Consider the following 65,612-nt stretch of genomic DNA (forward strand, 5'->3'; position numbering starts at 1 on the left):
CTGAACCATGCATGTGGTACCAGAAGTTTAGGCAGAGTGGGCCATCATAACCACACATTGAGCTCATCAGACGGGCTGAGTCTCCATGCGTGACACTGTTTCCCTCGATATACATGTAGAAACCAGCTAAAGAAACATTGGAAAAAAAATAACAAACAAACCATCAATATGAAAAATGAAAACCAGAAAGACAGCACACAGGATGCGACAATTTTGCCAAATGCAAACTTTTACCTCCAGTTGTGTGGTCTTGGTTTGGGCCTGTTAGATTTGTTGGAGTGGGTCCTGAGTTTCTCGTCCAATCAAAACTGTCCTGTATGAGCTGTTCCCACCCACACAGATTGTTTTCAAAGTCACAGTTCATGGGGCAAACTAAGAAAACATAGACACAATGGAATTGGTATTGAAGTAAGTCATGCTCATTACTCATATAACAGATATTCTGGGTTAATTTAAAATAAAATATATTATGAAACTTTTTTAATGTTGATAACGTCAGCATTGCAGTTCAAATACATCTCTGTTATAAGTAGCCCTTGGAACCAAGAACCTTCAAGTATGATCTGACTCAAGAATTGTAATTGTTATCTAAGCTAGTCGCAAATAATCACTCAGAATTTAATACTCTTACGGGTCTGATCTGGTGTTGAGGAGGAGGATGTTGGAGTTGTTGGAGGTGTTGGAGGTGTTGGAGGTGTTGCAGTGGTTGTGGAGTTAGCTGCAAATGGGAAAAAAAAACAAAATAAAGGCCAAATTAAACAAACAAAGCAACAGAATAAAAGATTTGGCGAACAACAGCTCTCTTGTAGCCCAGATGATACTTTAAGTATGGCCAACACCTCCTAATGTAAACCTTCAGATTTCTCCAGCATGAAATAAAATAATAAAAAAAGAACTAACAAATGAGCAATTACAAAGATAAAGATACCCAAGCTAAGCTCTAACTAATTGCTGAATGTGTTCATGCAATGACCAGTAATGATAATTTCAGTTTTGAGCTGTAGAGAAGAAAGTTTTTGAGGAATTACTGTAAAAAAATGGCAAATAATGGATTTGTTTCATCCAGTCTTTAAAGCTAATTAACCACATTGTTGTACTTACTTAAAAATGGATGAATTCAGTCACAAACATTTACACTGTTCAATGAGCGACCAGCGATTGTCTTGTTAGTTTCAAACACTCACCACACGCTGTGCCTGTCTGCCAGTTGGACAGCTCCACTCCTGCAGCCTCACAGGCTACAGCATAAGACTTCAGAGATTCACATAAGGTGTACTGATCACCACTTGTGGCACAGTAGTCGTACACACAGCTATTCAGATAGATGCTTGGGTGAATCTTTTCATGGCAGGGATTGAAGGGCTCCCCCAGCAGCGCGTAACACTCATTGTAAGCCTCATTCTCCTCGTTGTAATCACAGACTCTGGGTTCATCAGGGTGAGAAACACACCTGAAAGAGAGAATTATAGTTACTTCATAAGACGGCAAAGTAGATTTGTAACACTTTTCAGTGAAAACAAACATTGGAATCAGATAAAGCAGATGAAGCCAAAACACTCAATAAGTTTTACAGTGGGAACTGCCAGATACAAGTACGTAAAAATCGATACTTACTTGTCGACATAACCCACTGTTAATTGAACCTCGTTGTATATTATCTTGGCAAAATGACTCCATTTTGCCAAAATGATATAAGACAGGGTTTAATTAATCATGGTATTCTTACATAACATCTAGCAACTTGAACTATTGCAGAGATAAAAACAAAGATTTTTTCTACCAGGCTATGAGCCATATTCTTTAACTTTATGTACTTTTATTCTGTTAAGGAAGCTTGTTCACAACTAGATAGCTGGTATCCATTATTGTCTTGAGTGAGTATGGTTGTGGTGAGGTAAAGGGATGTTACAAAGTGACTCATTTCCTAGTTTTTGAGATGGAAATATAGTTAATGACTAAGACTAAAAGTAAAAGTCACAAGGAAAACAATCAAAATTTTCATCTGTTAATAAAACCTTCAAATCATGTGACTTTGCCTCTCAAAAAACTATCCAATCTACAAAGTGATGGATCAGACAGAAGTAAGTAAATAATGATGTATTGAGGCACATTAGTGGTTTGAACTTAAGCCTCTCAAGGCAGATGTAATTAACTCCACATCCATATTTTATGAGCCTTTTTTTCTCAGACGTACCACTGCAGAACTCAGTTGTGCATTAGCAACAAGCAGTTTCCCACTATCCCACCAATTGGCAGAGCTGTGTCACTTTTAACATGGCTACCTGCCTGGTTTCAACGAAACAGATTTTCAAGGCATCAATTTCATGGAAGTTTCACTATCAGACTCCATTAATTTGAAACCAAAACTTCATAAGATGAATCCTGAATATATATAGGTACAGTACACGCCAATAGGTAGATTTTATCTCCTCTGGGTTTTTCCCCAGGGGTAGCTTTATTACAATGTTGCAACATCGCAGACTTCATTGTATGTGAAGGTCTCTCAAAAAAGTCAGAATAATAGATAACTACCCCAAATATTTAATTTTCTCTGTTACTAAAACTTAATTTGAGCCTGAAAGGGCTAAAGGTCCCATATTATGCAAAAAATCACTTTAAGTCTTTTAGTGAAATTTGTTGGTCTTTGTCTTTCCTCCCAGCCCACAAAATGTGATAATTAATGACAAAACCTGTACTTCGTAGTGCTTGTGAATGTAAAATCCTGACCTAAAACGAGCTGTTGGGAATTTCCAAGATCTGCCGACGTCAGCGATTCCCTTTTTTGACCAATCAGGAGCAAGTCTGACCTGATTGGTCCACCGGAGCAGATCCCCCCCGAACCCCCTCCCTGCCCACTCCCCTCCCCAGGAGGAGAATGCCAAAGTTGAAAAGCCATCACTGCTTTGTTTTTGGCTGTAAACAGCCAAATAGTTTGTTTACAAGCTTCCCATCTCGGAAGAAGACAAGACTGAGTGGCTAGAGTTCATTTATGAGGGAAGTGTGCCAGCTACACTCTGTAAAACTGTGCATGTGTGTGCGAATCACTTCACGGCCGACTGCTTTACCAACTTTAGGCCGTACAACAGAGGGCTTGTGGCGCCGCTCTCAGTGACGCTGAAGAGCGGGGCGGTATCAACGGTGGCTCATTTACATATGAAGGTCACGCCCACTAAATCAGAGCGTTCTGAACAGAGGGGCTCTGAGAGCCTGGAAACAATGCTGCTGTGCTTGATTTATTGGCTCTTTGGACCAAAACATATTACTACCATTACATGAAGACATCAATGATCAATACTAAACTGCAGAAAAGGAGCAAAATATGGGACATTTAATACTGTTATCAGTATGCTCCCTGTGTTAGTTTCCTAGATCTGTCATCCAGCACTCTTGCTAAATCAAGGCGGATGGAAACATAATTGGCACTATAGTGCTTGTTTGACTAATAATCCTAGTGTGATTAACCAGCTGTTGAATGCTGAGCTTATACTTTTAGAATTCTCTTTTATGGATATCATCTGAACTCTAAAAGCTCACCCGTCACTGTCTGGCAGTCTCCAGCTGTCTCCAAACTCAAATGGCCCTGATGCATTTTGGCCTCCCGGTGTAACAAAGTCATCGTCCTGGTACCCAGAGTAGGTGCCGCACAGTCCACACAGCTCATATTTGTAGCGCTCGTCCACTTGCAGGAACAGCCTGTGCTCCCCATCTATCATAATTCTGAGGCCAAAGGTCGACTCCAAGACAATAAAGTTGTTAAACATATCAACCCCTACTAAGCCGAATGAGCCATTGGTGAAGAAGGGGATTGTAACAGGGCTGGTGTTTACCTAGAAAGAGAGAATCCATATATCATTTATCAGTTTATTATTTTTAGAAGAGAATTTGTTTCTAGTGTTTTCCATGCAAGAACAGTGTTTCATCTGCTGGGACAGTCACTGCTGTTAATCTGCTGCCAACCAGCTTTTAAGGGCAAAGTCAAGTGGGTCAGCTTTCAGTCTGTGTATCAGCCCCAGAATGCAAACAAATTACATCCACCAGTGACCTGTCACAAAGTAATATCTCACTCCTCTGTATATTGCTGGGCTGATACATAAGCCATTAAAGTCAGATAACACAGGACAATGACACTAAATCAAATAAGTGGGCCACTTAAAGTACACTGTAGGTCTTTGCTACTTTTTCTTTATCCTGTGTAGAACCAAAAGAGTTAGTATGCTTACATAGACATCTCCACTCATATTCAGAGTGAGGTGTAGATCCTCAACCAGCAGGGCCACAGCTTGGAGCTTTGACCTGCTGGAGTTCTGGAAAGGAGGATGCATGTTGTGTCCGATCACAGAAAACTGGACGGCGCTTTCTCTTCCGCATGTGGTAGTCAGTGTGTAACTGCACCCGCCTTGAAAATCGTACGCCATTCCATCATATGTCATATAGTGTGGATCACCGTACACTCGGCAGGTAGCAGGATGGAAAGCGAAGCAGCCTTTGACCCCGTCTTGTACCTTACAGACTTCATTGTCAGCGCATCGCATTGATTCGCACCGCATGTCATTGTTACCCATACACAGGCACCGCGTCTCACACTCTCCCTCCAGCATTTCTTCTCCTTTCTGCAGGAAAAAAGGTTTGTTTGAATAATTTCGCCAACTTGAGAAGTGACTATTTAAATATGACACCACACAATCTTTACCTTGAGGTGCTTCCCCTTGTACCAGCACCCACAGTCCTCTGATGGGACACACTTTCCTCCATTGAGTTTGTAGCCAGAGTCGCACTCACATCTCTCCTCACAGCTTCCGCACGAGCCGATGATATCCATGCTGGAGCACACATCTGGACAGCCGTCAGCACAAGAGTTATAATGGCTGTTCTCACCACACTGAAGAGCTGAGATGGAAGGAAAAAGGCGTGACCTTAGTCGACTCATTTGTCATTTATACCCTTTCTGTAAAAGACTGAAAAGTGAAAGCAATGAGGCAACCTACGACAGAGTGAAGAGTTCCTCCAAAGTGGTAAAGAAACTCCAGCCTCCTGGCAGATACCAGCATAGGCCTCCAACGTCTCACACAGAACCATGGGGTCGCCAAAGGTTGAGCACATGCTGGCCACACAGCCCCTGAAGTAGCCCTCTGACCCCACAACTGCGTGGCAGCTGGCAAAAGGCCCAGTACTGGAGAGGAGGCTTCCACATTGCATCTCACTGGCATACTCAGCCATCTCCAGGGAGTTACATGGATAAGGAACCAGCATGGCCTCACATGATGAGCTGGTCTGCCCCACCTGCCAGCTCTCAGCCAAAGCTGTGGCATCCCCAGCATTTGTACCATCAGGCATTGTAAAGTCATCTTCTCTGAGGTGGTTGAAGTTTCCACACAAGCCGCAGACTTCATCAGAGAACTTGGATGGTAAGGTGACGTGGATGGCACCAGCTGTGTCATATGAGACCAAAAGACCAAAGGTGGTTCTCAGTGAAACAGCAACAGGGTTGCTCTTGACGCGGACATCTGGGAGGTGCAGTGGAAGCCTTTTCCAGACTCCATTAACCTGAAGAATAGAGCAAGTTTTAGACTTCCTTACTGACAGTCATCAGCGATAACCTCGCTATCTGGTAATTTGTTTATAAAGCAGAGTTTTTGAGATAGATTTATCTTTCTAAGGTGAAAAGGCTGATAAGTCTAAGAAGAGTTCCAGGACATTATGTCACCAGACCCTGCACCCAAAGATAAACTCAGTTTATGAGTAGGGTGGGCTGCAGATAAGGGAGCTGCTTGAACCAAGACATTATTACAAAACATTGTGTAGTTATTGCAAACATGGTCTTATGAGGCTTTAAAGTGGAACAGACACGTATAGTCTACACACATTTACACAACAGATCCCAGCCTCCCTGATTTGTTTCCCACTCAACAGTAACTCACCACGACCCTGTGTGTCATCCCCTTCAGCAGAGAAACTCTAGATTTCCCCACAACCACATCAACCTGTTGAACGGTTGAAAGAGACGAGTTCCCGTTCGGCTTGTTGACCACTGCCACACTGAAAGCAGGCATGGCTGCGCTGGGTGAGCAGCCCTTAGTCAGTACATAGGAGCAGGGCGCCATGAAGCGGAACAGCACTCCATCAAAAGTGCTGCAGTCTGTGTCGCTGTGTACGGTGCACGTCCCAGAGGGGAGAACCTCACTGGAGCCCAGTCTTTGAGGGCCACAGGTGTGGCCCTGAGGGCACTGAGAGGTAGAACAGGAGAGCTGGCCGTCAGAGCAGAGGCAGCGAGTGGACTCATCTGTCCACAGCTCTGTGTTTGATTCACACTGGGATCCTGTGGGGGGTGGGACCAAGTAATCAAAATCATGGTAACCACAACACCATCTGGCTACAACCTAGTGATTAGTCTGATTTAATATAACATCATTATCTGTTTAAACACTGTACATACTGATCTTATGAAACCATTCAATCAATCCACGACACACTTATGACATAACTGTTTGCTTAAATATCAGACATCAAGAGATGAACAGCACTGTAACCAACTTACTGAAGTTGTAGAATTATGAAAAAGAGAGTGCAGTTGAAGAGGCCTTGTCTGTATATGTGAGCTGTTCTAATATAAAAACCAGTATTCTTGTCAGTAGACATCAGATAGTAAAACCAATTAAAGCCCAAAAGACTTTCCATTAATGGAAACTGTAACATGGCAACAACAAACAGCAGTATAAAGATATTCAAATTTACTAATTTGAAAGGTAAGTTTATCACAATTAATAATGGGAAGACTTAACAAAATCCTGCCAGCTTTAGGAAGTAAGGTACTTGTTATCTGCCAAAACACCCAAAAACTTAAGTCTGTGTATTGTAGGTTATATATTACAACATTTTTAATGTTTTTATTTTTTATTTCTTTTTTCTTTTTTTTTCGTGATTATAATTCAGTTTGTTTGTAAGCTGTTGTGTTATTGATCTTTGTTGTTTTTTAATGCTACTTTTTCTCTATTGTAAAAAATGAAAACAGATTGATTAAAATTTGGTAACTACACATTTGGAGAAGAAGAAGAAGAAGAAGAAGAAGAAGAAGAAGAAGAAGAAGAAGAAGAAGAAAGAGATTTATTGGAACAAAGGTCTTCAACATTTTTGATACATTTGGTTCCAACAAATCCAAATAATAATTGGTTATAATGTCTATAGCTTTTATGATTGGAAGAAGGAAGAAATGAATAAAACCATTAAATTAACAGATACTAATAAAGTTCAACTTGAAGTCGCTGCAAGTGAGAGTAAGAGGAGGTGAGAAAGAGTGAGCAAAGAGCACACTGATTAAGTTGATTAAGTAGCCAAGCTAGGAAGTGAAATGTAATTAAAGTTATGTAATGTAGGTTAGTAGATACTGATGTCAAGAGACTGTTTAGTCCTTTTGTAGAGACACACATTACAGAGAGACAGAATGATGTCTCCTGGCACCTTGACAGGGAGTCAAAATGACCACATTATAAAGACAGGGAACCTATATCTTTTGCACAAATAATGATTATGGAATATTTATTAGGCTATAAATCCTTATTTGACATTATTCATTTCATTTTTTATAGTCGTCAAATCTTATCTATACCAGCATCGTATGGCTGTTAGACATTAAAAACAACAAAATGCTCTGTTTTGGGTGCGCAGAAGTTCATTATTGTTGCTGTGGTATCACAACAGGAAATATTGTTTAATCTTTTACTTTCTTTTATTTTTATTTTTACTAGAACCATATCAAAGTTTAAAACTCTGTTGATGACGCATATCTGGTTGGAATGAAAGTTTGCTGTTGTAATGTATCATAAAAGAAGAAATGAGAAATATTTACCACATGAGCCGGTCCTCACACCGATCTGGTTTAGTCTGACCTGTCCTGCCATGGACACAGCTTCATGTGCTTCAAAAACAACCTAACACAAAGAAAAGATAATTTTATTTAACATGTCCAACATTGGACTGAGTCACCCTAAACACTTAGATTTCAGTGATTTTTTTTTTAACCTGAATTCCTGGCTCCATGACGTTCAAGGGGACAAACACTTGTCTCCATTCCCCTCCTGGGAGTGCAGGTGAGGACCAGATTTCTACCTCATCAATGCTGCTTCTCAGCAGGGTGCGGAGCTCCGACCCGGTCAAGTACCAAAACTCTAGACAGGCCTCGCTCTGCAGCTCCAGTGGGCCGCTCTCTAAAACAGTCACGGCGACAGCTCCTAGAGGTAAAATAAGAAATGTATTTGAAAGTATATAAACTTTACCCTACATGAAGGGTTGTTTTTAAAAGCAAAACTGAGCATCTTCAGATATTTTTATTCACACATAAACAGTAAAATACGTTTACAGTGTATGTCAGGATGGAGCTTTTATGTTTTCTCATAATTGCAAACAGCTCCCTCATCTTAACTATCACAGTATAAAAAAGTTGCACATCTGTTTTGTGCAGTCATAATAAAGCATAAAAACTATTAAAAAAAAACAAGTTGTGCTAAATCTGCTCTATAAGTACAGGCCCTCTACTTTGACTGCCACGTCGAAAAACCAGGCTATAAAAGATTATTAGATAATCCTCTAGATCAATTAGTGATATGCAGCGGGGCAGGGGGACAGTCACAGTCTGTCTGAAGTTTACAACAGAATCGTGGACTGATTCCAAATCTCTTTTGTTAGAGCGCCACAGACAAGGTTTCTTAACTGCAGTTATCTTGTATGTCAGAGTAAAAGTGACCTGTACTGATGGCAGCAAAAATGTTTTGGCTTTTTTTTTCTTGTTACATTGATCTAAATAAATCAGTATCCATACCTGTTCTTTGTTGGTTCCTTGTCCAGTCACAAATGAAATTGTTTTGCTTGTCATAAAAACATTGTGTAAGGTATTCTAGAAAAAAAGAAAAGGTTACTTATAGTATAGATGCTTCAAATTTTTTTTTTTCCTTTTTTTTTGTGTGTGACAAATCTAACTTTAGGATGTTATAATTTTGAAACGTCATACCTGAATCTGCCCAATCTGGTAATGTAACCAATGAAACTGCATCTTCAGCCCTTCAATGAGAAGAAAAGATAAAAAATCTTTCTGATAATATTTTCCATTCACTAAAAAAAATCTGATTGACTTTGAAATGCAAAACAAAACAAAATCAAATCCCCTTTACCCAAATCCACTCAGTAAAATTAACTCCACAGGTATAACAGTTGTTTCAAGTTAGACAGTTCAGATTTTAATCATCTTGAGACCAACCTGCTCAGAGTCCCAGACTGACTCAAAAAGAGAAGAGTCGCTGTGACCAACAAATCTGTGTGTATTCCTCCAAGCATAGCTGATCCTGTAGCAGCAGCCTCTCAACTGCTCTCCCGTTGCTAATACTCTCCCTCTGTGATGAGATGGAGAATGACTGATGAGCAGTACCTGTCGTGGAGTTTCTCTGTGTGGAAACACAGCTAATGAGAGACCCTTTCACTACCAGCTCAGAGGTGTGTGCGCGCCTGCCCTCCCTGGTCTGTCTCAGTGCAGCAAAGAGGCTTTCAGGCATTTATAGCCCCAACACCTCACCAGGTAACCTGTGGTGAGGCAGTGGGCGGGGAGGGAGTGGAGGGGTGGGTCTGAGAGTTTCGGAAAGAAGGTGAGGACAATAACACGGTTACGGTAAATGTTGTTGGTCAAGGTCAGGGTTAAGTGTTGATCATAAAAATGAATTAATTTTTTTACTGTGACTTAAAAAAGAGCTAAAAATAACCCGAGAACAGACTGAGTGGTCTAATTGAAGCTAAGGGACCCATTTCCATCTCAGGGTACAACAAATAAAGAAAAGGAAATATTTCATTTTAGCTAAAACAGAACTCAGTTCAGTGTTATGTCTTTTCTGTCAGACACTGGCCAAGCCATGTCTGGAAAAACTAGGACGATATTAATAAATCCAACTTCAAGAGAAATATGCATCACAGTCCTCAAGAACAGGAAGCTTTAGCTCTTAGCTCTCTTAATCTAGTGTTTTATACAGGAAAATAAATGCTAAAGAAATTAGCATTGAAAGAAAATGAAATAATAGGCTATAAATGACCCACTCAAATCAATAAAGTTGATCGATCAAATCCATTTTTTAAAAATACATTTTTATACAAAGGAATCAGCTGTAACATGCTTACGATACTGATGCTAAAAGATATTTTGTGTCTCAGATCAAAGCTCATCCTCAAAGGTAAGACCAAAGATTGAACCACTTAGTGTCAACTTATGCAATACAGGTTGTTGAATGAGTACATGGGCATTTGGACATTGTGGCCTGATAATGTTGTAAAAAAAAAAAAAAATCTTGAGGAAGTGTCTGTGAGAGCTCATTTAGCGTACGTTGTTCAGATAAGAGCGCGCACTGTAAGAGCAGGTGGAAAAAGAGCGATAAGAAAGAGGTGGTGATCCACCTGTTGTGACATTCCTGAAAGCTCACTGGTATGTGTCAATAGAGAGGGCGGCTGAAAACAAATATTAGACCTTCTTAAAAGCTGGCCGACCCAAAAGAAAAGGTCTCTGTTTGGACGTTTGAAGAAACTGTGTATCAACAAAAAGTGTCTTCACTGAGAGATCCTCAGTTTTCCACAAAGATACTGGCCTGATATTTTAAGAGATAATAAAACTTTTATCTCAGCTTATTTCAGGAGTGTGAGGCGAGTGATGAAGCTATAGTAAGTGAGTGACCTATAAACTGACCCAGAGGTCTGTGCATTGTGGGGCCTGACATTTAAAGGCAAAATAAAGTGCACATACGGCTCCACAGCGTCTGCTCCAAATCTATACGTTAAAACTAAAAAATGCACAATGACAGGCTTGACTCCATTCAGTTAATGTTTTATCACACTCAGTCACTTATTGCAGTTTACTACATACTTGGTTCTACGTCACTACAAGTAAATCACAAAACAGATTGTAGTGAATTCACAAGGGCTTTTATTTTGGCGGTACCAGCAATGATTATTACAATAACTGTCTGGTGATAAGAGCTATCGCTGAGTCAAGTGACGAAATCAAGATGCAGCTTTCAGTAAACCATCATGCTGTATCCTCCTTGTTATCAAGAATGTCCCAAATGTTGCAACCTCAAAGATAAACCTCTGTAATCAACATCAATCAAAACCAGTGTAAGTGTCTCCTGCTTCATTGCAAACCAGTAAATCCATAAACCCTTAGATGAACTCATACCCTCTGACTTCTGCCAACAAATGAAAGAGCCATTAATAATCAACCTCACCCACAGGAAGAGAGAAAAATGTAACAGGGGGCCAGGGCCTGGAGAAAGCAATAAACTCAAGGTTTTTCTTGGGATCATTGTGGTCTACCAGACGCCCTGATCCATGACTAACAGGTAATCAGCCTTGTTTGCGTTATGAGTCTCCTTTCTGCTTGGTTCACTTTGTCTGACAAAGGTGAAAATAGAACACCTTAACAAGCACAGGAATGTTATTGTGGAAAAAAAGAGGAAAAGCTGTGTTAAATATTGGCTATAAACTTGATTAAAGGAGTCTTAAGTTTTTGGGAGATGGATAAACACGAGCTCTTATCAGTATGTAACAGGTGATCTTTTATAAGGTTCTTTTAGTGAAAATACCAACACAATGACAGCATTAGTTCAGTTAGCTCCTCACAAAGAGAGTTGTTAAACTGTACGGTCTAAAGATAAGATTTGGGTCGTGTAGTGGGGAGCCCGGTATGACTTAAAGTTCACTAGTCTTTTTTAATCAGACTTAAACATTGCCATAGAAACATTAAAACTGAGAACAACAGTAATATAGGACATTCAGAGTCGTAAGAGGCCTCTGCCCTTTTATACACTGTTAAAAAAAAATAAAGGGAACACTTAAAAAACACATTGTAACTCCAAGTCAATCACACTTCTGTGAAATCAAACTGTCCACTAATGAAGCAACACTGATTGACAATCAATTTCACATGTTGTTGTGTAAATGTAGTAGACAACAGGTGGAAATTATAGGCAATCAGCAAGACCCCCCCAATAAAGCAGTGGTTCTGCAGGTGGTGACCACAGACCACTTCTCAGTTCCTGAGATTTCTGGCTGATGTTTTGGTCACTTTTGAATGCTGGTGGTGCTTTCACTGTAGTGGTAGCATGAGACAGAGTCTACAACCCACACAAGTGGCTCAGGTAGAGCAGCTCATCCAGGATGGCACATCAATGCGAGCTGTGGCAAGAAGGTTTGTTGTGTCTGTCAGCGTAGTGTCCAGAGCATGGAGGTGCTACCAGGAGGCAGGCCAGTACATCAGGAGACGTGGCCATAGGAGGGCAACGACCCAGCAGCAGGACCACTACCTCTTCCTTTGTGCAAGGAGGAACAGGAGGAGCACTACCAGAGCCCTGCAAAATGACCTCCAGCAGACCACAAATGTGCATGTGTCTGTTCAAATGGTCAGAAACAGACTCCATGAGGGTGGTATGAGGGCCCGACGTCCACAGGTGGAGGTTGTGTTTACAGTCCAGCACTCTGCAGGATTGGTGTCCTCTGGCATTTGGCCACTGGCTCCCTGTGCTCTCCACAGCTGAAAGCAGGTTCACACTGAGCACATGTGACAGACTCGACAGAGTCTGGATACGACGTGGAGAACGTTCTGCTGCCTGCAACATCCTCCAGCATGACCGGTTTGACAGTGGGTCAGTAATGGTGTGGAGTGGCATCTCTTTGGGGGGCCGTACAGCCCTTCATGTGGTCGCCAGAGGTAGCCTGACTGACATTAGGTACTGAGATGAGATCCTCAGACCCCTTGTGAGACCACATGCTGGTGCGGTTGGCCCTGGGTTCCTCCTAATGTAAGACAATGCTAGAGTTCATGTGGCTGGAGTGTGCCAGCAGTCCTACAAGACTAAGGTTTTGATGCTACGGACTGGCCCGCCCGTTTCCCAGACCTGAATCCAACTGAGCACATCTGGGACATCATGTCTTGCTCTATCCACCAATGCCACGTTGCACCACAGACTGCCCAGGTGCTGGCGGATGCTTGAGTCCAGGTCTGGGAGAAGATCCCTCAAGAGACCATCCACCACCTCATCAGGAGCGTGCCTAGGCGTTGTGGGAGGTCATACAGGCAGGTGATGTCCACACACACTACTGAGCCTCATTTTGACTTGTTTTAAGGACATTACATCAAAGTTGGATCAGCCTAAAGTGTGTTTTTCCACTTTAATTTTGAGTGTGACTCCAAATCAGGACCTCCATGGGTTAACAAATTTGATTTCCATTGATAATTTTTGGTGTGATTTTGTTGTCAGCACATTAAACTATGAAATGAACAAAGTATTTAATGAGAATATTCCATTCATTCAGAACTAGGATGTGTTAATTTTGTGTTACCTTTATTTTTTCGAGCAGTGTATCTAAACTGATCGTATTGTTTGGGAAAACCAACTCACCAGCTAAATACTTGTCCATAGGTTCATGTTGTGTTCTCACCTAACATAGATAAAATCAATTTGTTTGGTTTCTAAAGCTATGAGTTCTTGTTGGGAAAAATGAATTCCATGAACTAGGTGGTGTCAATTCACACAAATTAAATCAGCAAACTGTGTAAGTTTGCGCAGATGAAGTGAATTATACATGAAACTGGTCTGAATTCCAGACATTTAAAATTCTGTACTTGCTTTCTTTTTTATTTGCGAGAGTTGAAAATTCAGAACTTGATGAAAGTTACTTGTGCTGCGACAGCCAATTAGCATGTAGATCCTGTGGTTAGGTTTGCGGAACAGGCAACTTGACATTGATTCATATGGAAATGTGTATGTGGCCTCCCTTATCTCGGTTACACTACACATGTTTGTGTTTCCTTAATGAGGAAACAAATAAAAGGGAACTTGCTTTAAAGGAAGTGGGTAAGCAGGTTTAGATATTTGTTAAACTTTGAAAACATTCGTCACTTGAGTCCAGCTTTTAAATGTGTTAGACAGTTAGCCCAGTCCCTATCACCACAACTGACTGCACTTTGTAATGTATTGAGATCCAGTGCCTGTGATTGTTCACGTTTGAGTGAATTGCGCAACCTTGGACCGATTAGCTTTTTGTACATTTGTAGCTACTGAGAACCAAAGTAGCAGCTGATATGGACCATAAGCAGGTATCGCACACACGCATGACCTGCCTGCGTCATCGTGGAGCGTCTTTTTACACAAAGCGTGATCTCACCAGAGTCAGCACAATGAGACACTGAGAACACTGCCACAACTTATTACAACCCAGCTTGTGAGGGGAAAGGGAAGCAACATAAAACCCTGGTTCTGATGTAAATAATAAGTTATTAATTGGTTTCAACGAAATAAAACTGTGCACGTAACAAAACGGGAGGCGTACAAACAAAGGGGAAAAGGTAACTGCTCAGAAAGAAACAAATGGCACAACCAACACAACCTAACTTAAAGCGAAAAAACCTTGAGCCAGAAGTTAGCAGGTGACGAGCAGCTCCCTAGCCCCGTACAAAGTACAGCACGTGAACTAAACAGATTGCCTCCCAAACCACACACACAATCGGCACTCTAACAAAGAAGTCTAGTAAAGTGTCTGCCCATGAGCGCCTGTGTCTGCAGCCTTTTTGAGTCCGCCGCTCCACCCCAATCGGTCCTGTAATATCTGCTCCTCAGTCAATCGGGGTGTACCTGTAGGGGCAGCACCGTCTCACACGCACTCATAACCAAACACACACACACACACACACACAGGTACAACCAAGCATGGTCAAGGCCACCCTGAATACCCACCCACGGAGTGCGGCTGTGGCTGTAACAGACTTTAGAGACTTTTTGGCTTATGTTGAATTGTTCTGGTCTGACACAGCCCTTTAACATCTCCATTATTGTTTGAAAATGATTGTAGAGCGGTGCGGTTGAAGTCATCGTACGTCATGGATCATATCTCATGTCTGCATGTTTGTGCTGCTGCATGAAGTGAACCGTGCTGAAGCCCACCTCTGCGAAGCAGAGAAGTGAATCGTGCCCAAGCATGCCATACTTGTGTTCACATTGACCAAACAAACTGGGCTTTAGGGTTGAAGTGTGCTTAAGCACAGTACAGTTTGCCAGCGTGACCGCGTCCCAAATTTAATACAAGTAGTCTAAGTGTATTTTAAATGCAACATTTTACAGTAGTATAATGGTGACTTTCAAAATTTAAAACCAACCTGGGGGCTGTACGGTGGCGCAACGGTCACAGCAAGAAGGTCACCGGTTCAATTCCCAGCTTGGATGGTGGGCCTTTCTGTGTGGAGTTTGCATGTTCTCCCCGTGCATGCCTGGGTTTTCTCTGGGTACTCCGGCTTCTTCCCACAATCCAAAAAAATACTCATCAGGTTAATTGATCACTCTAAATTGTCTTTAGGTGTGAGTGTGTGAGTGAATGGTTGTCTGTCTGTCTGTGTCAGCCCTGCGTTTGGCTGGCGACCAGTCCAGGCTGTACCCTGCCTCTCGCCCAATGACAGCTGGGATAGGCTCCAGCCACCTGCAACCCTAGATAAGCGAACAATATAAGCGATTCAGAAAATAAATGAATAAATGAATGAATACCAACCTGGTTTTAGGGCTGCTCACTTAACCCAGTGTAATTATCAAATAGAAAAGCATAATGGATGGCACAGTGGAAGCTTAAAATGCATATTTAACTAAAAAAAAAAAATTGATGCATATCAAATCACATACCGTTTACCATGAGATGAGAGATGGAGGAGGGAAAAGAGACTTCTGTCAATTTCTTTGCACTTTTTGTTGTGTGGTCTTTTAATGTTCCAATGAATAAATGATTGAATAAATAAATAATTTCATGACTGGATGGCCCATTCTCATGAAATTCTTCAGATACATTATCTCACAATCCACCAAATATTCCAGGATCTCACCCAGCCAGCATCACTCAGCATACAGAAGTACAAAATCATCATTAGGCACAAACCATTTACAAATAAACACAGACAATGTATTAAAGGATTTCTTTTCTACAGTGTTTAATGAAAATATTGTACTGTAAAATCTTTCCTGAGTGACAATGGGGAACTTTTTTATTTCATTTTTATTTCAATCTTTTCAAACTGTGAGCTATCCACAAGCTGCCAAGTCCCCACTGCCCCCTGCGCACACTTCTATGCCCTATTCTAATCACTTTGCAAAAGATAGCAATGCTGATCAATGCTGTGCTCACACACTTGGGAATTATTGGCACACTTTATACTTTCGCTGATGGTAAAGAGTATCTCGTCTGGCTCATTTTACCATCCGTCTGTGGCAGAAGTTTTTTGTGCAGCTTCATTTCCTCTCATTCTCTTCAAATCCATCAAAGACGTGTCTTTCTGCTGCTCCTCCTGATTTTCACTGCCTTGACTTGACAGCCTGAAACCATGCAGGTTTTGTTCTGTTTTCTGTGTACCATCATAGAAAATACAATATGTGGCCTGGGTCGCTGCCAAGAAATTCTCCATGAAAAAACACCACACCAGGCCCTTTGACTATACTTCAGGAATAATTTCTTATATGTCAGTCAGGACCACTCCTGTCAAAAGAATTTATTTGCATGTGTATATTGTATTTAGTGGTAGGTATGGCTCTATTCTTCCTTGTATGTTCTTCTAATAACACATCTCTATAGTTTCATATAACTTCACATTGTGGCTATAGCTATATGATTCTGAGGTTTTCCTAGATTTTTCTTCACAAATGATAAGCACTCAAACATTGGGTGAAATATGGCCAATATGTATCAGGTTTACAAAACATTTTGACTGTTTTGTGACAGTCAGCTCAACTTAAACGCAGCCTATTTACCACAGTTATCTGCAGCTGTGTGTTGTTTCAAAACAGTTTCTGGTTACTTTATTTCCTGTCTTATAAAGAAATTAAATCCTTCTTTTACTCTCTATCAGTACAATGTGGTGACTTCATGTGACCTGCGTCCATAACCTGGTTTGATCTGACAAAACAGATAATTTCATAATCTAATTAGCTTTATTACAATATTGAATTTGTGAAACAGACATTCTGCGGCAATGAGGGTCCGCTGCCATCTAGTGGTTCTAAAGGAAATGGGGAATAAAAAAACTAGAAGAGGATATTCAGGGATAATCAAAACTAAACACCAAACTGTCCAATGAAGTTTAGCAGTGAGAAGAAAGATCTGTGTTTTTCTCTGCTGAAAACAATATCTTGGATTAATTTTGTAGTGATGGTGGACACTGGGGCTGGACAGGCAAGAAAGTTAAAGAGAAAAGTGATAAAGCACAAGCTTAATACAACCATTTATTAAGGTATGCTAAAAACTGAGTTTGCAAAATTTGTTGACACGTTTCAAAGAATAGCTATGCGTAACTGTTAATAAATACATTACCCCTTTACATTGCATCCTGGGAAAAGTTGTCTTAAGCAAGAAAACAACTTTTTTTCCGTCTATTACATACTACATGTGAATGCAGTATTTAGTAGGCACTGCATACTGCTTTTACATGTAGTATGACAGTTCTGTTGGGTCTGCTTTGTAGTTACTACTCTGCTTTTCAGTTTTAGAAAATTGAGCTACAGGTGATGGATTTTTTTTTTTTTTACCTTGTCATTTTGTTAGTCACATCACAGCAGAATCATTGTATCAGATTTTAACTTTACACCAAAATTTATGTTATTTATCTATTTATTTTTAAATCCAAAAGGGATTGAGTTTTTATTTTTACAGCTGATGGAAAAACCACTGCCACGTAATCCACGTATGATTTTAAAAAGTTAATTTTGATTTACATGGGCTTCAATGAATTTGTTGAAATAAAAAAACTAATTTACAACTGGAAGTGACAAGATGTACCGGTGTTTCTTTACATGACTTTACTTTTATCTCAGAGACAGTCTAACATCAATGTTGACTCATTCCAGTAGATGGCGGTAATTCCCCAAAACCTTTTACCTGCACAGGCAAACGGCGTCAGCGCCGTGTATTATGGTAAACAGTATGCCAGGTAGACTGGTCTGTTGCACACTGAGAAATTTACCTAGATTGAGAGGACATCTGAGGATTTTTCCCATACTGCATACATAACTTTTTGCATACTGACAACTACATAATAAATTTTGGGCAAAATGCAGACATGATCAAAATCTTATGACCAGTTGAAAAAATTGCTATAATTTATCTTGAGCACATTTGGACCTTAATGAGGTTTTAGGTAGAGCTACACTATGCAAAAGCAAGAAGGGAGAGTGTGACAAAAAGCACCTTGAAAAAATAATTTCTTTATTATTATTAATTTAATTTACTGGTGACTGGTAGCTGTGAGGCTGCAGCGCCACCTGTGCACCACAGTGCAGCCCCCTATTTCAGTTTTTTTTTTTTATTATTATAAGTTCCAAATGCTTTTTGTCACACCCCCCCTTCTTGCTTCTCAGCCATCCCCTCCATTCATCATCTTCACAACAGACACATTCCTTGGCAAGAATCACGTTTTTGCGACAGCAGGCGCAACTGCTCATGGGAATCGGAGTCCTTATCTCAGACTAATGTGCATGAGCTATTTCAGGATTATGCTTCTGGTTCCTGGCACCAGAAGGGTTTTCCCCTAATTATATAACTCTGAACATGTACAAAGAGCTTTTCCACTTATATACAATTTAATGAAAGTGATCCCTGAGGACCAATATGTGCATCAAAACATCAAGACAGGGCCAGTTTCTTCCCAAGTAACCACACTGATAAAAAAAAAAAAATCTCTTTTGTATCTTTTAATGTCTATTTAGATATCAAACTCTATTTTAGTTTTGATCTTTGAGTTGGTTTATTTATTTTAGAACAGAGAGAGTAAAGTTTAGAAAAAACAGTACAATTCTTACATCAGTGGTTTTCAGCCTCTTTCAACTCAGGGCCCACTTTTAAGTCTCAAACATTATCGCAACCCTGACCCCACAAATATGAAACATGGAGGCCATACTCTGTATGTCTGTTTTCTCCTGGGCAACATCAGGTACACCTTCGAGACCTTGAAAAAATCCTAGTGATATTCTTTAACCGGGCTCTTTTTGAGGCGGCAGTAGCTGATAGCTGGGGAGGTGCTGGCTTACATTCCTGAGCACTGTTGGGTGCCCTTGAGCAAGGCACCAAAACCCCCAATTGCTCAGGTGTGCGCTGAGAGTGCAGCACCATTTCTCTGACCTCAGTGCATGTTTTTATGCAGAAGTGCTGTTTTTGCATATGTGCCTGTGTGTGTGTGTGTGTATAGCATGTTCTGAGTGAAATAATGGAATTTCCCACAAAAGGATTAATAAAGTATATATCTTCTTAAAGTTGGAATGCATATACAGCAGCCTTCAAGAAGCATGGCAGCTTTTATGTATGCGTTCTCAGAGCACTTTTTTTTTTTCTAATTGAAGATTTAACATAAAGGACTGAACTGAATACAGGAGAAACATACTGGAAGGCCTGAAGTCGCTAAAACAGCATCTGTAACATGAGGCAACATTTTTATTTTCATATAATTTCATCCCCATCCCTACAAAAAATCAAATTATTTTGGAAATGATTAGGCTGCTCACTTGCAATACCTTTGTGGCCCATCAGGGGGCTGCAGCCCACAGGTTGGGAATCACTGTCTTAGATTCTTTTGAAGGTACTTTGCCGTTTTTGTTGGTGTGTTTTTGCAGCTGATTCATTCATGCATACATCACTGCAGATGAATACCCACAGAAAAGCAACTGCATTATGTATGCACGAAACACTGTTTCACAATCCATCACAGCATCTGACCCCCCCTAACCTGTGTTCACCTGTGATCGCACATTCTTTTCCTGGATTCTTGTTACCTGTATTTCAAGCAGTTCTGCATGAAACACCTCCCCCTTTTTTTTTTCCTTGCAAGACAAATGTTGTAGCTGTTGTAGGCAGGTGTGATCACTTTGTAGTGTCAGAGTTATGAGATAGAGAATGAAATTAGTGCACAAGCTTTCACATTTTATTTTACCAAGATATGGGATGAATGATATTTTTCCTTCCACTGTAATCATGTCACAAAAACATCTATGCATTTTGATATGTAAGCATACACAAACACACAACATCCACTGAAGATCAATTTGTAATCAGTTGAGTCAAGGGGCCTCTCATGTCTGTTATAGACCCTGCTCAGTCTATAACAGACATAAGGAAATTATGCATGTGTCTCTCTGGATAAGTGTGTTTGCTAAGTATTTTTCAGTATGGTCTGCAGGTGCATGCAGAGAGAGCGTGTGTGTGTTGGTATGTGTTTTGATGTTTGAGCTCATAATCTCTGAAGGTATGACGTTCACACAGACACAGGGGCACCTGGCCTCATGATATGCAACTGTGGAATGCATCAGGATTAGCTGTATCGGGGCCAAATGTCACACCTCTACCGGCAGCACAGGATCACAGCTTATTTGACTAATCAGAAAGCATAAAAGTCTTTACCAAGGCAAGGAAAGTTTATTTCTATAGCACATTTCAGCAAGGCAATTCAAAGTGCTTTACAGGCAGAACAAATTATAGAAATAAACTTTAAAATTCAATTAAAAATGAGATTAATTAAAAAGATACAATTAAACAAAACAACAACAAAAAACAAACAAACAAAAGATTAAAATAGATTTTAAAACAGATTTTAAAACAGATTTGAAAAACAGATTTTAAGATAAAAACAGATTTTAAGATAAAATTTGCAGTGCAAAGTTAAAGACAAGATATTAAAATTATATTAAAATGAATTGTTAAAATGCTCTAATAAAAAGCAGCTGTAAAAAGGTGAGTCTTCAACCTATATTTAAATGAGCTAAGAGTTTCAGCAGACCATATTTTCTAGCAGCTTGTTCCAGATATTTGGAGCATAAAAGCTGAATGCTGCCTCTCCATGTTTAGTTCTGACTCTGGGGACTGAAGGCAGACCTGATCCAGAAGACCTAAGTGGTCTTGGTGGTTCATACGGGATCAGAAGATCATTGATGTATTTTGGCCCTAGTCCATTCAGAGCTTTGTAAACCAACAGGAGTGTTTTAAACTCTATCCTCTTACAAACAGGAAGCCAGTGTAAAGACCTCAGAACTGGACTGATGTGATCCACTTTCTTGGTCTTGGTGAGGACTCGAGCAGTAGCGTTCTGAACCAGCTGCAGCTGTCTGACTGATTTTTAAGGGAGACTTGTAAAGACGCTGTTACAGTAATCAAGCCTACTGAAGATAAAAGCATGGACCAGTTTTTCCAAGTCCTGCTGACTCATCAGTCCTTTAATCCTGGACACATTCTTTAAGTGATAGTAGGCTGACTTTGTAACTGTCTTTATGTGCTTGTTGAAATTCAGATCTGAGTCCATGTCCACACCCAGGTTTCTGGCATGGTCAGTGGTTTTCAACTAATATCTGGAGCTGCTCACTGACTTTGACACTCTCTGATTTGGCTCCAAAAACAACAACCTCAGTTTTATCTTTGTTTAGCTGGAGGAAGTTTAGGCTCATCCAATCATTGATCTGTTCAATACATTTACCCAGAGCCTGTATGCTGCCATGATCACCTGGTGACACTGAAATGTATAACTGTGTGTCGTCAGCATAGTTATGGTAACTGACTTTGTTGTTTTTTATAATCTGAGCCAATGGGAGCATATAAATGTTAAACAGAAGAGGCCCCAGGATGGATCCTTGGGGGACTACACATGTTGTTTTTGTCCGCTAAGATGTACAGTTAGCTATAGACACAAAACAGTCACAAAACAGGCAGTTAACAGCTGTCAAAGGACATTTAGTGTGCTGGTTTCATTTTTGAACTGTGGTAAGTAAACCTCCACTAAGCAGGATTGTAGGACTGTGCAGGCTGCTCAGTTTCTGCCCCTGACATCACAGAAATTCAACATATCAAAAAATCCCTGTAGAAACAAAGTAAAACTATATATCTGAAGATCACAGGAGGAGATTTTGTCATCTGCATCTACTTTCCCTTTTTTGTTCCAACGTGTGAAAATAAAATGAAACCATTACACATAGCTAGTCTGACAGGAGGCTCCAGGTGCATTCAGGGGAACCCCGATCATCTCATGTTGAGATGGAGGTAAGCCTGTTCAACTTCCTGTCTCTCATGTGTTGAGACTCCTAAAACAAAGCAGCAGCCATGTCCTCATCCCTACTGGAGATAGATGCTGGAGGATGGGGGAGGTCACTTTTATTAGGTGCTGTTGAGATGAAAGTAAAACCTTTTGTGCATCTGCTTGCCTTGTTGTGATGTCATATGGTCCCTTTGGAGGAAGTACTCCACTTCACATGCCACCCTGAAGCACACTGCTTCCAAACCTCTTTTCATTCCCTGGTCTAAAGCCATAAATGGTAGTAGTGAAAAAACAGACATGACTCTGTAGTGGAAGTCACTGTATTGACTTTTCTCAGTTACTCCTGGTTCATTTCTCAGATCAAAATTGGAATTCTCAAAACTCCTTGTTCAATCTTCACATCATTGTGTCATTTGTGTATGACGGCGTATTAGGGCCACTACAGAAATTAAATGGAAAAAATAGATGTTCGAGAGAAAAACTCAAAATTTTCAAGTTTCTAAAGTTGCAAATTTATGACTTTAAAAACTGAAAAATTTTCAAGTTCATAAAGTGAAAAAATTACGAGTTAATGAAGTCACAAATTTACAACCTTGTAAAGTTGTAAATTTACTGGTTTATGAAGTCACAAGCCCTGGATGGTAGTTGATGCACAGGGGATGCTGTATACCAGTGTTTCTCAAAATTTTTCAGACCAAGGACCACTTATTCCCCCAGAAAACTCTTGAGGACCACCATGAGCTGTATAGCCCCAGAACGACACCCCAGAGAAAAAACTCATATGCTTTACACTCGAATCATAAACAACTTGCTAGAGCTGCAGCTAACGATTATTTTGAAAATGGATTATACGCCAATTATTTTTATGATTAAATTTATACATTTCATTTCTTTAATTCCCTCTATTCAGAAAAAGTTTTTTTTCAAAATGACAGAGACAAGGGTAAAAAAGTGCACTAATTTCCTCATGAATTTCCCTTTGGAGATGAATCAAGTATTCTTATCTTTTAGAATGAGGGAGAAAATAGATCTGAAAATCTGAGTACCACTACATTACTGATACATTATTCCAAAATACTTAAACATTTCTAGTATTTAAATACTTAAGTACTTAGATTAAATTAAATTAATCAACGCTTTTATGAACCAATTTTTGTAGATTTTATCAATTTGCGTTGTAGGCGAACAACTCGCACCCACACCACCTCTTGTTCCATTAAAGAAACACAATTTCCTCATGGTTTTTGTGGACCACTAGTGGTCCGCAGACAACAATTTGAGAAACACTGCTGTATACAGTCTATGTGGATGCCACGTTTCAGAGATGCAGCTGTGATAACCTGAAAAAAAGCCAGGCTGAAAAAGCTAAGTTGAATCTGACGATATGTGAAAAAGAGGAGACTAAATATTAAGTAAACGGGAACAGGACTAGATAAGCTCTGCTTCTCCCGTCTTCCCTTTCGGGCATGTACAATGTGATCATCTATTGACAATGTGTGATGTTGTACAACTGGCTGACATTACCGAAATAAAATAAAATAAAATGAAATAAAATTCAATTCAATTTAATTCAATTCAATTTAATTCAATTTAATTTAATTTAATTTAATTTAATTTAATTTAATTTAATTTAATTTAATTTAATTCAATTCAATTCAATTCAATTCAATTCAATTCAATTCAATTCAAGGTTGTTTTGTGACAAATATGGGAGATATCAGATGTTTCCATGTGTCTTTCTACAATCTATTTATTCATCTGTGATCTACTAAGAAGTCGGAGTGGACTGTAAACTGTAATCGATTGCTAGAGGGCCTTTTTCAAACCGCCCCCTACACACTCCCCCTCCATGACGGAGTGCACTCCGTCACATTTAAACCTTTGAGAAATCAGAATTTACAGGTCTATAAAGTTGTACAACTGCGACTTTATATACTAGTAAGTTTTTGAGTTCAATAAGTCGTGAACTTGTGACTCTACAAACTCTAAAATTTCTAGTTTTTATCTCCAAAATTTTGAGTTTACTTTTTCTAAAATGTATTTATTTTTTTCTTTAAGTGGCTCTAATACGTTGTCGTACTTATGCACATCAAAAAAGTATGTTTTTCATGTCTTTGAATAAGTTGCAAATGCTTTTGTCCATCCATGCAAATAACTGTGTACAATTCTCTGCTGTTTTCTCTATTATCAACTGCTTTTGTCATGTTGATCAAAGAAGGTCACTGGTTCAAATCCCCACCTCAGCCGGTGGGCCTTTTTGCATGTTCTCCCCATGCATGTGTGGGTTCTCTCCAGGTACTCTGGCTTCCTCCCACGGTCCAAAAACATGCTTCCAAGGTTTATTGGTCACTCAAAATTGTCCGTAGGTGTGAGTGAATGGTTTTCTGTCTGTCTCCATGTGTCAGCCCTGTGATTGACTGGCGACCAGTCCTGGGTGTACCCGCCTCTCGCCCAATGACAGCTGGGATAGCCTCCAGCCACCCGCGACCCTGAACAGGATAAGCGGTATAGAAAATGGATGGATGGATGGGTCTGTGTTGAATAGTCTCACCCCCCACAACATTTAGTCATTAGTTCACCACACAAGTCCTTACATGCAAAAAGTTTGAACAAGTTATCATAATATTTCAAACATCTTTCCACAAAATTCTTTTGGACCGTTTTTCTAAATCTGTCTGGGTTGGTAAATTGCTCACTGGTCAATCTTGACTTTCTCTGACAAATGAAATGTGTGAAGCATTAGATCAACCAATGATCAACCTGTTTTCTAAAGTAGCTCAAAGTTGCATATCATGAACCATCAACAAAGTATGTCGGTGTACTTTCCTCTGTACAGACAGTGGCAACACATTTCCTGTTAAAGGACAACAAAGATCGATCACACTTGTGGACTTGTTTTCAATCATAAGCTTACAATGGACGAGGTTTGTTGAAGGATGCAGCCAAAAGTTTGTAGAACAACTGTGTCCTCAATCATTCAGACTTTTTGTCAACAGAGAAGATATTAGTTGTGGATGCACATCAAAAGAGTTTCTGCTGTTTCCTACATTATCAATTGCTTATGTCAATCTGTTATATTGTTATATCGACAACATGACCAAGCAAACTGACTGTCCTATCCAAACACTACGACATGAGGACTCGTCATTCTGATGCACTGACACAGATTTTAATTTTGAGAGATGAACTAAGAATTTTGAGCTAGTGACTGACTTTTACAGGAAATTCATGTTGTTTTGCTATTTGTACTAACTGTTTTGAGAAATGCACTTACTGTTTCACAAATAGCAGGGATAATTCAATACCAAAGTGACTGGGAAAAACTGAAAAATAGATTTTGCTTTGTAGTTTTTGTTCATTTTTGTAGTCAGGCTTCAATTAAAAGTAAACAGTTTTTTAAAACACTCAGTATCTGCTTTGTTTATTGATATATCAATGATTATTGTTTACATTTTGATTGTATTTTTTTTTTATTTGTTTCAGTTGACTGTGTGATCCAACTGAATGTTTAATTTTGATATGAGAGGTTTGTGTGACTGTAGCCTGTTTTGCTCATGAAGCGTATCAGATTTTGGCATCTTCATGAGTCATCTATAGGGTTAGGAATCTCTCCACTGTACTTTTACAAACCCCCAAACAGCCCTGCACATATGTTATCAGTATGACTAATCAGAGAAAAACAAAGACGTGTCCTTATTTCCTCTCCGTCAAGACAAGTCAGTTTCTGTTTGGAATGCAGGCCCATGATGGTTTAGATACATACAGAGCATTGGGTGACAGCTTTCATAAAAGTTGGGTATTTATATATATATATATATATATATATATATATATATATATATATATATATATATATATATATATATAAATATATATATATATATATATATATATATATATATATATATATATATATATATATATATATATATATATATATATATATATATATATATATATACAGGTTTACAACTTTGTGATAGACCACATGACGAACAGTCCAACATTACAGAATAAATTCATCTGTATCAAAGAGCAAAGAGCTTTCAGATTTTATCTACAATAGATGATAATGTTAAAAAGATTCCCTGGTCTAAAACCAAAAATAGTAGTAGTGGAAAAAACAAACATGACTCTATGGTGAAAGTCATTGCATTTGCTTACAGTTGTTCTCAGTTGTTTTGGTTCATTCCTCAGATCCAAACTGAAATCCTCAAAACTTCTTGTGCACATAAAAAAGCACGAGGACTAGTCATTTTGATGCACTGACATAATTGACACAGATATTTACTTTTATGATATGAACTAAGAATTTTGAGCCAGTGACTGGCTTTTGCAGGTAACCCATAGTGTTTTGCTATTTGTACTAACTGTTTTGAGAAATGCACTTACTGTTTCACAAATGGCAGGGATGATTTGAGTAATGTACCAAAGTGACTGAAAAAAACTATAAAATCATACTAAAAAATCAGTCTATGAACACGGTTTGTTGCCACGTCTAAAAGCAGGTTAAAATGTACCATGCAAACCACATTTTGAGTGAATCACAACACCATGGCTCTGTAGTAGAAGGGTCCAGGTGCTGAAATGATTATCATCACCTCTGAACCATTTGGCGTATCCTGAAACAAACAGCAAGTTAAACCGTGCTGAAGTCCACCCTCCCTTCCCTGGGCCAAAAATACCCGACCCCTCCCCAGCTCTCAAACTCTTATAGTCATGAGATATATGCAGGAGTCGATGGAGCTGGCACAGCCGGACTCAATGGTTTTGAACATGTATCTCATCACACACATTAGACCAGAGGCAAACTAAGGGGTGATTCAGTACTGGGCACTCACGTCATAGGGGTAAGGAACTTAAAGGGTGAGGGTGGAAGATGGCCCTGGTGAAGGAGGGGAAAGCAAAGAGGGGAGGCTGGAGCTCCAGGCAGGGAGCGGGCAGAGAAGCAAAAGGAAAGCAGCTCCAGCTTTGGGACTCCAGTGGAAAGTAGTGCTGTGCTATGTGGACACATGAGAGAAACAGAAGGAGAGGACAGAGCCACAAAGGAGAGAGGAGGGATTTGATAACAGACACAAGACAAAGGCTGAAGAAGAAGTCCTCAGAGACCGGGTTAAGTCTCAGCTGACCGGGACACAAACAGGAAGAGAGGAAAGACAGAGGGGCACAGAAGACTTACCTGAACAGGAGGGCATAAAAAAGAAGACTGAGTGAGGAGGCGGAGGAGAAACTGTGAGACAGACAGGAATAGTGATAAGAGGATGAGGGAGGAGGGGGATGATGAGGAAGGAGAAGGAGGGAGGAGGAGGGGTGAGCTGGGCAGAAGAAAACTTAAGAGAGCAGAAAAGACAAAAGAGAAGAACAGTTAAAGAAAAGAGAGAAGAGTGTGTGTGAATGTGTGTGAACTAAGTGAGGGGGGAGAAAACAGAGAGTGAGGGGAGCTGACGAGGTGAGACAGTTCAGAGAGGCAGAGACAGAAGCTGAGTGAGGGGCCAGAGGGTGAGGCATGATGGGACAGCTCCTGAAGACACAGGTCTCTCTATTGATCACTCTGCTGTGTTTGGGAAGCCTGCTGAGCACTGTCATCTGGTTCATGGTCGACAGCAAGTAAGTGTGTGGCTGCCTTACACACACACACACACACACACACACACACACACACACACACACACACACACACACACACACACACACACACACACACACCAGTATTGTCACAGGTACCTTGGAAAATTAATCCAATTACTGATTACTCATTTAAAAAGTAACTTAGTTACTTTACTGATTAATCAATTTTAAAAGTAACTAAGTTGATAACAAGTTACTTTATTAGTTACATTCAGCAGCTGCCAACAACACCTCCAGTTGAATTTTTTGGCAAAATTGTGATTGTAATTAATACAAATAATAATAAGTCTACATGTTTTGTTTTAAAGTAACATGCAGATGTTGGTAGTTGTGAAATGTTAACTGTACAATTAAAGACAAAAATATTTTATTTATACATTTTGAATTTCAAAATACAGCTAAAGAAAATTTTTAACACTTTGTTTTAGTTTAGTTTGGTTTTTATCAGTTTCATTTGTCACTGTTAAAGCTGTAGTCTGTTGATCCTGTATTTATAATACTATAAGCAAAAATAAATGTTACCGGAGTGCGGGCTTACATAATCCTCAGTACTTTACATCCTTTTTCTTATGTATATATGTTTTTATTTTTGTTTTTACACTTTATTCATTTTTAATTTTGGCAGTTTTGATCCTTCATACACTCAGGCAGCCCTGTCTAAAAAGTCTGGGCACCCCCCTGCTTGTCACCCCTGCCTCGTCGCATGTAGCCTAAGTTATGTTGCTCTGCTCCTTAACCGATGGATTTGTGCTAAACAAAGGGTTCAGCTTATGGAATAGAGGGAGCTACAGTGAAAGACGGGACTCACCTTTTCTCCAGGTAGAAGTCAAACAACTTCTCGAGCATTTATGGCCTCAGTGTGCTGATCTCTCTCTGAATCAGGGCTTGACATTAACACCAGCCAACCCACCAAATGCAGGTGGATTTCAGCTGTGGCAGGTAACACCCCCGCTCTACTAGCCACTTTGGCAGTTTGAATAGTTTAATTGTAGTTTTCTGAAATGGCATCTGAAATACAAAATCCATTGCAATATGAGACTGAGACACTACAACTCCCATGAGCACTGCCTGCACACAGTGTTTGCTCATTGGTCCATTCGCAAAGTCTTATGTTGACCTAACTGCTGACAGACTTTCACCTACAGCCTCCTGCTCGCATACTGTCTCTCGTCCATACCAGCTCTTGGTGTTTAGCACAACTGACGTGACTTAAAAGTTCACTAGCTTCTGTTTTCCTCTCTTTTGTAACCAGATTCCTGGATCCAAGTCACAAACTAGTGCCAAAACTCCCGTAAATTTTTAAAAGTGAGGACATTTATCAGATGGAGCTCATTTAAGCTCACACTGCACTGATCTCACCAGCAACACTCACCTAGAGCAGGGGAGGGAGGAGGAGAGGAGAGGAGCGCACGTAGAGAAGAAAAACTGATCACAGGTATAAGGAGCTGAAGGAACAATATTTAAAGCTCCTACTATGCAAATATTTATAAGATTTTCAAGTAAAATATGTATATTGTTTTCCTCTTCATGACGCATTTTAACTGATACGACTTAAAAAGTGCATGATAATACTACAGAGTGAAGTCCAGAAAGTATGGTACTTTATTACTGGAAAAAATGCTCTTGTAAATAGTTATTTAAGCAGACAGCGTTTCTAGCTAGATTTTTCTGTTTAGATTTTATCTTTCAATTATTCTTTAACCTTAACAACTTTCTTTAAATGCAATAAAACTCCTCATTCAATTACTTTGTTTCAAAGGACTTCATATTTTCATGTTAAAGGAGCACAACCTTCCACACAACCGTTTCAAAGCTGAATACCTGATTTATGTAGTCTTTATTGGAGTGTGCACAGGTGTCATTTACATTTAAAAAAGTTGTAAATCTAGTTTGAGTAAACTTTACCAAATCATCATCCGTTTTAGCCGTATTAAACATAATTATCCAACAACAAAATTGTGGCTAGTGAAAATGCTGAGTGGCTAGTAACTCTGAGAAACCACTTGCCACAGTGGCTGGTGAACAAAAAAGTTCATGCCAAGCCCTGCTCTGAATGATTCCTAAATGTTTACTGAAGGATCTTGAGCAAATTGGCAGCACATGGTGCACAACGAACCTTAGTACTGCTATCTTTAGCTGACACAAACTCAAACTGTGTTTCCAGCTAGAAAACGTGTATCTCTCTCCTTCCCTCTCTGTTGTTTATGTTCGTGTTCCTGGTTGCTATTACATGTGAGGTGTCCTCATGCCGAAAACATGATGAATAGGCAACGTTGCCTACGTGGGAGTACTCCTGTCACTCCCTGAGACCAGGGGCCTGTACTACGAAGCTGGATTAGCTCTTAGAGAGATAACTTCCTAGATAAGTTTCAGGTTTTCCGTACTACGAATGTGAATTTCTTTTTATCCAGACATGTTGCCCCAGTAATTGATGCTGCACGCCAAACCTGGTCTGGAGCAGGTTAAGTTCCAGGATAAGAGCTCACAGGGTGTGACAGACCACCTGCTGACCAATCGGTTCTCTCAGGCTGGCATGTAAGACCGCACAGTTGCCAATTTGCTCAGCCGGAGTGAAGTCCTGCAGCCCGGGACCGCCCCCTGTCTTTTTGACCCAACATTTTTTCTTATGGACTGTGAACAAACAATATCTTACTGCTCATCATAACTGAGACATTGTCAGGGAAAAGTAGAAATGTGTGCAAATGGAATCTTTCATACTGACCACTTTGAAGGATGTTTTTGTATTTATTTTTTATTTGCCCCCACGTCCTTTTTTCCCCACTGCTATTGCATCTGCAGTACAAATTGCCTATAATGAGCGTTTTCCTTGGGATTTGTAGGAGAGTGGACTCTTTCTAATTATGAAGTCGGATATGATGCTGATCACACACACACTGACTGACAACATGAATGAATAAGGACCTAACTGCCTGTGTCGTCGTGTGATGAGATAGGTCTATTAATATCACCATTTAGGAAATTAACGCATTCACAGAGTTGGCGATTTTTTGCCAGCAATCCCTCCGGCCGCAGTAGTGTTGCTCCTGGCCTGGATAATACTGCAGCACTCGTATTTTTACAGGATTATTTGCTGCTAACCACGCCCATTTTAGCAGTGCAATGTAAGGAAAATATACTATTTCCAGCTACATAAACAAACATAATACATCAAACTTATATTTTATGCCCCACTAAACACTCTTGAAATGTAACTTGTAAGTTACTGAAGTACTTACTCCCTCAGCAACGCCTCACTGATGACTTATAAGATGCTTTTAAACAACCACAGAAATCTCTGTTCCTGCTATACAACTTTAGGACCCCATGCTACCAGCATAAGTACCTAAACAAAAATATGCGAAAGGACCCCGGTCTGCCCGCTAAGGTGCCTGAATAAAATTATATACAAAGTGCTTACAACACAACAACGAAGAACATAGGAAATTTATAACAAGAAGTACTGGATAGTTAGACAGTCTGCAAAGACAAGTGTGATCTTAATGGCTGGGTAACTTAAAAGGTGAATTACCATGTGGGGTCTCTGTGCATTTAAAAAAAATAAAGATATTTTAAACGTCTGCATGTCTTGTCTTTATTTTGTGAAACATACTCATCAATACATTACAGTGTTTTAGTTTTTATTGGTCTACTTAATCTGTATTCATGCTGACTCTTAAGAGGTGGTGGCACATCAAGGTTTGCACAGTTAAAGCATATGTCCAGGAAAATGACACAGTTTTGATAAGTTCATGGTAAGACACGGGACATTACACTGTAAGACTCCAGGACTTACACTGCAAGACGCAAGCTAACTACCCCACAGATACCGCAAAATGTCATGGTACATGTGTCAGAGTTACCCCAACAGTTGAAGAAACAACACTGTAAGAGACAGGAAACTACACTGTAAGACTCCAGGACTTGCGCTTTAAGAAACAAGAGTTACTACTACACAGGTTCAGCGAAATGACGTGTACATTTCGGAAAGTTACCCTAAAAGTTAAGGAAACTACACTGTTAGACGTGGGCTGTATTATAAAGTGCTACCATTTTTTTTTTACAGCTCTTTTTCTTTTTTATCTTTCAGAAACGTATAAACAAGAAACAAAAATTGAATGCCACAAGCAGCTGTCATTTCAAAACATAAGCAGACTGACCATCTGCCGATAACATATGTATCAAAGGTCTCTGCTCAGGAGTTTGAACCCTGATTGTTTGCTCATGATGGATTAAGTGGTAGTGATTGGTAGATTAGAGCTACATTGTAGGAAAGCTGCTTGGCAACAAATCTCATACCTTAGTAAACCTGGATTAGTAGAATGACAGCTCAAAGTTGCCCTTTTGCATTGGCCTTGTCAAGCATGACATATTTTTCATGGGTGCAGCCCAAAATTCATTACAAAGGTGGCGCTTAGATATAAAACAAACAGGTTTTCACACAATATACAATTTATGTTATGAAGCAGTGTGTCAACATCAAAATAATCAATCATACTGCACATGAAAAACTGGAATTTGTTGTTTGAAGAATTGTAGAAAAAAGAAAAATGCAAATCAGCCTACTTTAAGCCCACCCCTGTTTCACCTGCTTTTAGAGTTCTCGCTTTCTGTAATTTTTGGTCTTCTTTCAGAACACGTTATTGTCACCAAATTTTCATCATGGCATAACATTTTTTTATTAATAAAGCAACAAAACTTTTAGTGTAACCATTTACACAACCCCATGTCAGCCGGGCACCTTTTTTCACTTGTGTGTGAGCTTTAAATAGTTCGCGTTTACAGGTGATACTTTACTCACACATTATTTTTGCAGGAAATTTTTCAGGAAACAAATAATGATGCGCATTACAAGCTGGATTTTGTTGTTACATGATGAGACAAAGAAATGACTTAGGAATCAACGTTATCAAAGTAAACTGCTTCGTCACTTGTTTCGTTTGAGATTTCTCACATTTTTTTTGGATGTGGTGCTGTGCTCAGCCTCTCACGATCGCCTCTTTTATGCCCAGTCTTGTTATGTACCTACATAACTAATATTTTTGATCGCATTAATTGTTTCCGGGAGCAAGAGATGACACACATTCAGAGCTTGTTTGCATGTTTATAAAACATGATACTCTAAGGGTATGGTCTTTGGTTTGTCTTTTGAGTTCATAGTTTAATTTTCTTGTGTAGCTTGAGTGTCTTTGTGGTGGTTGGGTTTCTTGTCTTGTGTTTTCTGTGTGAATCTCAGTTCAGTCAGAAACACTCTTATCATACATTGAACCATTTATGGCCAAATGAATACAGTTAGAACTGGCTTTTCAGCTCTGCTTTTTAGAGCACACTTGACCAGGTTCAGAAATTTTATACCCCTGATTAGAAAATCTGTCCTTCGCCTGACTCCTGCATGCATTCATCTCACGTGAATCCGTCCTGTTTTCTCTTTTGTTTGCGTCACAGCAATGAAAACATTGGCAAACCGGTCCCTCAGAAGAAAAGCGCCCCGAAGACCTATGATTTCTGCAAGGACTGCATGTGAGTACAGACAGCGTCAGCATCGCTACATCTCCTGAAGTGACCTTTATGTTAACAGACACGTCAGTGTTACGGGGATTACATACCTTTGTGTGTGTGTGTGTGTGTGTGTGTGTGTGTGTGTGTGGGTTTCAGGGGAGTCATCCAACAAGTCCTGCAGGAGTATTCTCAAACCTGGAAGAAACAGGAGGACAATTTCCTGAAGTTCAGGTACAAATACATCTTTTTGGTGTACCAACAGAACAGATAAAAAACAGCAATCTAATATCTAATGTATCAAGACTTTTTACTTTTATCCAGTGTTTAGGACATTTCTGCGACAACTGCATTATAACTTCCAGCATTAGGTGCCCATCACAGTGCAGCTGGTGGCCTTTTTTCCCTCTTTAGTACCCCATGCCCCTCAGACAGCCTGAGTCGGCCAGAGCAGAAGAACAAACTAAGCAGCAGCTGAGTCTGTTTGCTTTGAGACATCATCAAAAGAAGGAAATCTTAACACATTTACACAGAAGTGAGATGAGGAGAATGAGGACAATTTGCCACATAACACTAGTTTATCACACACACGAACAAACAAAAAAAGGTGGGGGCTAGAATTTTAGGTTCCCAGAGTTCCTGGTTTAGCTTCATGTAAATTAATCCAATGTGTTCATGTGGAGTAAATAAAACCCTCTTTACAGCTGGCTTGACAAGATGAGTCAGAACGCCCCAAGGTTGCCAACCCTCCCGGTTTCCGCGGGAGAGTCCCGAATTTCAGTGCCCCTCCTGAAAATCTACGGGGCCTACAGTTCTCACAAATTTCTCCTTATTTCCACCCAGACAACAATATTGCTACACCATCCTTACCTTTTGACTGGGCGCCATTTCTGGCCGGACATTAATAACGGTTTCACCTCACCTCGAAGTTAAGCACATCAAGAGTCGGAGAGGCACAAGGCTGCGGCAATGCAGCACCGGTCCCGGCCCAGCATTTTTCTTTGTCCAATAAATGAACTCTGTGAAATTCAAGTATTTCATTGTTATCGTTTTGTTTGTATATGACCCCCCCTCTGAAAATCTCCCTAATTCTGAGGTCTCAAGGTTGGCAAGTATGGAATGCCCTCGTGCGTTCATGAGGAAAAAAGAGAGAAGGGGAAATGGAAATGAAAAAAAGGATTGAATCAGAGGAACTTCCATGCTAACCTTAACCAGCAAGTCCAAAGACAAGACACTATAAAGAGTGCTGTAACTCCCATTGGTCCATCTTAGGAGACAGTAGAATTGTGAAATTGAAGAGGAGACTTTTTATCTAAGTCAGTTTCAGATTTTTTCACTTTGATAGTCTTTCCTTTCTGGTTCCTACAGATCAAAGCTGAGCAGTAACTGCCATGGTCAGGAAAATGCTTTCATTACCCAGGTCAACACTCCGGTGGGAACCCAGTTTTTTAACGAACTGAGGAAGGCGAAGAGCCTCGAAGTGACCCCAGAGATTTTCAGGAGCTTTTTAAAGGTATTTGTTCCTTATCTACATCTGCTACCTGTTTCTGTTATCTTGATCACTCCTCGCTAACTCAAAAACATAAAATCACTGATAGGTTGTGACGAGACAGAATTCAGTTAGCATTTTTAGGGGACCTCCTTGATTTGCATCCTTTAACACAGAGCTCAAACTCTTTGGGGAAAGTGCATTCACAATAATAAAAATCAATAAATTCAAAGTATGGCTTAATCAGCGATATGTCATTATAAACTCACAGAAAGACTAATATACCAGATAAGGGCAGATGTTCAAATGATAGAAAACCTGGTAGACCTGTTGAGATGACTCGCATGGGAACATCACTGTTCCCATGAAAGAGTTTTTGTTGTAAAGTATAAACTTTGATCAGGTGTTGAAATCAAGTATGATATACTTCACAGACGAACCCAGGAAATTCAAATGTAAACCTCGTATCTGAGCAGCTGCTAATAAATATTTCTTAACATGAAGACGAGTCAGACATCAAACCTGCATATAATTAAAGTTTAACCAGACCTCTACATACTTTAGTTAAACCACTTAACTAATGCCTTTGTCTACATTTTTACACTGTTTTAACCCCAGGTGCAGCCGTTCTTTAATAAAACATGGGACACCTGTGCAGTTGTTGGTAATGGAGCGATCCTGGTCGACAGTGGCTGTGGAGCAGATATAGACTCAGCTGAGTTTGTCTTCAGGTGAGGAAGATGTTGATGAAACGTGGACTGAAAGGCCGATGATGACACAAATCGAACTGTCTGTTTGTGACTTAAGCCGTGTTTCCACCAAGCAGACCGGTTCGATTCATCTCGGTACGGCACACTTTTTGCCGCGTTTCCACTGATTTATCCTGGGACAGGTCCCTAAAAACCGAGACGAGCCAACCTACTTTTTTGGGACCCTTTCGTATGGGTGCCAGACTGAACCGATCCGCTCTCGGGAGGTGGAGCAACACACTGCAGACCGTTGATTGGTCAAAAGAATCGTCACTTACCCCGACAACGGCTGCATTTCTCCTGGCTGCACACAGTCTTCTCTGAAACAAAGCTTGATTGCACTTTGTAACAGAGAGTTACATGAAAATCACAGAGAGGACGAAATGCTGCATGTCTTTCATCCGTGCTCTTTGCTTACTGTATCACGTTTCTCTTCTATGTTGGATTTAATAGCGGGGTAAGCTGCTACGGCGTCGTGCTATTGTTTAACAGCTGCGGCTTCCAGCATCCGGCTTACACACCGCCCACTACGAGAGGGCTTAGTGCTGTGGGGGGATGTGGATGCTGAGACACCAGCGCTTTCACAGATACAGAAAATCATCCCCTTCATTTTTTACAGAGGGATTCATTGTTGAAAATGTATTGGTCCAGTGATATTGATTGGATGATGATCAAGCCAATCGCAGTCAGCCATTCGGAGAACTTGTGGTTCAGAGAAGGCAGACAGAGGCTATTTTCTAAACTGCCCACTACACTAGCAGTGCCGACTATTTTGGCCAAAATTCAGTCTGTAGTAGTCAGTATGCAAAAATTTGCAAAATCTGCAGTTTGCGAAAACTCCCCAGAAGTCCTGATCTAGGAAAATTTCTCAGTAGGACCACTCTACCTGGCATAATGTTTGCATGGCACTAACACTGTTGGTCTATAAGGGTGGCAGGTTTAGGTGAATTACCACCATCTACTGGAATGAGTTGGCATTACAACTACAATACAACAACACTAACGTTAGAGGGTCTGTGAGACAGAAATTAAGTGATGCGAAGAAACACCCGTAAATCTTGTCACTTTCAGTCATAAAAGAGTTGTTTACTTCTCCAAATTCATTAGCCCATATAAACCACTAATTCTGTAGTATACTACACAACAGACCCAACAGATCAGTCATACTACATACTACAGGCAAAAGCAGTAGGTAGTATGTAGTGCCTACTACATTCACATGTAGTATGTTGTAGGCGGTTTGGAAAACAGCCTATTTCTCACACCATCCTCCTGGACAGACTTCATACAATTGGAATCACACAAACACCCCCCCACTGGTTTCAATCCTATCTCTCAGGTAGCACTCACTTAATACAGCTGAAAACATCCACTTAGCACTCACTGCCAGTTGCTACAGGTGTGCCCCAGGGCTCCGTCCTTGTGCCCCTGCTATTTATAATCTACCTTCTTCCCCTTGGCCACATTTTCCATAAACATAACATTCGCTTCCATTGCTATGCAGATGACACCCAACTCTACATCTCCACTAAGCCCACCTCTGTCCCTTCCACCAGCTTCCCTATCTGACTGCCTCCTTGAAATAAAGTCGGCACAATTAGGGAGAGGCCTGGCCTGGGTCTATTTATAGGTGACTGCCCAGTAAGTAGTGGTCACACTGCCTCTTGTGGTAGGGAGTATTTACCTACCTTGCCACATTTCTTAATCCCGGGCTTTGGCAACATGTTTTTTTTTTTTAAAAACCCCTAACCCTTACTTCAAAGCTGTGTTGTCCTTCAGGTGTAACCTACCGCCCTTGGACAACAGCTTTCACAAGCACGTTGGCGTCAAAACCAGCCTTGTGACAGCTAACCCGAGCATCCTGCGGGATAGGTGAGTAGAACTTTACAGCCTTTAGCTTAAAATACTTTACTCTCTGCTCCAAATCTGCTTTTTCTTTATAGGTATGGGGAACTGATGGGGCATCGCCGCGCATTTGTGGAGGATATGAAGATCTACAGTGACTCTCTGCTGCTTCTTCCTGCTTTCTCTACCAGCTACTACACTTTTCTGTCTCTACGGGCTTCTTTCACCCTCGAAGATTTTGGCAGCCCAATACAGCCCGTCTTCTTCAATCCTAAGTACCTCCAGGATCTGACTAACTTCTGGCGTTCACGAGGCCTGAAAGCAAAGCGGCCGAGCACTGGGTTAATTATAACTAGCCTTGCTCTTGAACTCTGCAACAACGTGCATTTGTACGGGTTCTGGCCCTTTAGCACTCACCCCTTTGAACTCTACTCTCTGACCAACCACTACTATGATGACATAAAAGTTGGTAGAGCCCACAGCATGCCGGTTGAGTTTCAATTACTGATGCAGCTGCACAACAACGGGGTGATAAATCTTCATCTTGGAGATTGTAGACCTGGGAAAACGTAGACCTCGGGTCCGCAGACAAGAAAAGGAGCCTTCTTTGTACCTGCTGGAGGAGAACAGTCACTGTAGAGAAAATATTCACTGCCCAGTCAAAAAAGGTCACCACCAAAAATAAAAAAAAGTTACACACTCTATTATTTCATTGGACCACCTTTGGCTTTGATTACAGAACGCATTCACTGTGGCATTGTTTGGATAAGCTTCCGCAATGTCACAAGATTTATTTCCATTCAGTGTTGCATTAAGTTTTCATCGAGATCTTCATTGATGATGGTCGAGTCTGACCACTGTGCAAAGCACATCCCAAAGATTCTCAATGGGGTCAAGGTCTGGACTCTGTGGTGGCCAATCCATGTGCGGAAATGATGTCTCATGCTCCCTGAACCACGCTTTGACAATTTGAGCCTGGCCTTGTCATCTTGGAATATGGCTGTGCCATCAGGGAAGAAAAAAGGCACTGATGGAATAACCTGGTCATTCAGTATATCCAGGAATTCAGCTGACTTCATTCTTTGAGCACAGACTGTTGCTGAAGCTAGACCTGACCAACTGCAGCAACCCCAGATCATAGCACTGCCCCCACAGGTTTGGACAGTAGGCACTGTACAACCTTGTTGCACCCCTTACCCTGATGGCCCATCACTCTGAAACAGGGTTCTTAACCTTAATCTTAACCTTTTTTAAAACAGATCTTAACCCAATTTTAGTAGTTTCTGCAATCTCCTTAGATGTTTTCTCTGCTTGAAGCTTGCCATTTATTTAACCCTTCTCAAACAGACTGACATCTTTTCCACGACCATGGGATGTGTCATTTGACATGGTTGTATGAGGCCATGTCTACACGTAGCTGGGTATTTGGGAAACCACATGTACATTTATAAGTTTGGGCAGAGCCGGCCCCAACCAGTTTGGTGCCCTAGGCAAGATTTCATCTGGTGCCCCTTGTATTTCAGCACCAATAACAATTTTTACATACTTAAATAAAACTATCATAACAGCGCTATATTTTAGTGACTTTTTTACAAAAGAAAAACCTGCAAATCAACACTTCCACTTCCACATCAAATTTAAATAAATACAATATAAGTGTGCACATGTCAACAAAGCCTCAGAGGCAGGTTTCCAGAGTGTCAGACACATTTTAATGCAATAACCAATCACAGCAATCACTATTTAATGTAACCGTCTGAACCAGCATATACATTTGTATCTATATTACCTGTCCCGTCACATCTGATGTCAGATTAAAGCCGTTTGTCATAATGGAAAGTTAACCTGACGGCAGCTGGAAGTTTGATGCACATCTTACAATTAAACAATAAACAGCCTTAACATGCCTGCCAGCGTAATAAAAATCTTGGCATATTGATACGCCAATCAAAGAATGCAGGTTAAGTTGGGCAACACCATCTCGGCCACCTTTGGTGTTAGTAATGGAGTGCGGCAGGGGGGGCTGTTGTCCCCAGTCTTATTCCACCTGTATAAAGATGAGTTGTCCCAGCGGCTGAATAACTGTAGAACTGGATGTGTGATTGGTAACACTCTGATCAACCATTTTATGTATGCTGACGACCTGGCCATTATCTCCCCGAGCAGCACTGGCTTTCAGGAGCTGCTAAATGTCTGCTCTGATTATAGTTTCAAATTTGATCTGAATATGTCAGTTATAATGCTAAAAAGAGTGTAGTTCTCATCTGCAGATGTAAAGGAGACTAAGACCTTTTCTTTCCAGACTTCTATTTGTCTGGAAAAAAGCTGAGTGTCTGTGGAAAAACGAAGTACTTAGGTCACTTCATAACAGACCAGCTCTGTGATGATGATGATGATATTGTTTGCCAGTGCCGTATACTCTATGCTCAGGCCAATACTTTGGTCCGCAAATTCCACATGTGCTCGGATAATGTAAAAATTAATCTGTTCAGGACATTTTGCACACCGTTGTATACAGCTCCATTGTGGTGTCAATATAAAAAGAGCTCTTTGCAAAAACTCAAAGTTGCCTATTACGATGCCTTTAGGATTCTGTTAAAAAAGCTGTGATCCAGCAGTGCCAGTCAGCTCTGTGGAAGCACTAGTACAGCTGTCTTTTATAATATTCTTGTTGTGTCTGTCTTTTTTCTCTTTTTTCTTTTAATTGACTTTGAGTCTTCTCAATAAATATAATGATGATGATGATGATGGTGATCTGATACTGAGTATATATCTGGCTTCTCTCATTTCATTTAATTCAAAGAAAAGAGGGAGAGAAAAGACGAAGTAAAAAGAGACAAAATAAATGTATGTCACTTATGATTTACCCGTGATTTCCCATATTTCTCTGTTTTAGTCTTTATTTTTAACGTGATCTAAAAAGATGGAGTACATTATTGTGAGGAGGATGAGGTGGAGACACTGGGAGAGTATACAGTGTATCACCAAAGGTTCTGCTATTTGGCGATGACAAACCAGAAGTGCAGGTGGATCAAAAGTGTTCTGAATGGATAAGCCAGCTGTGTAACTGTCTCTTAATTTTTTACTCCTATTAATGACAAAGGAACAGATTAAATCTGTCCCGGGAGCTGGCCCACACGGTGACGTGCTTCTGTCCTTAGATGTGCCCTGCTGTCCATTCTCCTGCTGCAAGGACAGCAGCTCTGACCGTCTCCGCCACCGGGTCTTTCCAGCACATTGTTTCCACGGTGCTGGGGATCACTCAGACCAATCAGACGCTGCACCTCAGCCGCAGCGCATTTAAAGGCGAGGGGAGGCGCTCATTTGATTGGTGAGAACAACGCTCGGCTGTGTTATACCAACTTACGGCTTTTCTCCTCCCTCTCTGACATTTGTGTGGAGGGAGGCGTGGACGCGCTCCTCTGCGCTCCACTGGGCCTCTCTGTGCCTTGACTGCGCCTCTCTTGGCACTGCAGGAAACTTGCAAAGTGCGCCAGTCACGCCCTGTCCGCACGGCGAAGGCCGGCGCAGGGCGGGTGCGCCTGCGCTTGCGCCTGGTCTACGAAATTAGAGCCCGAATACTGTCGGCTCAGAGAGCAGCACACTGAATGTGAAAAACCTTTTTTAAAAAAATCTCATTAAAGTTAAAACCTCTTCCCTAAATATCCAGGGACCTGTTAATAGCTCACAATTTTTCACACTGTGTTTAAAGATCATACTGGTGCTAGTTGTGAATGATGATTTCTGCACTCTTGTTTACATGTTTTTGATACTGACGGCACTGATGCAGCCTCTGACATCCAAGGCCTCAGTGTCACGGACAAACAGATGTGCCCGTCACATTTGGTCAAAGAGGCAATAATTAAGAGAGAGAAGAAGAGGAGTGGAAAAACAGATGAGCTGGGGCCCAGTAGAAGCTACTGTCAGTCACTTTTGAAACTGTACCATGTGTTGCTCAATCAGAGCCAGTGTTTGTGTATGAAGGGTAGGTGAATGGTGTAACTTTAAGCTGAGCTTCCTTTGTGTCTTTTACACTTTTTATGCTGACATTTATAAATTCTTATCAGTGGTCTGTAGTAAAAAAGTTGAAGACTTTATGAGCAGACATTACAGCAGATTTTTTTGTGTCTTGAAGAACTTTTTGGATGGGGGGTAAATAAAAGTGAATCTGGGAATAAATATTTACTCTAAAAAATGGACCTCAGCTTGGATGATTTAGTCTCTTCAAACTCTTTAAGTTTCCAAAATCTGCCAAGGTTTGTTTTTTTTTCAGTGCAGCATTTCTGAAGTTTGTTCTCTGTGTTTGGATTATGGAAGGAAAAATACATTTCACTGATTTGTTAGAGGTGCTGTGAGGACTTTTAACGTGGTCTTAAAAAAGTCTCAATATGCCTGATCATAACCCATTGTTCAAAACGAGCTCATCAGTGCCAAAGTAGGTTATTTTTAAATGCTACCTTTGAATTCCCCTGTCAGTCGTCCATGAACCCATCGATTTACAGTATGTAGAGGTCTCCATGACAACACCACGGGCTAAAATCTGAAATAAGAGTTAAGTGGATCAGAATCAGAATAAGAATCAGAGTCAAGTTTTATTGCCAAGTACATTTGCACATACAAGGAATTTGACTTTGTGTGTTTGTGCAACATTTAACAAGAGGAGCAGCAGTCATGAGGTACTGTTACAGGACTCGTTAACTAACATGTTATTACACATCTCAGAGCACAGGGCTTTTAGCAGTGCTAAAAATATCCTTAAGTGAGACTATCAGCACAAATATAGGGCATTTCTTGATTCTATCTTTTAACTTCTTGATTGGGTCGAGCAGGACCGGATTGTTTTATAGCACATCACAGTCTCTATGACACCACCACACCGGGTGACACAGTTTGGTCTTGAAAAGAGAGATCCGTATTTGCAAAAATGTAAAAATATTCAACAAGTTATCATAATATGTCAAGCATCTTTCCACACAATTCCATTAGACTTCTTTTGTTACGACTCCTCAGAGTCAGTTGTAGTTAGACCCAAAAGCAGACGGAAGCAGGGAAGCAGTTTTGAGGTTATTTATTGAACACCAGTGGAGGAGGGCTATCCAGGATCCAGGGGGTGCGAGTGTTCCGAGAGGGTCCGAGAAGGTGAGTGAGTCCCAGAGGTGAGAGTGTCCGGGGGTGCTGGTGAGAGCGTGGCAGTGTGGTTGAGACTGGGCAGCTCACAGGAGGCTTGTGGAGGCACTGGAGGAAAATAACAAGAGAGAACGGGTAAGTTCTCTGTGGACATTCAAAGGCTCAAACTTGAATCTTCAGTTCTTATTTTTACAGCCGGTGTACTGCGCGTAGTGCTGGAATACTCTGGTGCCAAACTCCTCACTCCGCAGAGCTTAGGAGCAGTCTGAGTGTGATGAGTGACAGGTGCGCAGGTGAATCAGCCACAGGTGCAGGAGAGAGGGAAAGCAGAGTGCTGCCACTGCTCAGCAGGGGAGACTTGGGGAAGCTCCAACAAAGCACAGAGATCACCACATCTTTTCTAAATCTGTCTGGGCTGGTAAATTGCAGGGGGTAGTTTTTTTATCCTGAAAAACCTGATGTAATCAATCAGATACATGCAGTGCACAGATAAACCAACACTGGGTAGTAAGTCAGTCATTAGCCGCCCTTCCAGTGACACTCTGAGACTGCCATGACTCAGGAATTGGACACAGGTGGTTTTTCAAGAAGAACTTTGCCAAGTTTAAAAAGGTTAAGGCAAGAAAAAGATTACAATATTTACTGGCACATCAACAAGGAACAGTTACTGGGTTCATGCAAAGTAAATTTACTAAAAAATTCACAATATATGTTTGAGTAAACCGTGTTGAAGATGGCGTATCAAATTTGATACAGCGGGTATTTAAGGTCATGTAACTGTAAAACAGTCAATCGCCATTTACTTGTATTTCATGCATTATATCTAAAATCAAGCAACATACAGTCTTTTTATTTTTAAATTACATAATTTTGTACATTTAGAGTTAAAAACTAGGTATGAAACTTGCTGTACTGCTGTATGAAAGGATGGCCTGGATCATTTCCCAACATGGGAAACTCGACAGAGATGCAAGCAGTGCACAGGCCACTTTGCCCATGTGTACTGTCAGAAATGTTGAGTGCATCTTTGCTTAAACAAGGAGAGAAACTGTTTTCAGGCCTTCCACCATGTAAAATAAAAGGTTGTGAACTGCAATATGAGTAAAATACTATAATGTTATTTTTTTCCAGGCTTCCACCCAGCCAGTTCCATTGGTGGCTTTCTCACTACTGCATGATGGTAGCACTCTTTATGTTTGGAAGTACAAATTTGTTAGATTTGTTTGTGATTTATTATGTTTTTGTTTGTTCAGGAAAAACAATCATTGAGCATTGTGACCTGATGTATCAAATATGATACAAATTGAAACTCAAATATGGAAAGTGATATTTGAACATTTTTTGGGGGGGTTGTTCAGAGCGACCAATCAAGGCTCCAAGTTCAAAGAACTGGAATTTTCTGTCAATTATTTAATGGTTTGGGCTTTACAGGGTTAATGTACTGGAATTCTTTTTTTTTTTTTATTTTGGGACCATAAGCAGATATGAGATTAAAATGCGATTAATTAGATTTATAAATTACAAATCCTGTAATTAATTAGATTAATTTGTTTAATCCCCTGACAGCACTATTTTTTATCATTGTGAAAATAAAGGGGTTGAACCTGGAACCACATCTCCTGCTCTATACATAATAGAACAAACCTTCAAAATTGTTTGTTTTCTAAAACTATTTCTTTAGGAAAAATTCCCAAAGTGGAGTTGCAGGCATTTATGTAATTAAAAACAAACTGTGTGTGTGATTAAAATAAACTAAAATTTGTCCTAATTTCACCCTCGTGTCACCAGAGGTATGGCCATGATAACTCAGATTTCAGACAGCACTATAAAATGGCCTATCCACTACTGAATAAGGAGTAATTTTGGACACAGCTATGGAGAACTAAACCAAACACAGGAGGCAACTAAGTGAACTTGAAACACAGAGAAAAACTAACTGAGATTAACACAGAAAACACAAGACAAGAAACCCAAACAAGCACAAAGAAACTCAAGTGATTTTTGCATAAAATGGAACATTCAAGGGATAATGTAGGATTTTGAGCTAGTGACTGACATTAACAGGTAATCCATGGAGTTTTGCTATTTGTGCCAACTGTTTTGAGGAATGCACTTACTGTTTTGCAAATGGCAAGGATGACTCGAGAAATGTACCAAAGAGACTGATAGAAACGGTTAAACAAATTCTATATTGTGGTTTTTTATTATTTTCTAATCAAGCTTCAATTAAAAGGTAACATTTTTTACAACACTCATTATCTGCTGTATTTATTGATATATCCATGATAATTGTTGACATTATGATGGTATTTTTCATTAGTTCAGTTGTCTGTGTGATCCAACTTAATGTTTAATTATGATATGAGAGGTTTGCATGACTGTAGCCTGTTTTGCTAATGAAGCGTGGTAGATTTTGGCATCTTCATGAGCCATCTCAAAGGTTAGGAATTTCTCCATTGTATTTTTACAAACACTAAAACAGTCCTGCCCATAGGTTGTCAGTAAGACTAATCCAAGACAAAGACGTGTCCTTATTTCACCCCAACAAGTTTAGTGAGTTTCTGGCTTGAGGTTCGATATGCAGGCCCATGATGGTTTGGTTATGACCCTGGTCAAAAACCACAAGTGGTGCTAGTGCAAAAAACAGCCATGACTCTGTGGTGAAAGTCACTGTATTGGCTTTAAATCAAATTCAAAAATTAGTCTATGAACACTGTCTCTGAATCTAGACGCAGGTCAAAAATGTACCATGCAAACCACATTCTGCGAGAATTTCAACAGCATGGCTCTGCAATAGAAGTGTCCAGGTGCAAAACCTCATCATCACCTCTTAAATTTTTTTTTATCACAAAAACAAATAGTCCAGCGGTGGAGATCCAAAACATTTCAGCTGCTGGAATCTTTCAGATTGGGACATTTTACTTTCTAAACCCCTGAAAGTGCTCTCCTGAAGGCTGATTTATGCTTACCGTGTTCCCGGGATCCGCGTGGCTTCATGTTGACAAATGGCGCTATTTTCACACCTATGTTCCCTCGCGTGGTCCCTTTCATGTGGGAAATTGTCACAATGTGCACACTGGAAAATTTGCAGGGTGTTAAAAAGCATAAAAGACTGATGGATTCTCTCCCGTGTGGATCACGTGCGTCAGATTTCCATGCGTCACGTTTGTGCTGAAAGCATAACACAGACTCTAGCCCCCCAAACGTTTACATGCAGGATAAGTTAAGTTTTACTTTCCTAAAAGCCCTCTCCAGTCTATTCTCTGTTGGTCGTGTAAGCCTGATATTAGAACTTGCACAACCTTTTTTATTGATTTTGCCCAGTCCAGCCACAGAAAAGCAGCATTAAACAACCCCCATGACTTTGCCTGGAGACAAACAAAAACATTTGTCAAAATAAAAAAACTTTTCAAGCTCACCTTTGTTCTGGGTTTAAGTGCATGGGCTGACGCTCAGCTTACTCAGCATGTTGCTACAGGAGTAACTGTTTTGTTCGGAACTCAGCGTGGAGTTTTCCAGTGAAACCTGGATCAAGACAAAGGAGGTTTTAATGGAGGAACACAGCCCTGATATCTGACATCTGATCACCACAGAAGGAAATGTAATGAAGCAGATGAGTTCTGAGTTTCACTTTCTACCTCTCTTTTCTCCTTTCTGTGGGTTGAATCGTGCTGAAGTCCACCCCCTTTCCCTGGGCCCAAAATACCCGACCCCTTCCAAACTCTCAAACTCTTACAGTCATAGGATATATACAGGAGTCAGTGGAGCTGACAGAGTGACACTGGACTTGTTGGTTTTGAACTTGAATCTCATCACACACATTAGACCAGAGGCAAACTGAGGGCTGATTTAGTACTTTGCACTCACGCTATGGGGGTGAGGAGCTTAAGGGGTGTGGGTGGAAGATGGCCCTGGTGAAGGAGGGGAAAGCAAAGAGGGAAGGCAGGAGCTCCAGGCAGGGAGCGGGCAGAGAAGCAAAAGGAAAGCAGCTCCAGCTCTAGGACTCCAGTGGAGAGTAGTGCTGTTCTATGTGGACACACGAGAGAAACAGAAGGAGAGGACAGAGCCATAAAGGAGAGAGGAGGGATTTGATAACAGAGACAAGACAAAGGCTGAAGAAGAAGTCCTCAGAGACCGGGTTAAGTCTCAGCTGACCGGGACACAAACAGGAAGAGAGGAAAGACAGAGGGGCACAGAAGACTTACCTGAACAGGAGGGCATAAAAAAGAAGACTGAGTGAGGAGGCGGAGGAGAAACTGTGAGACAGACAGACATGAAGAGTGAGAGGAGGATGAGGGAGGAGGAAGGAGAAGGAGGAGGGAAGAGGAGGGGTGAGTTGGGCAGAAGAAAACTTAAGAGAGCAGAAAAGACAACAGAGAAGAACAGTTAAAGAAAGAGTGTGTGTGCGTGAATGTGTGTGAGCCAAGTGAGGGGAGCTGACCAGGTGAGACAGTTAAGAGAGACAGAGACAGAAGCTGAGTGAGGGGCCAGAGGGTGAGGCATGATGGGACAGCTCCTGAAGACACAAGTCTCTCTGTTGATCACTCTGCTGTGTTTGGGAAGCCTGCTGAGCACTGTCATCTGGTTCATGGTCGACAGCAAGTAAGTGTGTGCCTGCTTCACACACACACACACACACACACACACACACACACACACACACACACACACACACACACACTCACACTCACACACACACACACACACACACACACACACACACACACACACACACACACACACACACACACACACACACACAGTCCAAGCAGATATGGTAGATATGGACCACAGTGCTGAAAAAGTAGCTGTTCTAGCAGGTTGTGACTTTTTGTTTCCACTTTTCTTGACAACCAAAGTGATGCAAGGGGAGTTTTATAGCAGCAACCACATCGCCTCCACAAAAAATGTTTGGGATTTTGTCATCTCAGGTGTCTGTTGCTTTAGACTTTGTTGACACTTGTTATGAAGACTCAAACTGGTTTGTAACAGTTTTTTGCACTGCTTTCTACTAATAACAGGAACATAAATTGTAGAACGGCTGTAGAAACAAATGGGGCGCTTGAATATGAAATGAACAGGCTTTCCCACAGTTAACGATTTATGTTAGGAAGCAGTTTGTCAACAACAAAATAATTCATCATGCTGCACATGAAAAACCGGAATTTGTTGTTTAGATAACTTAAAAAAAAGAAAAGAAAATTGCAAATCAACCTACTTTAAGCCCACCATTTTTCCTTCTGCTTGTATTGTTCTTTCTTTCTTTAATTTTCTGATCTTCTTTGAGAACACATCATTGTCACTAAAGTTCAAGAGCAAACGTTTTTTTCTAAAGCAACAAAACTTTTAGTATGACCCTTTAAACAACCCTGACATGTCAGCGGGGCACCTTTTTTCACCTGTGTGAAATGGTTTTAGAAAAGAAACACTTTTGAAGGTTTGTTCAATTTAGTATAGAGCAGGAGATGTGGTTCCAGGTTCAACCCCTTTATTTTATCAACAATAATAATAATAATAAAAAGATGTCAATAAAACATCACCACACACACAGGGGAGGGAAAAACTTATTCAGGCGCTGAGGCTTACCAAAGGGACAGTGGTCAACGGAACAGAAACAGGATTCTTAAGGAAGAAAAGCGCCTCAATCTTGTGGCACACACACACACTCACACACTCAAACACACACACACAAACACTCACACACTCACACACACACACACACACACACACACACACACACACACACACACACACACACACACACACACACACACACACACACACACACACTCACACACACTAACACTCACTTGATGAAAAAACTCAAAACTGGGCATTCACAGCACAGTATAAGAGGGAACCACCACCATTGGTTCTCAACAACTCAAAAGAGTGAAAAACATAAAAGGGGTTCGTGGGTCACACTCAACAAAGGATAACCAAAAACACAATACAAGATAATATCAACTATATTAAGTAATATGAGTGGCAGCTCCCAAATAACAAATGCAAACCAAAAGTATGCTGCCAGAACAACCAAGTAAACAAAGCAGAATAAACCCAACACCAATATCCAGTTCAGTAAATAAGGTTTCTTCACTTATATATATATATATATATATAAAAGAGAATTAACACAAAGAAGAAGAATTAAACACAGAGGGAGAAATAAAGATGTAAAGAAATGTTAAATTATTCCAAGGTAATTCATGGAAACAAATCTAACCAAAAATATGTTTCTCCATGAACTCAAGACAAATCCAGCAAGGTAGCTGAAGTCCAGCAAGAGCAGCAGCAAAGCGAGGTAAAGCAGCCCAAGCAAAGCAGCATCAAAGCAGCATCAAAGCTGCAATTTCCTTACATTACTTTCCTTACATTGGAACTCCCCAGATAAACACCTGGTCCACACAGCCACTGTTACAAATATAGAATGAACTTTTATCTATTCTGGAGAGAAAGAAACACAGGCTTGTTATTAGCCATACAGACCAATCAGGCCACTTAGGAGACCACCCACCAGAGAGCAAGACAGTCCAGCTGCAAATCTCCACTCTGAGCCAACTCTCCACTCCTCCACTGTCAGAAGGAAATACACCATGATGGCAAAACATTTCAAAATAAAAGTTGCATTCAAAATAATATTGGATGGACACTTCTGTTTTTCTGCACTTTGATTACCTTGGTTAACTTTACTCCTGGATAGCTTTATATACAAAAAAAGAAAATATATAAAATGCATGTCATCAATAACAGTGTTTCCCCTGCCATTATAGAGCTGGATAGAATAGAATAGAAAACACTTTGTCAATCACCAAGGGGAAATTCAGGAGGAGTTACAGCAGCAATCAAGAAAACAAAAGAAAGAAAATGTAAAGGAAGTTCAAAAAGGTCCATAAGAAAATAGATGATGACAGCTTGTCCATCATTGTCCAGTTCAGCCAGCCTCCACCTCCACAGGGTCCAGGACTGAGCTTCTTCAGCAGTCTGTTCAGTCTCTGTCTCCTGGATCCTGTCTGCTCACAGCAGGTGAAGCTCTTCCAATGTGATGTTGGTGTCCGGTGTTAGCTCCGTTAGTCATGCCTGTGAATAGCATGATGCTACTCTATCTTCTGGTATTACCTCTGTTGCTGGATTAGCACAGCTAACTCGTCCATCTTATTGGAGGTAGATCTTATGTTCCCGATGATGATGGAAACATCAGGCCTTGCACCAGTTAGCATTGATACGCTACAGGCTGCTAACAGCTGAGTTCAAATGTAAACAATGCAGCCATGGTTACATGTAGCATCTCCAGACAAACACAGGAGAAAAAGTAGTAAAAATATCTCCTCCATGGCACCGGAAGTACTTTATTGGTCGCCATTTTGAATACTGTCCCAAAACGATAATTGTGCTTGGAGGAGAGAAGAGTACAGAGACTTATCAAAGAAGCTATGATCGAGGAAACACGGCAGCTGACTTTGCAGAAGTCTTTCCACTGCCCCCATATGGGATATCACTCTCTGATTGGACGCTGCAGTGGCTCAGACTTCTCTACATGAAACTTCACAAACACAACAAGGTTTAATGCGAGAGAAAAGACGAGCTGGGATCATAAATCTGGGATTACAGTGTTTGTTATAAGTTAAAAGCACAAAATACTGAACGAAACCATCATCAAATCAATACAACAGAGGAATACTGAAAACTGAAATCTAATAAATAATATATTCACAAAACACAATAAACTTGGTTATATTAATAAGTTTCAGAGTTCAAGATCAGATGAGCTCTAGATTAAGGCTAAAGAATTTATAAATAACAACTATGCGTTTTACTGGTTAAGTGACAGCACACAGAATAAACAGAGAGCAGGTTTTCTTCATGGTAACATGTTTGATAAACAGGTTAAAGGAACAGACAAATCTCTGTTACTGTAAATGTTTTATGAGTCATTACAGCGCACATGTGCAGACACATAAACAGCTGTTAGAGCTGACTGACAGATAATTCAGAGGTGACCAGCTGATGCTGTCATCACTGAAACACGTCGCTTCATGTGATGCTCCAGAGGAGGGGATGTCCCATTGCACTAAAAACAAATCTCCTCCATCCTCTCTCCTCTCTTCATTTCCTTGCGTCTCTCCATCATCTCTGGTGGGAGGGACGAGGACGCAAGTGGAGGAAAGAAGGATGGAACTTTGGAGCTTTGAGACGCACCCATAGTTGCTGTGTTTCTTGAGTTCTTTGTCAGATCATCAGCTGTGTCCCAATTCAGGGTCTGCAGCCCACGAAGGCTGCAGCATTTGGAGGACCCAGCCTTCGTAGCCTGCGTGGACCGTGAAGGCTGAACTGAAATAAGACGGTCTGGTCTACGGAGCATTTCCTGCTTGTCACTCTTGATGTCACGCAGCGCCCCCCTCACCTGTCAGCCTTACATTACTTTTCAAACATGTAAACAAAAACCTTACATTTATCACAGGAGGTTTTACTATCAGTTTTTATACTTTGTTATTATTGTTATCATTACTTTCTTGATTGATAGAAATTAGAACCACAATGTACATGTAAGAGTTAAGCAACAGTGTAAATATTCAATATTTGAATAAGAGCCAGGGGGATAAAGGATCAAATCTAAATAAATACATTAATAAATGAATAAATGCAAGCTGTTATAGTTTTACTTGAGTTTATTTTAGAGAGAGAACTGAATTTATTGATTACAGTGCTTGAATTCCTTGTTGAAAATAAATAAATAAAGAAACATCAAGTGATGAAGATTTAGGAAGAAAAACTGCTTTTCCACCTCATGTTGTTGCCGGAGTTGATGCTAGAAATCCTTCACAACTGGATAAAACAGGACTTCTGGAGTGCGGGGGGGGGGGGGGGGGGGGGGGTCTACATATAGCTGGTCATTCAAGAAGGGGTCCTGATCCATATTTTAACCGGGTTCAGAAATTTGTGTTACACTCCTGATTAGATAATCTGTCCTTACCCTGACTTCTGCATTCTTTCATCTCATGTGTATCTGTCCTGTTTTCTCTTTCGTTTGCGTCACAGCTATGAAAACATTAGCAAACCGGTCCCTCAGAGGAAAAGCGCCCCGAAGACCTATGATTTCTGCAAGGACTGCATGTGAGTACAGACAGCGTCAGCATCGCTGCATCTCCTGAAGTGACCTTTATGTTTACAGACAAGTCAGTGTTACGGGGATTACCAACCTTTGTGTGTGTGTGTGTGTGTGTGTGTGTGTGTGTGTGTGTGTGTGTGTGTGTGTGTGTGTGTGTGTGTGTGTGTGTGTGTGTGTGTGTGTGTTTCAGGGGATTCATCCAACAAGTTCTGCAGGAGTATTCTCAAACCTGGAAGAAACAGGAGGACAATTTCCTGAAGTTCAAGTACAAATACATCTATAATTTGAAACAACAGAACAAATAAAAAACAAAATTCTAACACACATATCAACACTTTTTACTTTTATCCACTGTTTAGGAGATTTCTGCAATAATTGCATTATAACTTCCAGCATTAGGTACCCATCAGCGTGCAGCTGGTGGCCTTTTTTCCCCTTTTAGTACCCCATGCCCCTCAGACAGCCTGAGTCCACCAGAGCAGAACAACAAAATAAACAATACCTGAGTCTGTTTGCTTTGAGACATCATCAGAAGAAGGAAATCTTAATAAATTTACACAGAAGTGAGATGTAGAGAATGAGGAAAATTCACCACATAAGACAAATTTATCACACTGTAAAAAAAAAAGGTGGGGGCTAGAATTTCAGGTCATCCTGGTCCATCCTTGAGACATAAATGCAATTCATGACCTTGATTAATTTCCTTCTACCAAAAAAAAAAAAGTTCATGAAAAAAAGAGGGAAGGAGAAGTGGAAATGAAAAGGAGGATTGAATCAGAGGAACTTCCATGCTAACCTTTACCAGATAGTCCAAGCACAAAACACTATAAAGAGTGCTTTAACTCCCATTGGTCCGTCCTAGGATACAGTAGAATTGTGAAATAGTAGAATAGATTTCTTATTTTTTTTCTTATTCAGTTTTTTCAGTCTGACACTCTTGTCTTTCTGGTTTCCACAGATCAAACCTGAGCAGTAAATGCCACGGTCAGGAAAAGGCTTTTGTTACCCAGGTCAACAATCCGGTGGGGACCCAAATTTTTTATGATCAGGGGGTGGTGAAGAGCCTAGAAGTGACCCCAGAGATTCTCAAGACCTTTGTAAAGGTAATTCTCTTCCTTATTTACATCTGCTACCTGTTTGTGATCTTAATCACTCCTCGCTAACTCTAACATCATCAATAAAGAGCTTGGTGAAAACTTAATGCAACACTGGATGGAAATAAATCTTGTGACATTGCAGAAGCTTATCCAAACAATGCCACAGTGAATGAGTGCTGTAATCAAAGCTAAAAGCAGTCAGACAAAACATTAGAGTGTGTGACCTTTTTTTGTTTTGTTGGTGGCTTTTTTCTTGGCCACTGTATTAAACCTGCATACAATTAAGGCAAGGCAAGGCAAGGCTAGGCAAGGCTAGGCAAGGCAAGTTTATTTGTAGAGCACGATTCATACACAAGGCAATGCGAAGTGCTTTACAGCTAAAATAAAATAAAATCACAAAAGGCTAGGCTCAATAAAACACATCATAAAACATTACAAATGATTAATTAAATTAAAAGAGGAGAGTGCAGATAGAATACTTTCAGTTGTTGTATGCTATGCTAAACAGAACTGCTTCAGCCGGGATTTGAACATTGTCAGAGTTGACGCCTGTCTCACATCTTCTGGAAGACTGTTCCAATTTTAGGGACATAAAACTGGAATGCAGCCTCACCGTGTTTAGTCCTGACTCTGGGAACCAGCAGGAGACCCCTCCCTGAGCTTCTCAGAGACCGAGTTGGTTCATATAGTTCTAACATGTCAGAGATGTACTTTGGCATTTCACCATGAAGAGACTTGTAAACAAGCAGAGCTGTTTTAAAGTCTATTCTCTGAGCCACAGGAAGCCAGTGCAAAGACCTGAGCACTGGACTAATATGGTCATTTTTCCTGGTTCTGGTCAGGACTCAGGCAGCAGCATTCTGGATGTACTGCAGCTGTCTTACAGCTTGTTTTGAGAGTCCAGTGAGCAGGCCGTTACAGTAATCTAACCTGCTGGAGACAAACACATGGATCAGTCTCTCTAAGTCAGGTTTAGACACTATTCCTTTAATCCTGGTAATGTTTTTAAGATGGTAAAAAGCCGCTGATGTTATTGATTTGATGTGGCTGATAAAGCTCAGATCTAAGTCCAATATCACCCCGAGATTTCTAACCTGGTTACACACATTTGGAGAGAGTCTGAAGGTGACTGATAACACTTTCTCTTTGTTTCTGTTGGCCACAGACAATGGTTGCAGTTTTGTCTGAGTTCAGCTGGAGGAAATTGTTCTGCATCCACACACTGATCTGTTCGATGCAGCGACAGAGTGAATCTACAGGCTCATGTTCGCTTGCCGTCATTGACATGTAGATCTGAGTGTCATCAGCATAGCTGTGGTAGTACACATTATAGCTGCGTATTAGCTGACCCAATGGGAGCATGTAAAATTAAACAGTAGGGGTCCCAGGATTGAACCCTGGGGAACCCCACAGGTCAGGGCCATTTGGTCTGAGACATAGTTACCAATTTCAACAAAGAAAGTCCTGCCCTCAAGATAGGACTTGAACCAGCTTAAAGCAGTACCAGAGATTCCCACCAAGTTTTCTAACATCTGTAATAAGATTGCACGATCAACAGTGTCAAAGGCAGCGCTCAGGTCCAGCAAAACTAAGACTGAGACTTTGGCTGCTTCTGTGTTCAGGCAGATATCATTTGTCACCTTGATCAGAGCTGTCTCAGTGCTGTGGTGGGGCCTAGAGCCTGTTGGAAAGTATCAATTACATTATTATACAGGAGAAGGTCAGTAAGCTGTTGGTATACAACTTTTTCTAGGACTTTGCCTAAGAATGGCAGGTAGTTATTCAGTACTGTGGCATCAAGACAGCTCTTCTTCAGGAGAGGCTAAATGACAGCAGTTTTTAAGGCCTTTGGAAATGTTCCAGTCTGAAGTGAGATGAGCGAGTTATGGTAACAAACTGCTCAGCACAGACTTTAGAAATTTAGTGGGTAACTCGTCAATGCAGCAAGTTGATGGACTGCAGATGATCTCTTTGACTGTTTTGTCAGTTTTTGATAAGAAATGTTTGCAGCTCTGGGTGTCTATGTGGCTGTAGAGTATTTCCTTGTATTGATGAAATAATTGTACTTTAACGGCTTGAACTTTGTCGTTAAAGAGTATTAATGTGTAACCAGACCCTAAACATACTTTAGTTAAACCATTTAAGCTAATGCCTTTGTCTGACATTTTCATGCTGTTTTAACCCCAGGTGCAGCCGTTCTTTAATAAAACATTGGACACCTGTGCAGTCGTTGGTAATGGAGGGATCCTGGTCGACAGTGGCTGTGGAGCTGATATAGACTCAGCTGAGTTTGTCATCAGGTGAGGAAGATGTTGATGAAAAGTGGGCTAAAAGGCAGATGTCAACACAAATCAAATAGAAATACTGACGATCTGTTTTAAGTGGACTGCCTTGCCAGCTTGTGGCCCGGAGTCTCATGTGCACTGTTGTGAAGACAGGACATTTAGCGAGGCTTGTCTTTGTTTTGAAATCAAACGGAGATCAGATCGAAAGAAAATTTCTTTCTTCAAGACAACTTTTTACCTAAGTAATTGTCATGAGGCAAGGTATTTCCTAACAGTTATATAGAGCAACAGTTTAAAACTTAAACAGCAAATGTTGTTAGGTTGTACTGTAGTTTACAACAACAACAACAACAACAACAAAAGAAAAATAATCATGCCAAGAAAGATTATTTTGACCTGACTCTTCATTATATTGATAGACTCTCAAGTTTAAACAGACCACTGCAGAATAACTGCTGACTGTGGGTTGGAATGAACATTATCACAAAGAGCTTAGCTCATGTGTTAGCCTTTAGCTCAGGCAGAATCACTCTCCTGGTTATCTTTCTTCCGCTCTTCTGTCCTTTTTCTATCTGACAGTTGGACTCCAGTGTCCACCATCACCACAAAATTAATCACAGAAATCTTTTACAGCAAAGAAAAACACAGATTTCTCTTCTCACTCCGTCAGTCTGTGTGGTGTTGTCATAATTGTCCGGTTCTGCTCGACCCGATTGGGAAACTAAAAAGTAGGACTTTGAAATAACCTGTATTAGCACTGAAAATGTCATTTTAAAGTGTGGATTATGATCAGGCCCCTCCATAAGTGAGCTACCACCTTATCATGGTGGAGGGGTTTGCGTGTCCCAATGATCCTAGGAGCTAAGTTGTTGGGGGCTTTAAGCCCCTGGTAGGGTCTCCCATGGCAAACAGGTCCTAGGGGAGGGACCAAACAAAGTTTAGCTCACACGAACCCCTCATGATATATGCAAAAAATGGTCCCAAGTTTCCCTTGCCTGGGTCACCTGGGCCCCCTCCTGGAGCCAGGCCTGGGAGTGGGGCTCGATGGTGAGCGCCTGGTGGCCGGGCCTGCTTCCATGGGGCCCTTGGCTGCAGAAGCTAGCTCTAGGGTCGTGAAATGTCACCTCTCTGGCGGGGAAGGAGCCTGAGCTGGTGCACGAGGTTGGGAAATTTGGGCTAGATATAGTCGGTCTCACCTCGACACATAGCAAGCCTTCTTGAGAGGGGTTAGACTCTCTTCCACTCTGGAGTTGCCAATGGTGAGAGGCGGCAGGCAGGGGTGGCGATACTCATTGCCCCCCCGGCTCGGTGCTTGTACATTGGAGTTCACTCCAATGAATGAGAGGGTAGCCTCCCTCCGGTGGGGGGACGGATCCTGACTGTTGTTTGTAGCTATGGTCCAAATAGCAGTTCAGAGTATCCACCCTTTTTGGAGGGAGTGCTGGAGAGTGCCCCGTCTGGGGATTCCCTCGTCCTATGGGGGAACTTCAACGCTCACGTTGGCAATGTCAGTGAGACCTGGAGGGGTGTGATTGAGAGGAACGGCCCCCCCGATCTGAACCCGAGTAGTGTTTTGTTGTTGGACTTCTGTGCTCGTCACAGATTGTCCATAACAAACACCATGTTCAAGCATAAAGGTGTCAAAACATGCATTTGGCACCAGGACACCCTAGGCCACACTTCGATGATCAACTTTGTTATTATGTATATATTAGTGCGATGCACTAATTAACACTGTGTTCAGTGGGGCCAGTGAGCTGCTGACCTCAACTCGGGATGTTGTGGATCGGCGGTAGGAATACTTAGAATACCTCCCAAATCCCAACGGCACGCCTTCCTTGGAGGAAGCAGGGCCTGGGAATGTAGGGGTGGGCTCTTCCATCTCTGGGGTTGAGGTCGCCAAGGTGGTTAAAAAGCTCCTCTGTGGCAGGGCCCCAGGGGTGGATGAGATCCACCCAGAGTTCTCTAATGCCCTGGATGTTGTGGGGCTGTCGTGGCTGACTTGACTTTGCAACATCGTGTGGACATTGGGGGCAGTGCCTTTGGATTGGCAGACCGGGGTGGTGGTCACTCTTTTTAAGAAGGGGGACCAGAGGGTGTGTTTCAATTACAGGGGGATCACACTCCTCAGCCTCCCTGGTAAGGTATATTCTGGGGTACTGGAGAGAAGGGTCCATAGGATAGTTTAACCTCAAATTCAGGAGGAGCAATGTGGTTTTCATCCTGGTCGTGGAACTGTGAATCAGCTCTATACTGTCCGTTCCCTGTATGACTGGTGCCAGAGCTTGGTCCGCATTGCTGGCAATAAGTTGGACTCGTTTCCAGTGAGGGTTGGACTCCGCCAGGGCTGCCCTTTGTCACCGATTCTGTTCATAACTTTTATGGACAGAATTTCTAGGTGCAGCCAGGGTGTCAAGGGGTCCAGTTTGGTGACCTCAGGATTGGATCACTGCTTTTTGCAGATGATGTGGTCCTGTTGGCTTTATCAAGCTGTGACCTTCAACTCTCTCTGGATCGGTTCCCAGCCAAGTGTGAAGCTGCCTGGATGAGAATCAGCACCTCCAAATGTGAGTCCATGGTCCTCAGCCGCAAAAGGGTGGAGTGCTGTCTCCGGGTCGAGGATGGGATCCGGCCCCAAGTGGAGGAGTTTAAGTATCTAGGGGTCTTGTTCACGAGAGAGGGAAGGATGGAGCGAGAGATCGACTGGCAGCCTCTGCAGTAATGCGGACTCTGCACAGGTCTGTTGTGAGGAAGAGGGAGTTGAGCTGAAATGGCAAAGCTCTCTGTTTACCGGTCGATCTTCGTTCCCACCCTCACCTTTGGTTATGAGCTTTGGGTAGTGACCAAAAGAACAAGATCTCGGGTACACGTGGCTGAAATGAGTTTCCTCTGTAGGGTGGCCGGGCTCTCCCTTAGAGATAGGGTGAGAAGCTAGGTTATCTGGGAGGAGCTTGGAGTAGAGCTGCTCCTCAATGTTGAGAGGAGACAGATGAGGTGGCTCAGGCATCTGATACGGATGTCTCCCGGATGCCTCCCTGGTGAGTTGTTCAGGGCATGTCCCACCGGGGGGAGACCCCGGGGCAGACCCAGGACTCACTGGGGAGACTACGTCTCTCAGCTGGCCTGGGAACGTCCCAGAATCCCCCAGGAAGAGTTGCTTAGGCTGCTGCCCCTGGGACCCGACCCCGGATAAGCGGCAGAAAATGGATGGATGGATGGATTATGATCAGGCATTTATCTAGAAGGCTGACTTTTGCAAGATCACTTAGAAACTCTTTTCAGGGGCTTTAAAGATCTCTGTGTTGTCCCTCAGGTGTAACCTACCGCCCTTGAATAACAGCTTTCACAAGCATGTTGGCGCCAAGACCAGCCTTGTGACAGCTAACCCAAGCATCCTGCGGGATAGGTGAGTAGAATTTTACAGCCTTTAGTTCAAAATGCTTTTCTCTCTGCTCCAAATATGCTTTTTCTTCACAGGTATGGGGCACTGCTGGGGCATCGCCGCGCATTTGTTGAAGATATGAAGATGTACAGTGACTCTCTGCTGCTCCTTCAAGCTTTCTATAACAGCTACTACGCTTTTCTGTCTCTACGGGCTTCTTATACCCTTGAAGATTTTGGAAGCCCAATGCAGCCCATCTTCTTCAATCCTGAGTACCGCCAGAACATGGCTGACTTCTGGCGTTCCCAAGGCCTGAAAGCAAGGCGGCCCAGCAGTGGGTTGCTCATGGTTAGCCTGGCACTCGAAATCTGCAACAACGTGCATTTGTACGGGTTCTGGCCCTTCAGCACTCACCCCTTTGAACTCTACTCCCTGACCAACCACTACTATGATGACCTAAAGGTTAACAGAAACCACATCATGCCGGTTGAGTTTCAATTATTGATGCAGCTGCACAACAACGGGGTGCTAAAGCTTCATCTTGGAGATTGTAAACCTGGGAAAACGTAGACCCAGGAACTGCAGACAGAAAAAAGGAGCCTTCTTTGTACCTGCTTGAGGAGGACAGTCAGTGTAAAAAGAATAAACACTGCCTGGACAAAAAACGTCACAACCAAAAAAAGGTTACACACTCTAATTAAGTTGGATTGCCTTTAACTTTGATTACGGCATGTATTTGTGTGGCATTGTTTGGATAAGCTTCTGCAATGTCACAAAGACCAGTGAGATCTTGCTCTGATGATTGTAAAGCCTTGTCCAGCACATCCCAAAGATTTTCAATGGGATTAAGGTCTTGACTCTGTGGTGGCCAATCCATGTGTGGAAATGATGTCTCATGCTCCCTGAACCACTCTTTCACAATTTGAGCTCAATGAATCTTGGCCTTTTCATCTTGGAATATGGCCGCACCATCGGGGAAGGAAAAAAAACACTGATGGAATAACCTGGTCATTCAGTATCTTCAGGTAGTCAGCTGACCTCATTCTGCCTCTCTTCTTACCTTTATGTGCCCATCACTATGGAAATAGGTCAGTCTGTTCTTAACCTTAACCTGTTTTAAAACAGTTCTTAACCCAATTTTAGTAGTTTCTGCAATCACCTGAGATCAGGGGTCACCAACATGGTGCCCGTGGGCACCTGGGTGTCCTCAAGAACCACTTAGGGTGCCCAGGAGGCATGTTCCAAAAAGCACTGGTCACAATGGAGCTCCTTCCTGCAACCATTGTTCTGCAAATCATTAATAATAACTGTGAAATAATTAATATTGACTTGTGAGTAGTGTCTTCACATAGTATCACTACTCCTACACTGATAGATGTATTAAAATGTGATGCAATTTTGTTTAGAAAGTTTTTATCAGACAAGTAACCCTTCGTGCCACTCATTTGCTGTGAGGTAGCCCTTGGTCTCAAAAATGTTGGTGACCCCTGCCTTAGATGTTTTCTCTGCTTGATGCTTGCAAGTGATTTGACCCTTCTCGAACAGACCAACATCTTTTCTATGACCACGAGATGTGTCTTTTGACATGGTTGTTTGAGGCCATGTCCGCAAATAGCTGGGTATTTGGGAAACCAATTCATTTCTGAAAATACCCGACTACGTGTGTACAAGGTCTAAGAAATTAGAAATAAGTCATATTGCACCAGTTAGGGTTAAATAACTTGTTGCCAGCTGAAAGCCAATTCCCCATGCAGTAATTATCCAATAGGAGGCTCGTACCTATTTGCTTAGTGAAATCGATGTGGGGACTATTTTTTTTTCTTTTTTTGGCCAGGCAGTTTATGTTCTGGCAAATCTGAGGATGCTGATCAGTAGACGAGACATTTGCACTGAAGTCCTTGAACTGACAACATCTGAGACTTAACTATTTATCTCCCTGTGTGCTCCAGCTGGAGCCTGGAGGGAGTTATTCTAATTTGGTTCATTGTCAGGTCCAAGTCTGCAGGATAGTATCTTAAATAAACCCTTTTGTGTTAAGCTATGAAATCAACCACAGAAGCTTTGGAAACAACAGAATATTTGTGGAAGTAATCAAATACCTCCTGAACATGAAGACTGAGAGACTCAGAGAGCAGCACACTGAATGTGAAAAACCTTTTTATGTTAAAATCTCATTAAAGTTAAAACCTCTTCCCTGAATATCCAGGGACCCGTTTACAACTCACACTTTTTCACTCTGTGTTTAAAGATCATACTGGTGCTGGTTGTGAATGATGATTTCTGCACTCTTGTTTACATGTTTTTGATACTGACGGCACTGATGCAGCCTCTGACCTCCAAGGCCTCAGTGTCACGGACAAACACATGTGCCCGTCAAATTTGGTCAAAGAGGCAATAATTAAGAGAGAGAAGAAGAGAAATGGAAAGACAGATGTGCTGGGACCCAGAAGAAGCTACTGTCAGTCACTTTTGAAACTGTACCATGTGTTGCTCAATCAGAGCCAGTGTTTGTGTATGAAGGGTTGGTGAATGATGTAACCTTAAGCTGAGCTTCCTTTGTGTCTTTTACACTTTTCATGCTAACATTTATAAATTCTTATCAGTGGTCTGTAGAAAAAAGTTGAAGACTTAATGAGCAGACATTACAGCACATGTTTTTGTGTCTTGAAGAACTTTTGGGATGGGGGTAAATAAAAGTGAATCTGGGAATAAATATTTATTCAAAAAATGGACCTCAGCTTGGGTGATTTAGTCTCTTCAAACTCTTAAGTTTCCAAAATCTGCCAAGATATGTTTTTTAAGAGAAGCATTTCTGCAGTTTGTTCTCAGTTTTTGGATTATGGAAGGAAAAATACATTTTACTGATTTGTTAGAGGTGCTGTGAGGACTTTTAACGTGGTCTTGAAAAAGTCTCAATATGCCTGATCATAACCCATCGTTCAAAACGAGGTCATCATTGCCAAAGTAGGTTATTTCTAAATGCTACTTTTGAGTTCCCCTGTCAGTCATCCTGGTACAGATTGGTTTACGGTATGTAGCGGTCTCTATGACAACACCACAGGCTAAAAGCTAAAACAGGAGTTTGGAGGATAACGTGCATTCAGACCCAGGAGCAGCAGTCATGAGGTACTGTTACAGATAATATATATCCCAAAGTTAGATTATCAGCTTCAATATTGGCCATTTCTAAATTCTACCTTTTAGCTTCTTGATTGGGTGGAGCAGGACCGGATTGGTTTACAGCCCATCGCAGTCTCTATGACAGCACCACACCGGCTGACACAGATTAGTTGTGAAAAGAGGGATCCATATTTGCAAAAATGCAAAAAATAGTCAAAAAGTTATCATAATATGTCAAGCACCTTTCCACACATCCATTAGACTTCTTTTCTTAATCTGTCTGGGTTGATAAATTGCTCCCTGGTCAATCTTGACTTTCCCTAAAAAATGGAAATGTGTAAAGCATTAGATCAACCAATGATTGACCAGTTTTCTGTAATAGCTCAAAGGTGTATCTCATGAATCGGTAATTGGTTTGTATATATGTGTACTTGCCTCTGTTTTTCACGAATTTAGATCGCACTTTACGACAGCCCACGTCCAAGCTGGCAGCCCCCCTGCACAAGGTCGTAGCAACACTAGAGCTGGTAGGAGGTCTGACAGTGGGGTCATTAGTTGTTGGACTGACGAGTGCCAACAGAGCTCTAAAGCATTGAAGACAAGGCTCACCTCTGCACAGTGTCAGCCTATGCAGATTTCTCCCTCCCGTTTATCCTTGAGTTAAATGCAAGCCATGGTAGCTTGGGAGCGGTACTCTCTGAGGAGCAGGCAGGAAATGATGCTTCCAGGTACCGCTATGCCTCAGCCATTCCAATCAGGTTGGGGAAAGTGGAGCCAACCCAGGTTGCTGTCGCTGTTATGCCACAGTGCACCACCTCTGAGCTTTGTGCTCTTCAATAGGCTGATCCTGCCATTAAGGAACTGCTGGAGTTCTGAGGAAGAAAGCAGTCCCTGGTGAGGAGTGGGCACAGCTGTCTCAGTCCGCACTGGCTCTGCTTCTTCAGTGGAACAGACTGGTTGAGAACGATGGGGTCCTGTACCGTCAAGTGTTTGCCGTGCTTCAGCTGTTGTTGCCCAGTGTGCTTTGTAAAGAGGTCCTAACCAGCCCACCAGGAGCATGGGCACCAGGGAGTAGAGCGAACATTGGCGCTCCTACGGTCCTGATGCTACTGGCCCAGCATGTCTGCTGACGGGATCCGATGGTGTCAGACGTGTGAGAGGTGTCAGGTTGCCAAAGATGTACACCCAAAAGCTAGGGGCTTTCTGCGGCATCTGTTGGCGTCAAGCCCCAATGAAATCCTCGCCATTGGTTACATCACCCTGGAGTCTGCCCAGAATGGCATTGAGAACATCTTGGTTATGACAGATGTGTTCAGTAAGTACACTTTCACTTTCTCAACCTGGGATCAGCATGCTGCCACTGTGGCCAAGGTTCTGGTGTCAGAGTGGTTTTACAAAATTGGTGTTCCTGTTGCATTCTGACCAGGGTCATAATTTTGAAAGTTCTCAAATCATGCAGTTGTGTAACTTGTATGGCATTGTGAAATCCTGCATCACTCTCTACCATCTGGAAGTAAATGGTCAGTGTGAGCGGTTCAACCAAACGCTCCACAATCTGGTGAGTACCCTGCCAGTCTCCAGGAAGAGAGATTGGAATGTGTGTTTGCTCCAGGTCTTCTACTGTTACGACACTACTCCTCATCAGCCTACTTTTTCTTGATGTTTGGCCAGGACCCTCGACTGCCATTAGATTTCCTGTTGGGTTGAGCTGAGAGTCCTGTCAGTGGCTGAGTTCACGAGTGGGTTCAGAAGCACCAAGTTCGACTGCAGACGGCATTTGAAGGTGCAAGAGAGCACTTGCAACAGGCTGCTGATCACAGACGACGAGTCTATGACCAGCATGTGAAAAATCTACTGTCAGGTGAGGGTCAGTTGGTGTTCTTGCGAGACTTAAGCCCTAAGGGGCCTCACAAGACCCGTGATGGATAGAGTACTGTAAAATACCAGCATTGAGGGCACCGAGTCAGGTCAGGTCAGTAGATGACCTGACCAAGGTAAGTCAGGTACATTGTGCCATGTTGAAGGCCGTGGTTGGACTAGACTCTCCTGGTCGTGCTCCTTCCCATAAGTCCCCCCTTGTCGAAAAGCCACCTGTCGAAGAGGAGAGTTAATTTGAGTATAACTTACTTGTTCTGGGACAACAATCTCCTGAAGTCCCCTCTGCTATGCCCACAACCAGGTTGGGGCGATGACACAACCCACACCAAAATGCTAGTGCCACCATCCAACCCAGACTCCCCTGGATGTTGACCCTCAACTGCATCACAAGAAGACGCCTCAGCATCTTTGGCTGTTCCCTTAGTTAGCTGTCCTGGTTCTGATCAGATGGCTCAGTGTTGGACCCCTCGGTTGACTTCTGGTCACCCCTAATGTGTATCAACTCCCATGGCCAGCTAGAAACCCTCAGGTTGCCAACCCTTCTGCTTTTGCTTCTGTGGCTAGTGTTTACTTTGTTTGGGCCTTGGAGCTAGTTTGCATTGTCTCCCTCATTTTGTTAATCATCAGGGAGACGATGCAAGAAGGCGGGGTAGAATGTAGCAGCATTAGCGTACATGCATATCTCCTTATGTAGTGTGTTTCACTTTAACAGAGCGCCACTGCTGGCCAATCATTGTGCAGGAGGACAGGATTTAAGCAGCGATCCTCCCCCTGCTTCTTCCTTTGCACTCCCGTCTGTGTACTTTCACTGCCCCTTTGGTAAGCCTCAGTGCCTGAATAAGTTTTTCCCTCCCCTGTGTGTGTGGTGATGTTTTATTGACATCTGTTTTTATTATTATTATTATTGTTGCTAAAATAAAAGGGGTTGAACCTTGAACCATGTCTCCTGCTCTATACATAATAGAACAAAACTTCAAAACTGTTTCTTTTCTAAATCCATTTCTTTAGGCCAAATTCCCAAAGTGGAGTTGCAGGCATTTATGTTATTAAAAACAAACTGTTTGGTTGAATTAAACTAAAATTTGTCCTAATTTCACCCTTGAGTCGCCACAGGTATGGCCATGATCACTCAGATTTTGGACAGCACTATAAAATGGCCTATCTACTACTGAATAAGGAGTGATTTTGGACACAGCTATGCTGAACTAAACCAAACACAGGAGGCAACAAAATGAACTTGAAACACAAAGGAAAATACAAGAATAACTGAGATCGAAACGAAAAACACAAGACAAGAAACCCAAACAAGCACAAAGAAACTCAAGTGATTTTTGCATAATATGGGACCTTTATGGAATGAATGTAAGATTTTGAGCTAGTGACTGAATTTTACAGGAAATCCATGGCGTTTTGCTATTTGTGCGAATTGTTTTGAGAAATGCACTTAGTGTTTTGCAAATGGTGAGGATGACTCGAGAAATGTACCAAAGTGACTGAGAAAAACAGTAAAACAAATTATATATTGTTGTTTTTATTATTTTTTTTTTAATCAGGCTTCAATAAAAAGTTAACATTTTTTACAACACTCATTATCTGCTGTATTTATTGTTATATCCATGATAATTGTTGACATGATGATGGTATTTTTTATTAGTTCAGTTGTCTGTGTGATCCAACTAAATGTTTAATTCTGATATCAGAGGTTTGCATGACTGTAGCCTGTTTTGCTCATGAAGCGTGGTAGATTTTGGCATCTTCATGAGCCATCTCAAAGGTTAGGAATTTCTCCATTGCATTTTTACAAACACCAAAACAGCCCTGCCCAAATGTTATCAGTATGACTAATCCAAGACAAAGACGTGTCCTTTTTTTCACCCCAACAAGTTTAGTCAGTTTCTGTCTTGAGGTTCGATATGCAGGCCCATGATGGTTTGGTTATGACATTGGTGACAGCTTTTAAAAAAGTTGGGTATTGCTGTAGAGCAATAGAGGTTTACAACTTTGTGATCAACCACATGACAAACAGTTCAATATTACAGAATAAAATTTATCTGTATTAAAGACGGAAGTGCTTCAGGATTTTATCTACAATAGATGATAATGTAAAAAAGATTCCCTGGTCTAAAACCATGAGTGGTACTAGTGCATAAAACAGCCATGACTCTGTGGTGAAAGTTACTGTATTGGCTTTAAATCAAATTCAAAAATTAGTCTACGAACACTGTCGCTAAATCTAGACGCAGGTCAAAAATGTACCATGCAAACCACATTCTGCAAGAATTTCAACAGCATAGCTCTGCAATAGAAGTGTCCAGGTGCAAAACCTCATCACCACCTCTAAAAATTTTTA

The 65,612-nt window shown here is 41.3% G+C and overlaps 3 protein-coding genes across 3 annotated transcripts in view; 2 read left to right on the forward strand and 1 right to left on the reverse strand.

The window, feature by feature from the left end:
* Positions 1-12,648, reverse strand: part of LOC141804300 (zonadhesin) — a 20,618-nt gene extending 7,970 nt beyond the window's left edge. The window contains exons 1-12 of the mRNA XM_074688647.1: positions 12,498-12,648; positions 8,017-8,225; positions 7,844-7,925; positions 5,919-6,316; positions 4,986-5,544; positions 4,691-4,887; positions 4,221-4,610; positions 3,535-3,827; positions 1,185-1,450; positions 632-718; positions 235-372; positions 1-126 (exon numbers count right to left, since the gene is read on the reverse strand). The exon at positions 1-126 is cut by the window's left edge and continues 131 nt beyond it. Coding sequence (XP_074544748.1) covers positions 1-126; positions 235-372; positions 632-718; positions 1,185-1,450; positions 3,535-3,827; positions 4,221-4,610; positions 4,691-4,887; positions 4,986-5,544; positions 5,919-6,316; positions 7,844-7,925; positions 8,017-8,225; positions 12,498-12,648 — 2,896 coding nt within the window. The remainder of the gene's footprint in view (positions 127-234; positions 373-631; positions 719-1,184; positions 1,451-3,534; positions 3,828-4,220; positions 4,611-4,690; positions 4,888-4,985; positions 5,545-5,918; positions 6,317-7,843; positions 7,926-8,016; positions 8,226-12,497) is intronic.
* A 14,918-nt stretch (positions 12,649-27,566) lies between these two features.
* LOC141804623 (alpha-2,8-sialyltransferase 8F-like) lies at positions 27,567-37,837 on the forward strand. The gene is made up of 7 exons (XM_074689159.1): positions 27,567-27,667; positions 33,131-33,205; positions 33,341-33,415; positions 34,550-34,694; positions 35,289-35,401; positions 37,199-37,291; positions 37,363-37,837. Exons 1-7 carry the CDS (start codon positions 27,567-27,569, stop codon positions 37,835-37,837), a joined length of 1,077 nt encoding a protein of 358 aa, XP_074545260.1.
* Positions 37,838-46,892: 9,055 nt separating this feature from the next.
* On the forward strand, positions 46,893-58,834 carry LOC141804636 (alpha-2,8-sialyltransferase 8E-like). Its single transcript, XM_074689187.1, has 7 exons — positions 46,893-46,993; positions 51,431-51,505; positions 51,691-51,765; positions 52,459-52,603; positions 54,785-54,897; positions 58,196-58,288; positions 58,360-58,834. Exons 1-7 carry the CDS (start codon positions 46,893-46,895, stop codon positions 58,832-58,834), a joined length of 1,077 nt encoding a protein of 358 aa, XP_074545288.1.
* Positions 58,835-65,612: the final 6,778 nt, after the last annotated feature.

Source organism: Halichoeres trimaculatus, unplaced genomic scaffold (genome assembly GCF_033239565.1).
Source record: "Halichoeres trimaculatus isolate MK-OKI-2021-1 unplaced genomic scaffold, fHalTri1.1 fHalTri1_scaffold_15, whole genome shotgun sequence".
Lineage (NCBI taxonomy): Eukaryota > Metazoa > Chordata > Actinopteri > Labriformes > Labridae > Halichoeres > Halichoeres trimaculatus.

What these genes read in the sequence shown, in the direction of transcription:
- LOC141804623 (XM_074689159.1), top strand. Translation starts at nt 27,567, where the DNA reads ATGATGGGACAGCTCCTGAAGACACAGGTCTCTCTATTGATCACTCTG. An exon ending in GACAATTTCCTGAAGTTCAG is followed by an intron (nt 33,416 to 34,549) that starts GTACAAATACAT and finishes TGGTTCCTACAG; the next exon opens with ATCAAAGCTGAGCAGTAACT. An exon ending in TCAGCTGAGTTTGTCTTCAG is followed by an intron (nt 35,402 to 37,198) that starts GTGAGGAAGATG and finishes GTTGTCCTTCAG; the next exon opens with GTGTAACCTACCGCCCTTGG.
- LOC141804636 (XM_074689187.1), top strand. Translation starts at nt 46,893, where the DNA reads ATGATGGGACAGCTCCTGAAGACACAAGTCTCTCTGTTGATCACTCTG. An exon ending in TGGTTCATGGTCGACAGCAA is followed by an intron (nt 46,994 to 51,430) that starts GTAAGTGTGTGC and finishes TTTGCGTCACAG; the next exon opens with CTATGAAAACATTAGCAAAC. An exon ending in CCAAGCATCCTGCGGGATAG is followed by an intron (nt 58,289 to 58,359) that starts GTGAGTAGAATT and finishes TTTTCTTCACAG; the next exon opens with GTATGGGGCACTGCTGGGGC.